General features: G+C 41.9%; 1 protein-coding gene across 1 annotated transcript; it reads right to left on the minus strand.

The window, feature by feature from the left end:
• Window positions 1-246: 246 nt before the first annotated feature.
• PRMT8 (protein arginine methyltransferase 8) lies at window positions 247-42,732 on the minus strand. The gene is given in 11 exon segments (XM_054390838.1): window positions 247-320; window positions 323-392; window positions 2,166-2,287; window positions 8,322-8,472; window positions 15,164-15,279; window positions 17,348-17,435; window positions 17,810-17,952; window positions 22,435-22,498; window positions 32,800-32,955; window positions 39,386-39,571; window positions 42,628-42,732. Coding segments are annotated over 11 exon segments (1,275 nt in total).
• Window positions 42,733-57,785: the final 15,053 nt, after the last annotated feature.

Below are 57,785 nucleotides of genomic sequence, written 5' to 3' on the forward strand. Positions count from 1 at the left end.
TAAGTAGTACAATTTGTATATGTATCTTCTGCCATTCTAAATTTGACCAAAATACTCAAGATTGTTCCTTATTTTTCCTGTATTTTACAAAAGTACAGTTCTGTATATGGCTCGTTCACAGTAGGATCCCAGCCCTCCATACTGTCTGCAAGAAGATTTAGGTTACCACTTTCCATCAGAGTAAACATTCTATTATTTGATATAATAATCTTATGAACAATTGTTCCTAGCTTGAAGTTCAGCTGTTCAGGACTTGATAAAATTCTCCTTTTCATCTCTCTGGAGTTTCAGCTTTATGGAGTTTCTTGCTAGCGCATTTTGTAGTCATTAGATACTGACATTTCACATAGCTGTCCTTTAAAATCCAAGTCTACCGTGAAATCCAGGTCACGCTGTAAAAAGATTTAATTGTAACATAAGTAAGACTGTATGTTTACTGTATGAGTTCAGTTATCAATGCTTTGGTTGAAAAGACCTGTAGATTCAAGAGATACCCACTGAGAGTTCTAACTTCTGTTTTAAAATGGTGCTAACACTGAAAAAGCAGGATATAGGATGTGTAATAGCATTCACCATACAATCTATGTCTAAGGGCATATTTGTGTATTCTTAGGTGATTTAGTATCCTGATGACAGCTTGAAGTTTCTGAAATGTTGTGCTATCATATGTATTCTATAACAGTTTTTAAGGGTATTTCCCATTGAGATGCTCTTCATCTAGAGTAAAGGGCTTTATCGCTAGGAGTTATTCCAGAATAGATCCAGTAAAATTCCCATTGAGAGAAGCCCTCAGTCATTCTTTAATCTTATCATGACATGGGTTTTTTTGGAAAGGCACACTCCGTAACTCCACAAAATGAAGCATCTCTCCACAAACTTTTGAAAGGCTTTGTGTTTCAGAAGAACCTTTAAAGCACTAACAAATCCTTTTGAAATAAAGTGGTCTCTCTGTCTTATGGTACCTATCAAGAACACATTAATTTTAGCACCTAAATCTGCATCCAAGTGCTTGCTGCTGTGCAGCCATTTGAAATTTTCTTCATTTTTCCCTCAGAAGAAATTTGATACATTCAACTGAAAAGAAAATGTTCTATTCCCCAAAGGACAAACTAAAGGTGGGAAACAGACTCTTCCTCTACTTTCACAGCAAGTGGCAGCTTCATAAGTGAATGTGTTTTTCTCAATGCAAAATTTATTTTGTGTTTATTTCTTCCCCTGTATGACCATTACTATAAAAACCACATCCAATCTGTATTTAAGTACAAAAAGGAAAAAGGAATGCAAAATAAGGATGGCAATGAAATGTTAAGATTTGCTGCAGCAACAACTGCCAACTCAGTATTTCAACAATTACACCTGCATTGACATATTATAACCAGAGTTATTCTAATGGCTAAATGTTATTATAGAAAATTAAGAGATTCTGCTTAAGGCTTTTGGCAGGTCACTGTTTCTCTCAGAAGCCATACTTCTGTACAGGCATGGCTTGCCCATCAGACCATGCCTTATAGCCTCCTCACCAATTAAAAGAAGCACTGAATAACTAACATACTTGGTGAAGGATTCAGCACAGAGCACAGAAATTGAGGAAGTTTAGTCTTAAATAAAACATCTGTATTTTCTGTGGAAAGCCACAATTTTTAAATGACCATATCACTTGTTTAGTCAGTTCAAGCACATTTATCAGTGAGTTCATCCAGATATTCAGCTGAAATGTGTTACTTAATTTACTAAAACAGAGTTCTTAGGCACTGAGTGGGAAATCTGTCTATAGAGATGTGGAACTGAAGTACTTAGTCTTCATCATCCTGTGTTGACAGAAGGGATCTTGCCAGTGATTTTAGTGAGAGTACGAAGAGACCCTTGTCTATTGGTGTCACAAAATGTGAGGCAAACTGATTGCAGAGGGCAGCTGATTTAGAAATGTACCTGAATAACTTCTTCCTTCTCATGCTAGCTTGTTTGCAGGCTCAGTTCTGTAGCATTAGCACTGCATTGTCATTGCTATCACCAGCTTTAGTGAAGCTGTGACTAGAGGTCTTACTACTAAACATGAACATAGAGCTTTTAACATGCACGTTGCTTTACTTAGATGCATTTCGTTTTCTGTTGATTATATTTTGTGACCAGTAGGGCTGGAATTAGAATCAGTGATTCTGACTCACCACATTTTTTGCATTTGGTTTCATGGATATAGTCCCATAGATTTCTTCTCCTCGTCTCACAGTTAAATAGTCCTCTAAGTAGAAGACAGTTTGCTTCCAGTGAGTGTAGGGAGCTTCAGGTGCTAAAAGATATATAGGGGTATTATTTATAGAAAATTCATCTTTGTCTTACAAATCCAATTAAAACTTGGGAAAAAATGAAAAAAAATCCTTTCTTCTCATATCATGCTTTAACTTATATATTAGCAAACGTGCTTTACAACAACACATTTCTATCGATTGTCAGTGGGTTGCTTTCTGATTTTTACTGAAATATGTCAGATGTGAATCCAGCAAGAAGGAATCCATGAAGGTGGTTACTGGGCATAATAGGCACTTGTTTTGTTTTGTTTTTTTTTTTTATTTCAGACTGGGGACATCTTTATCATTATGTGCTTTGAGATTTAGAAGTCTAAATTACTTCAAAAACAATTGCATAAACCTATGAAAGAAGACTTCACCAGAACCTATTAATCACAATAACACAGATGAAACTTTCAACTCATGATTCTGAAACAGCAGATTTCATAGTTTCCAGGAGGATACAGATGGGGAAAGGGCACTTGAACTTTGACTTGGTTTTGGAGTTTTTAAAGGCATATGCCAGAGATGGATCCTGCTCTAAATTAATTCATTGTCTTGCTTAGCTGAATCACTTTGATATTTTTTTTATATTTCATAGTTTTATTTTACTTGTTTTTATTTCTTATTTCAAATCTCTGACCAGCGCCTAATGAACTCGCACTGGTTACTTCTTTTTCCTAGCATTCCTGCAGTTAAGAGCATCTAAGAACCTAAGAATAACTCTGTAAGTTCAGAGATTTTCTGACCTGATAATTTTTTTTTTTCTTCCATTTTGTTCTCTAATCTCTTTTTGGATGCAGACCTGGACTCACTGTATTGAATCATGGTAACAAGATCTCAACACTGTTTAATAAAATAATAATCTCATTTAATTTCAATATCAGTGTTAAAAAAAACCCAAAACCTGGCTTCACATATTTTGTGACTGAGGATATAATGATGCTTTTTTAAAAAACAACCTGTAAGGACAGGAATTTTTAGCAGTCCCTTTTTCCCCAAATTCTGAAATCAGAAGACTGATATAAACAAACTTTTGTCAGAAACTATGCTGGGCAACCTGGTATCTTGCAAAAGAAAAGTGTTTTACCAGGTATTTTCTGGCTATGTGTCTAAATGGTTTTAATCTCAGTTGCTTCTTGCAAGAGTTCAGGATCAAGAATTTGTTTTCCATTTGTGCATGACTTAGTAAAATTTCTAACTGAAAACGTTAACCAAAACTAAACTGAACATGTATTTTAAATCATAACTGCTATCTTGTGCACACACGTGCACATGCTCTCATGCAGAGTCATCTTGTGTAGAAAAGCCTCATATATCTGGAAACTTGTGCTCCATGAAGAAGGTGTGTGTGTGCCTCACACCTGTTCTTCAAGTCCACTCCAAATCACACAATTATTTTCCTCATATTAAAAAGAATGACAGATCAATGAAGTGGCACTTCCTCATGTCCTGCAGACTTGGATATTTTACCAAATTCAGTACAGTTTTGCCAAGAGACACTCATTGAGAATACAGACCAGTCTTCTAGACATCAGTTCAGTTCCTTTGGTTACAGTAGGCCAAATGACTGTTTTTGTGCAATAATTTGTTCTACCTTAGTACTGAATAAGGGCAGAGAACCAACTTCCCCCAGCCTCCTGTCTACATTCATGCTAATACAGGTGAGGATGACTGGCCAGATTTACTGCTAAGGTATACGTTCAGACTGTTGCTCACCAGAATCCAAAGTTGATTCCTATCCAGTTGGCCCAAGCAATAGCATGCAGTTGTTTGGCCCCTCCTGCAGGACTTTGCATTTTGCTTTGATGAACTTTATAAGGTACTCACCAGCCCATTTTGAACCTGTGTAGATCTCTAAATAGCAGCTGTTTCTCTACAGCCTATGCTCCTACCAACAAATTTGCACAGTGCAGTCTAAAGCACCATTAAGGTCATTAATAAAGATATGGAACAATATTGACCTCACTGTTGGTCATCTATAGGATACTACAATTAACTGGCCTCTGATTTGACTTTCATGATTGACACATTACAGGCCAGTATTTCAATCACTTATCCAATCTGTATCTCATCAACATTGCTGGAAGGATGCTATGCAAGATTGTATAAAAGGTCCAAGTATACAACAGCCACTGATCTTCCCTCATCAACATAGCTAGTTGTCTAGAAGATTTTGTCAAGTATAATTTACTTTGGTAAATCCATCCTAGCCATTCTCTATCACCTTGTGTCCTTCATACAGCTGGCAATAGTTTCCATGCAGATTTGTGTCACAACATTTCCAGGAACTGAGATGAGGTTGACTGGGTTGTAATTCTATGGATCTTACTTGCTGTACTTCTTGAAGATGGGTACAGTAACTACCTTTTTCCAGTCATCAAGAACCTTCCTCCATCACCATGACCTCTTAAAGATGTTAGAGGGTACCCTTACAATGATAGTGACCAGCACACTGTGCATGCTTGGGTGCCTCATGTCTGGAGGAGTTAGTTACCAAAGTAAGATATTCAGAGAATTGGCAAGTAAAGCAAAGCATTGATTAGAACAAATGTAGCATTTGCCAAGTGACAGGAGGCAGAATTTTGAGACATAGGCAGCCTCTCCAAGTAAGCCTCCAAGAAGGCAGAGAGCAAGTTGCAGAAAGAATGATGAGAAAGGGTAAGTCATCAAAACAGAAAGGATCCTAGAATGGGAACACATGACTAACCATTCAGAACCTCTGAAGTAGCAGCCTGTGGGAGCTACAGATATTTTAGAAAAGCTACGTTTTCCTGCACTGCTCATGAACCTTGTTCTTAACAGAGGTTCAGAAAGGAATTGGAAAGGAAAGGAATGAAGGAATTGAGTCCATCATCAGTAAGTTTGCAGATGACACCAAGCTAGGAGCAGGTGTTGATCTGTTGGAGGGTAGAAGGGCCCTGCAGAGGGACCTGGACAGGCTCGATGGGTGGGCAGAGGCCAATGGGATGAAATTTAACAAAGCTAAGTGCAAGGTTCTACACTTTGGTCACAACAACCCCAAGCAGAGCTACAGGCTGGGGACAGAGTGGCTGGAGAGCAGCCAGGTGGAGAGGTACCTGGGGGTGCTGGTTGATAGCAGGCTGAACATGAGCTAGCAGTGTGCCCAGGTGGCCAGGAAGGCCAATGGCATCCTGGCCTGTATCAAGAATAGTGTAGCCAGCAGGACAAGGGAGGTCATTCTTCCCCTGTACTCAGCCCTGGTAAGGCCACACCTTGAGTATTGTGTCCAGTTCTGGGTTCCTCAATTCAGGAGGGATGTTGAGGTACTGGAACGTGTCCAGAGAAGGGCAACAAAGCTGGTGAGGGGCCTGGAACACAAGCCCTATGAGGAGAGGCTGAGGGAGCTGGGGTTGTTTAGCCTGGTGAAGAGGAGGCTCAGGGGAGACCTCATTGCTGTCTACAACTACCTGAAGGGAGGTTGTAGGCAGGTGGGGGTTGGTCTCTTCTCCCAGGCAACCAGCAGCAGAATGAGGGGACACAGTCTCAAGTTGTGCCAGGGGAGGTATAGGCTGAATATTAGGAGGAAGTTCTTCACAGAGAGGGTGATTGCCCATTGGAATGGGCTGCCCGGGGAGGTGGTGGAGTCGCCATCGCTGGAGACGTTCAAGAGAAGACTGGATGAGGCACTAAGTGCCATGGTCTAGTTTATTGGATAGGGCTGGGTGATCGGTTGGACTGGAAGATCTTGGAGGTCTCTTCCAACCTGGTTGATTCTATGATTCTTTGATTCTATGAAATACTGAAGGTCATGACTCTTTCCCCTGTTTATTTTTTTTTTTTGGTCATATGTAGGCACAAAAGTACCTTATACAAGTTCAAGTGAGTCTGCAAAACCTTCTCTATCAGAAAAATACTATGTCAAACTTGATATCTGCCCTAGACTTTTGTCCAGCTGTATCTTCTTCTCCCTAATAGTATCTATCCTCTTTCCTTCCTCAAGTTATCACTTCTTATGTGCTAAGGGAAGCTAAGCTCAGCTTGCAGAATGTTTTCTAAGCACCTGAGTGACCTCTTCCCCCATACCTTTTGCTGTACCGATACTAGAGCAAGTCTATGTCTACACTGCAGACCAGAAACTCATTGCAATAACATAGTAGGCCTTTTTCCTTGCCACTTTGGAGGCCTGTTCACTAGGATGTCCAAGATCAGGCCGGGTTTAAGGGCCAGATTTAAGAATGGAATACATCTGACTGGAAAACATTAATAAAATATACTAATCTATTCCATGGATGTTTCTTAAAATACATATGTTCATATCCACACATAAAATAGAAACACATTCCATTATTGCTTTGCAGGAAGCTGTATTCTCAATGATATAAAAGATCTTTCTTGTCGTTTTGGCAATATAAGTAGACAATATAAGGTAGGTTTCACTTAACATCACAGTGCAGTAACTACACTCTTCCTTCAGAGCTGTTTTTTACAGAAAACTGGAGGTTTGACTGTATGACCTTTTATAAAAGTTTAATGACGATGCCAAGCTGTTTGGTGCAGCAGACACACTGGAGGGAAGGGATGCTATCCAGAGGGACCCTGACAGGCTGGAGAGGTGGGCCCAAGCCAACCTTGTGAGGTTCAACAAGACCAAATGCAAGGTCATGCATCTGGGTTGGGGCAATTCCAAGCACCGGTATAGACTGGGCAGTGACTGGCTTGAGAGCAGCCCTGAAGAAAAGGACTTGGGGGTGCTGGTGGATGAGAAGCTCAACATGAGCCACCTGTGTGCACTTGCAGCCCAGAAAGCCAGTTGTATTCTGGGCTGCATCAAGAGAAGCATAGCCAGCAGGTCAAGGGAGGTGATTCTCCCCCTCTACTCCACTCTGATGAGATTCCACCAGGTATACTGCATCCAGTTCTGGATCCCCTATTATAAGAAGGATATGGACATGCTGGAATGTGTCCAGAGAAGGGCCATGAGGATGATCAGAGGGCTGAAGCACCATTCCTATAAGGACAGACCGAGAGAGTTGGGGCTATTTAGTCTTGAGAAGTCTCCTAGGAGACTTTATTGTAGTCTTTCAGTATCTTAAGGGAGCCTACAAGAAAGCTGGTGAGGGACTTTTTAGGGTGTCAGGTAATGATAGGACTGGGGGATAGAACAAAAATAGAAATGGGTAGATTCAGATTGGATGTTAGGAAGAAAATAATTCTTCACCATGAGGGTGCTGAGACACTGGAACAGGTTGTCCATGGAGGTGGTAGAAACCCCATCCCTGGAGGTTTTTAAGGCCAGGCTGGATGTGGCTCTGAGCAACCTGATCTAGTGTGAGGTGTTCCTGCCCATGGCAGGGGGGTTGGAACTCAATGATCCTTGAGGTCCCTTCTAACCCTAACAATTCTATGATTCTATGAATGGACTGCCTTGTGCTGAAAAAAAGACCAGCCTTCTAAGGAAAACACAAATACCTAGAACCTAAAGTATTTTCCACCTTACATAATTTTTTTGCCATTCTTGTCATTAAAGCAGTTACGAGGTTTTTACGTTTCTGGCTGGTCTATTCACTCTGGCAAACAGTGGAGTGACTCCTTTAAATATTTCTTTACTGAGGTAAGCTAGAGTTTCACTTTTGGGTTACTAGAGTTGATTTGCATAAGCAGTACCTTGAGGGGCGGAGAAGAAAAAGATGGTTTTCCCCTAGACTGAGATAAGCAATAGCTTTTGTTTAATTTCAGAGTTCAAGGAAACTAGGATGCAGAGCTGCTGTCTTTCACTGAGCTGACAATTGCCTGGGCATTCTCAGAAACCTGACATGGGATTTATATATAATTGGCAATGGGTGTGAAGTCCTGGGTCAGAATTCCTGCTAAGCTCATAAGTTTGGTAGCTATTTTGAAAACCTGCCTTTGTTTTTGCAGAATTCCTACAAGCATACATCTGCTCACTCCCGCAAGTGACAATAAATTTTATCACTGAAATTCAGGTCTACTGGTACCTTTTCATAACATCTGACCAGTAGCACTGATATATTGATAGGAATAGAAATGAAATTTTAAAAAAATACAGATTACCTGTAGAAAATCCCATCTTCTTGTGGCACTTTGTAAATTCGATATTAAAATAGGTGACCAAGGCATGAATGTAATCATTACGCTGAATTTGGAGGCAGAATGCAGAAGTAAATGCCAATTCTTCAGTCTTCACTGTATAAATATCTACTTCCTGTTTTGGGGAGAAACAAAAAGACACTTAGAGGTGACTCCAAGGTTAAGTGATGCATTTTATTTAATGATCAGCAACAAAGACCACTGGCAGCCTCTTAACAAGAGCATTTGACTATATCAAATTGTCAGCAAAGGATTCAGTTATCTGACTAAGCTGACAGAATGTGATAAGAGAGGCCACCCAAGGAGAGTGTGTCTCCTTGGGAATGGCAGGGAGGGGCTGCAGGAGGTGGAGGAAAACAAGGTAGAAATGTGCTTTGACAAATATAGCCACAATGGATGTTGAAATGGAGATATAGGACCCAGTTTTAAGACTTTGTATCATCAGGGACTGTCAGCATGAGGATAGATGGCAGAGTTGAATTTTGCATAAAAATAAATTTCTAATTTGTTTAAGCATCTCTGGAAGGGAACACACTTTGACTGCCAAGCATGAGGTATGGCAGGGGCATGCTTTTTGCTGGAAATGCTTTCTAGACCTGCGTCAGATAACTTATTCCAAATATTAAGCACTCTTGAACTAGACAGAAGGAAAAAATGTAAATCTACTATGGCAGTAGTTGGGAGCAATGATGTAGTCTCTTACTTCCATCAATATTTAAATCTCAGTGTTTAAAAAAAAGGCTTAAAGTGAGTTTTCTAGATGGATCTGATCTTTCCAACTATGTGTTGCTTTTATTGTTTTTTTTTCCCAAAAATTGCAGTCATGATAGGGAGGATACTAAGTCTGAAACACTACTAATTGTATTTTAATGCCATGGGAAATGTTTCCTACTGGTGCACTTTCTGATATCCTCTTAAATGTATCTGGCTTCACTGTCCTTATTGGCTTTGTCAGAGCATATTTGGAAAGAGACAGATACCCCAAAAATATTTTTCTATTATTCAGAAAATTATTATTAACAATAAAACTGCTGATGCATATAGAGAAATATAAGCTTTATAGGCAGAAATCCAAATTTCCTCTGCTTCTAACAACATGAGCCAGAAATTGTTGACCTCACCAGCTTCTGATCACATTTCAGATCACACTGCAAAAATGGAGAATCTAGGATGTCCATTTTAGGGCTCTTGTAGGGCACAACAGCAGGCTCTTGTGGCAATTGCATTCTATAATTTAAGAGAAGTCTGCAAAAATAGACATCTAAATAAGCAGCCATATTTCAGTCACTGAGACCACGTATCACGTGTTTCTGAAATTTAGAAAACTTATGCTGAGATGATTTAAGCAAGCTGTAGTTTTTGGCCTGTCAGATTAGCAATGCTGATTAAAAAAGCCTTAAGCATAAGAAAATTATTCTACTACACTGCAATGGCACTCTGAGTCACTGGTGTTTATAAGTGATCTGTGCTTATAAACAGTCATTTAAAACTGGGATAGCTTTAAAATGTGAAGGTTTTTCTTTCAAAAGAAAATTTAAAAAAGCATCCTAAGAGTAAGAACTCCTTAATTTTCTGGCAGACTTCAATAGCAGCCTGCAAAATTTTCTTTGACAGGCTAGACTGGACTGGTGGGTGATAGTTGAACATGTATGTAATTTTTGGTGGCTTTTTGTGGCATCACTCTGCAGAAATTGTGAATTAAGTCTGGTGATATGGCACATAAATGTGATCTAGCTCCCTCTCTCTGAGCTGTATTGTTCAAAGTGGAATCAAAAGCAATAGATGATATTTTTATTAAAGAAGGTAGTAGAAATGTCTCAGAAATATTGAACAGATATGCTGGATAAAATGAATAAAACATTGCAGTCTTTTTTTTTAAGCAGAGAAACATGCTTTTTCTTTTTTACTCTGCAAGATATATGACATATGTGGGAGTTTTATTAATTAATGTAGTTTTGAAACTGGCCTCATCCTGTTTTGGTGGTCACTTTGAATTGTACACTAGTTACTATATATTATTTTATTAAATGTTACTCCTCACTGAAGATTAATTATAGCTAACAGCACATGAGACTAATCTATTTTTGCATCAAATAAGTGGAAAGTCACAATTCAACAGATTCCATTCAGATTTTTAAAACAACAATGACAAATTAGGCATAGTTAAGAAGGTATCCAATTAATATATAGCTTTTAATTATACTAAAAAAAATGTGTAAACCTAAGCAACAATTAAAAGTATCAGAGTTATCAGCTAAATAAGGAGGTCAAGACTGTGGATGACAATGTATGAATGACCATGAGACTACATGTCCCTGTTGCAGAGAGACAGATAGAGGTCCATTTTTTACATTCACTGCATAAAACATGGTTGATGGGCTGTCCTGTAGCACCAATTGCTTTAAGACTGAGCAAACAATGTGTAGAAGATCATTTAGAATCACAAGGATGATGACAGTGAGGTGGAGATCTGGTGTTACCAGCTGCTATGCATTTCTTGCTTTAATGGTATCACCCATTTCCTCACACAGAGTAATTAAGGTTGCTTCTACAGTGCCACTGCATCTCTTTTCTGATACCCTTTCCAGTCAGACAGCTTATTCACCAGCGTGAGGATGGAGATTAAAGGTTAGAGCTTTAAATCTTGGTGAATGTCTGGGTTTTGTCATATTTTTGTTTGGTTGGTTTTGGGTTTGGGGTTGGGGCTTTTCCTCCACTTCTGTCTTCGTTTGGACAAAGGGAAGTGGTCACCCAAACACAGGATGCGATGGTGAAGGCAGTGCTACTTGTAACAGGTAAAGGTGCTGAACTGACACAGAAGCTGGAGGACAAGAGGCATTTGGGTACAAGCAGTATTGCCAGCTTCAGGAAAGGACTGATCTGAAGGCTGAGAAATAAAATTAATTTCTAGGGAAAGTAGAAAGAGTCGAACACTCTTTTTTGACAAGCACTGAGAAAATTACCTCTATTGTCATTTGACACATGCATCCAGATGTGAGATGAACACCGAATGCAACAGTCAGAACCCAAAACACATCCACTTTTCCAGAAGAAAATTAGTTTTCTTTTTGCCTTTTTTTTTAAAAGACTGCATAGAACAAACAATGTGGAGAGAGAAGAAACAGCGTTAAATTACAGATGTTCCTAAGGAGCACTGAAAGGAAGAATGAGTATCTGATATTGTTTTGACTAAATATTGCAGCATATGTTGGTTTTCTTTTTTTTTTTTTTTTTGGTGGGGGGAATAAGTGGAATTAAATCTGAGGATACTGAGAAGAAAAGACTGTAGGGAGAATTGTTGGAAAGGAAAGAGTGACAGCGAAAGTCACTTAGGAAAGAGAAGGGAGATTTTCATGTGAAGAAGAGTAGAGAAAGAAATGAAAAAAAAACCAACCAGTATTTGAAGGAAGATGGAAAGTAAGTGGCAACGGTGCCTCTTGCTTTAGTTTAGGAGAAGCTGGGAGAAAGTAATGTGATTAGGGAGTTGACTGAAGTTGCAGCGGGGCAAGAGAAAAGTCTTGTGAGGAGTGCCTTGTCTTACCTCATGGGTAAAGATTAATGTGGAAGAAGAACATGCTACTCATCAGACCCACCTGTGTGGTAGGATATCTCTGAACAACAATACCTTGTTACAGAAAATACTGCAGGTTCTTTGAAATAAGGCTTCACACAGGTGAATCATTTCCAAAACGGCAGAAATTTCACAAATAATGGACATTTGAGCATGTAGGTCAAAATTTTGTTTTTCTTTTTGTTTCTGTTGTTTTGTTACTATGTTATGTTCTCTGATAAACAAGAATGTTCCCTGATTTATTTATTTTTTTGGTGTTCAGGGAAGGCAGTTTGTGTTTTAGGTAGCACGAAACTCTTAGTGACGTATGACCTGCAGGAGCTTTAAACTGTTCCTGGAAAGTATGGGACAAACATGAGCACAAAAATAGATTTCTTTTGTTTCATTGGGTTTTTTTGTTTTGTTTTGTTTTGTTTGTTTTTTTTTGCTTTGTTCTTTCTCTGTGGTATTTTTTATTATAAATTGCAAGTAGCATGGCCTTAATTTTTTTTTGGGGGGGGGGGTTAGTTTTTGCCACTCTCCCTTCGCAGGTTTTTCTACAGCTATGTGAATAAGTGGTTTTTTTTTGTTATTGTAGTCGTTGGTGCTGACATCAAATAAAAATTAACATGGAGAAAAAGCTTTGTGTCAACCCAACATCCTTTGTATTTCTTTAATGTGTAAGGGGATCAGAGAATAAAGCACAACTGTTTTATTGAGTTTGAAACAAACTTTTCCATTTTTCAAGCCATGTTACTGAAAGCAGTAGGCCCTCAGAATGATTGTACACTTTTCCTGAAATCAATTATTGACTCTGGTAGTTTGAAGATGCTCTGGTCCAACTACCTTCCCTGGCTGAATTGGTTTGGAATGTAAACAGAAGACATCTACTTGCCAGGAATTCCTGTGCTCCTAGCACATATCTAAGATGTCATTCCAAGAGGAATTGCTTTCACAACAGAGAAGATGCTGTATTTCCTGCATGCACCATCCCCAGTACACTTGTGGCTTAGTGGCTGGAGTTTCTTGAGGAGTTCAAGATTTGGGTTACATGTAATTTTCTGAGAGTACTAATGAGGACATTTTACTACAGTCTCCAACTTTCTAGATAAGTGTCATGATTACATAGCACACAGGTGTTGATGTCTTGTTTTTCTGATTTTGTAGAACATTTCAGAACATCTAAACTGGGAATTGGAATAACTGCAGAAGCACAGGGCTCTGACTGATCTGCATTTAGTGACTAATCCATCTACTGATTAATGTACAGAGAACCCAGACTCATCTAGCAAGCATCCTAAGGTAGCTGGCTGTGGTTTGAATATACCCTTAAAACATCCCTCTGCGAATCTAATATGAATAAGCTGTGCCATCACGAAATGCTGTAATAAAATATTTGAATAATTAAACATTATTGCTTTGTTTATTCTCTAATGTTTTCTTAGGCTAATATTATTCTCTAAATTCACAAATATTTTCAGGGTCAAAGAAGTACATTTCATATAAATCAACCATGTGTAAAAGAAAGAGTCAGATTCGCACTTCATTTAAGAGCATGCACCTTTTATAACTTTTTTATTCCAGAGAAGCCAACCCATTTTGCCACCCAGTCTCTCACTCTCTAGACATATTTTATGTGTTTATGTGTGTATGGCAATTTCAATTTGCTCTGGCTCAGGCTAGTTTCAGACATAGTTATCTTGTGTTTCCCTATGTGTGGATGGACTGTGCATGCTTGCACACTCACAGAGAATTTCTGCTTCTGTTCCTTTTTGCTGCTATCAGTAATGGTTCTGCAGTAAAGGTTCTGTCTTACCTTTTTGCATAAGGGAATACTTAATGCTGTATTTGTTACCAGCAAAAAGTAAAAGGGGAAAATTAGTACTGAGTCTTTGGGATAAATGAGAACAGTCTTGGATTCATGGACCTGAGTACCACTGCTATTGCCTTATTCAAGAAAGTAGCCCCACATGAGGATTCCTTCACATGGAAGGAATTTTGGAGCTTTCATCTTTTCCTGCAGGCTATGGATTCTTAACCTGGTTTTGTTATCAGAGAGCAGTCTTATTTGTAGAACAGGATACAAATTAACTTCTGGCTGCTGATGTTTGGGCTAGCAACCAGGAAGTTCCACAAATAAATTAAGTTCCAATTCTGGTATCATGCTTTGGAATAAATTAAGAGTTACTTCATTAGAGCTGACCAATGCAGAAACTGATGCTTCTGACTTTTAAACTTCTCCTCAGGAGCATTTGCAACCTCTATTTACAAGAAAGTAGGACAATTAAAGTTCCTACCTAAATACAGCATGTCTCTATTTATCCAGTATTTGCACATGTATAATTTGTGGGAGTCTTAAGTTACAGTGAGTAGTAACTAAATGAATCACAAGAACAGCTTGCTTTTGGATATGCCATAAGTGGTCAAGGTAGTTGTAATAGTGTGAGCTGAAATCCCCCTCCCACACCAACAATAACCAGGCTAGCTCAGTCTGGAAGCAAATGAAGATGTATTTTACAGGCAAAACTACAATCTATGATGAAATGCAATGAATATGTAAAAATATACACTATTCACAATATTTACAAATATGTACAATCAACAGAAAAACACAACCAAGCCCCCTGGCTTTCCCCTCCCCTTGAGAGTCTGTGCTTCTTCCCCAAGGGGCCTTTCCCCAAGGGGCATCCCCCCACCAGCCAGAAGGACTCCCCAGAGACTTCCCTGGCAGAAAGCAGAGAGTCAAGAAGCAGAGAGGCTATTAGCTTGTCAAGGTCAGTATGCGGGTGTGTTATCTTCAGCCAGAAAAAAGAAGAAGCAGGCAGACTGAGAGAAGATGGACTGCGAGAGTGCCCGACTGCCCCACTGTCCCTTATCTTGTTTTGAGTAGCGATTCTTAAACATTTCTACCTCTCCAATGGAAGTGTTTAGAATAATCATTATTTTGCTTTCTTATACCCAATAGTGACTTATTTACATTCTCTCACTTTTTCTGCTCAAACTTTGTAAGAAGAAAAATTAAAGACAGTCTTAAAACCATTACAGTAGTCCATAGTTTGCTCAGGGGATGGTATTCGGTATGTGCAACATGCTAGTATTGACTAATTTAAAACTGCACAATATTCCTTCTTAGTGTGATGGCATTCTGCAGCTAGATGAAGGCATACAAAGTAGTAAAACATAAGAAGCAGATCTCCAAAGAATTCTACACTTAGATTTAAACATTCAGAATTAAATATATTTGGAATTACCAAACCTTTATTAAACAGGCATTGGTCACCACTTGCTTTGGATCTACAATGTCCACCAAAGGCTCCTTCATGGCAACATCCCTAATACAGGTCATGTCAAAGCCGTACACATTCTCCCACCCTGTCAATGCAATGGATGTGTCAAAGATTAGCAATAATAATTAAAAATGTCTTTTGTTTCTCAAAGCATCTTAAATTTGAAACATTTTTTACAATCCCATAACTTTCATCTCTTCTTTAGTTCTTTCCTCCCTACCCCAATTTTCTATGTCACCTGCTATTTTTCAGATAATGAATTTGATTACAGAAACAGGAAGCTTACTCTTCTGAGAGGAGCTGGGAGGCAGAGAATGAGTTAGGCATTTTCATTTAAGGATTGACTGAACCCACCAATTTTAGCCAAGGTTTTCTAAGAATCTTTAGTAAATAAAACAGCTTAGGAATTCTGTGGATTTTTTCCTCCGGCTAATAGAAAATGCCTTGAAGTGAAATTGACCAGCTATAAAAACAATAAATAAAAGCAAAAACAAAACTTGAAAAAAAGAAGAGAGAAATAATGTAGAACTTACTCCTTTCATCAAAATTATTATGACCAAGTAAATCTGAGGTTGGAGGATCTGAGAGACAAGTTGAATGTGAACCAGCACTATGACTTTCTGGAGATGAATGTGAACCACATGCTAAGATATGAGAGGTGTCCATGAAAATTTGGTTTGCTAAGCCTGGGGCAGATCTAACTGCTATCTGCTGCTACAGAAACAAATAAAAAGTCAGATTCCCTTAATCTGATAAGGGACAATGAAGGCAAGGTTCTGCAAGGAAAATTCTGACTGGATATTCAGAAACACACTCCTGAGTTAGTGCTCAGAGATGCTATGGAATCCCCATACCATGACTGCAGTGCAAGGCCCTGAGTGATCTGTTTGAACTGAAATCTGGCCTGCTTTTAGCAGGAGACTGGACCTGTAGAGGTCCCTAACAGCACCAGTTATTCAAAGAAACTTAAAGAAAAAAAATTCCCACATTTGAAAAGTAAAGGAAAAGCCAATTTTATGTATCTATGAAGTAAACAAAGTTTAGAACTTTTTTCACATCAAAATAAAATGAAAATGTAAGATACTAATTTTTAATTTTAATGTCCTCACAAAGTATTTTTGAAAGTTAAAAAAGCATTACATGCTGTTTTTTCCACACGGTTATTTATGAAATTTTTTAAACTTATTTCACAGAATCACAGAAACATTCAGGTTGGAAAAGACCTTCACCAAGTCCAACCAACAACCCTACTCTACCAAGTTCACCACTAAACCATATGCCCAAGCACCACATCCACACGACCTTAAAACAGATCCAGGGTTGGTGACTCGACCACCTCCCTGGGAAGCCCGTTCCAATGCCTCACCAATCTTTGTGTGAAAAATTTTTTCCTAATGTCCAGTCTAAACCTACCCAGTTTTAGTTTGAGGCCATTCCTTCTTGTTCTATCACTAATTACCTGTGAGAAGAGACCAGCACCAGCCTCTCTACAACATCCTTTCAGGTAGTTGTAGAGAGCAATGAGGTCTCCCTTCAGCCTCCTCTTTTCCAAACTTAATAGCCCCATCTCCTTCAGTTGCTCTTCATAAGATTTATTCTCCAGGCCCTTCACCAGCTTCATTGCCCTCCACTGCACTCGCTCCAGCACCTTGACATTTCTCTTGTATCAAGGTCCCCAAAACTGAACACAATATTCAAGGTGTGGCCCTACCAGAGCTGAGTACAAGGGGACAATCACCTCCCTACTCCTACTTCTTAACATCTACAATTCATTTGTATCTTTGTTTGTTTTGTTTTCTTGTTTCAAAAACAAAAACCAGCACCAGGATGGGAAAAGAATATTATCAATTTCAGTAGCAGTCCAAAACTTAAATCTCCTAAAATCTACATTTAAAAACAGAGGCAAAGGTACTAATATTACTCTAAGCAATTTATTCATACATCTTTCCCTTTAAATTATTGTAAATTTCCTGAATTTATGACCAGATTAGGGTTTTCTTAGCGTTCATGTTTCTATTAGACTTCTGGCTTGATCAACATAATTTCTTGGCTTTTGCAAAGCTTTGCCAGCAAAGAAATCAGAGTCAACCACAATAAAGCAAATATTTTGGAGAAATAACCATAAAACATGTTACTCTTAGGCATTTACTCACAGTGAATTTTGAAGTCCTTGTACTGTCTGTCTTCAATTGCTACCATGTACAAAGCAGCTCGGTCTGGAAACATTAGCCCTCCAGGTTTCTGTTGATGAATTGTGGGGAAACGGATCTCGTAATCTATTCACCTGACAAAGACATCACATTTTGAACTGCACATACAAAAACCAGACAAGCACCCCTTGCATGCCTTTGTTTTCATTCAGACCGTCACATCAGCTTTAATCTCAGCAACTTCTGCAGCCTGTAGCAATGTCATTACGTATTTCACCAACAGGTAATCAAAAGCAAAGTTCTTTCACTGAGATGCCCTTTGTTAATCTTTTCATTAAAGTCTAAGAAATGGCACTTGGAGATATAACCATGTCTTGTTATTGTGAGAGCAGGAGAGGGAAGACGTATAGTCAGAAAATAAAAGATGATTGCTCCAGCAAAGAGTATGACATGCAGAGCACCTACCAGCCATTTGTCTCGTGCGAAGATGACTGTGTTTAACATTGATTCATAGAACAGACAGTAACCCATCCACTCACTGATGATGATGTCTACTTTATCCACAGGCAATTCAACTTCTTCCACTTTACCTTTAAATATTGTGATTACTGAAAAAAAGAGTCCAAAGAAATATGTTTCACATAACAAAGAAATATGTTTCACATAACAAGACATCTCACTGAGTTCCTTACTGGTGAATGTCAGGCTGACCTTTTCACACAGTATCACAGTGTCAATATTATTTTCTTCACTCCATGCAACTCAACACTATTTAAAAACTACTCTCAATAAGTACAATAAACAGAAGTTTTAGAATCAGCATAAAAATAAAAACCCAAGCCAAATAAAACCCATATATAAAAAAGCAACTGAAAAACAGACATTACCTGGTTACCTGCATGATCTCGTTTTTACACTCATTTACATCTCTAGATCACTGACATGGAATGCAAAGAATTGACCTAGAATCCTTGAAATATCTCTGTAGGGATACATAATCTCATCTCTGAGATATCAGCTCTTTATGGAATTAATTCTCATTTTCTTTTCAAATATATTATGCTGGCTTCACAATGAGGAATCTAAGGGAGAACTGACTCAGCTGAAGAAGTCAGATCTAGCTTGACGGTATGCAAACAAGAAAGTTTGTACAAACATGGTTTTCTCATGAAAAAATAATTTTTCATTACTTTCTGCTTCATGACCAAATCTTCTATAATATACTGTCATTCTCACTCTGAATCTTCTGTCTGGTTTAGACCTGCATTACTTTCAACAGTTATCTGAAGTGACTGATGGAAAACATTGCTGTCAGGTATTCTGTCATCAAATTAGTTTAAAGGAAACTAAAATTTGCTGGATGTTCGATGTAGTAGAATACCATATTTAATTCAGTTGTAGCAAATATTTTGTTTTAGAATCCCTACACAATTCACCAATTATTCTTTCACTTTTAAAAAAATATACTTCCTATTTACAGTTATATTCCAAATTCTTCAGACAAATAATTTTCAGCTTGTGTTTGTCTGCTATTCATATTGTTTCTTGCAGTGGGTGAAGTCTCATGGATCTGGTTTCTTCCTTGAAAAGGTAACTGATGCACTTAAAATTGAGGAATACAGTGAGTAGGGAATATTTTACTTTCCTAGTTCATAAGATTACTGTATTAATAAACAGCAATTTCTAATGACAACAATTTTTTACTGATAAAAGTGGTCAACATTCAATTTGAGGAAAATGAAGTTGCTGTGATTTAGGTTAGCTGTTAAGAGGAAGTGTGGGTTGGGTGATTTTTAGAACTCATCCCAGAGAAAATGAGCTTTTTTCTTTCCAAAGACATGCAGTACTAGTATTAGTCTAACTACATGTTGCCACTTTATGTGCATAGCAAACTTTTAATCCAGACTGCCTCCTTAGAAGTTTGGAACCTTGGTTCAGATTGGTAACACAAAGCATCAGTCATTAAGAGCAGAATTCTCTCTTTTCCTTCCCATTCTTAAATATGTTCTTTTCACAGTTAATAGTTCTGTTGTTATACTGAAGGCTCTTACTGCCTATAAGCTCCAGCCACAATTTCTCTTTATTTCTCTTTTCTCCCGAGAACTTCGACTGCCACAGTTTTTTGGGTGGTGAATTTCAGCACTGTTGACAGCTGCCAGAGTGACATATGTGCAGACTTTGAAGACCTCTATACTTAGAACAGCCACAATTTAAGCAGCAGCAGCACAAGTACCTCTCATCCCCCTTCACTTTGATGAAACACCTTCATAAGGCATCATGTGGGAACAGATTGTGCTGTCCCTAGCTGTACTGTATCTGTTCTGGAAACAGTGGGTTTTCTCTTGATTTAGCCCTTTTTGCTGACTCTACACTTCTCTACTCAATCTCGGAGGAAAAAAATTCCATGAGCAACAAGATCCTTTGGCTCAATATCTAGATGCATTAATATAGAAATGAACATGCGTCATGGTAAAGTGTGCAACTGTAAATGTTAGTTCAGTTGTGTCATTTATTTATATTGCAGACTAAAGTGCAGCTGGACAGACTGCTGACTCTGCTCAGGCAAGTCTTCTGCCAAAGGCTAGGGGTCTCTACTTCTTCCACAGTTCTGACAAGCACTTGCTCCTAGGAGAAACAGGAGGAAGAAGCAGAGATAAATACCTTCTACAACCTTTGGAGCACACTGGATCTTTCTTATTTATTTTGATTATAAAACATGTAGACATGGCATTTAGGGACATGGTTTAGTGGTGCACTTGACAACTAGGTTAATAGTTGGAAGTCTTTTCCAACCTTAATGATTCTACGATTCTATGGTCCCTTCACACACAGTTCTTGTTGCTGAAAATCCAAATGTGAATTGGTTTGTGGCATGCTACTTGTGTAGCTATCTGATAATATTCTGGGAATATACATGCTCTGCACCCAAAGTGTATGATCATAGAATCATAGAAAAGCATAGAAAGTCCAACCCCCTGCAGTAAAGAGGAATGTGTATAACTAAATCAGGTTGCTCAGAGCCTCATCAAGCCTGACCTTGAACGTCTCCAGGTAGGGGCCTACCACCACCTCCATGGGCAACCTGTCCCAGTGTTTCCCCTAGTGCCCCCTAGTAAAGAACTTCTTCCTAATGTCTAATCTAAATCTATGTTCCTCTAGTTTAAAACCTTTCCCCCTTGTCCTATTGCTACATGCCCTTGTCAACAGTCCCTCCCCAGCTTTCTTGTAGGCCCCCTTTAAGTATTAAAAAGTTGCAATAAAGTCTCCCCAGAGCCTTCTCTTCTCCACACTGAAGAACTCCAACTCTCTCAGTCTGTCTTCACAGGAGAGGTGCTCCAGCCCTCTGATTACCCTAGTGACCCTGCTATGGACCCCACTCCATCAGTTCCATTTCCTTCTAATGTTGAGAGCCCCAGAGCTGGGCACAGTATTCCAGCTGAGATCTCTCCAGAGCAGAGTAGAATCACTGCTCTCAATCTGCTGGCTACACTTCTTTTGGTACAGCCCGGGATGCAATGGGCCTCTTGGGCTGTAAGTGCACATCACTGGTTTATGTCCACCAGAACCCACAAGTCCTTTTCTACAGGGCTGTTCTCAATTACATTATCCCCCAGACAGTATTGATGATGAGAATTGTCCCAACCCAGGTGCACTTGGCCTTACTGAATCTCATGAGTTTCACACAGGCCCACTTCTCCAGCTTCTCCACGTCCCTCTGCATGACATCCCATCTCTCTGGAATATAAACAGCACCACTCTGCTTCATGTCATCTGCAAACTTACTGAGGGTGCACTATGTTCCACTGTCTATATCATTGACAAAGATATTAAACAGCACTAGTCCCAATATGGACCCAAGAGCCAGTGACCACTACCCTCCTGGTGTGACCATCCATCCTGTTCTGTATCCACCACACAGTCCTTCCATTGAATCCGTATGCCTCCAACTTAGAAGGACGTTGTGGGGGGACCATATCAAAGGCCTTTCAGAAGTCCAGATAGATGACATTCGTTGAATTTCCCTTGTCCACTGTTGTAGTCACTCTGTTGTAGAAAGCCACTAGGTTGGTCAGGCAGGACTTGCCCTTAGTGAAGCCAAGCTGAAGTCAATACCTCATTGTTTTAGTGTCTTGTCCTGCTGTAGAGGAGATTATATTTTGGGACTTTTCTTCTTTCTTTTTCTGAACCAAAAGTTGCATACTCCGGCTGGCCTCTTACATTCTACATCATGGTTATTTCTTTCACAACACATCACTTGAGTACAATAAATTCTTCTCCCAAACAGCTCCGTGTTCATCAGAAGCTGCCAGAAATCCATTCAGAACTTTAAAGTAGCTGCAAATGATACAGTCTAGCTAGCTAGATTGTGCTCTTACAAACTGTGCTGCTGTGCTCTTACAAACAGCACATTTAAACAAGAAATGTCTCACAGCCCCATTTACAAAAAGCCTGATTTTTAAGTTTGTATCTTGCGTGCAGTGATTTGGAGGAGGACTGCAGAGATGCAACTAGAGTTTGTTGGAGACTATTTTTCCTTAAGAGTTTTCAGTAGGTTGGGGGTATTTTTAGTATTTTTTTAAATGGATGTGTTTCCACATCCCTGGAAATGTCAACAGTTTGCTTTTCAAGGGAAAAAAAATGTATGATATTGTTATTGTGAGAAATTAGCATTTTAATTTGAGTGAGCATGCATTTCCATATGGGTTAAAAAAATGTCTTTGGTAAAGTTGGAAGTCAAAGAGTGAAAAATTTTTGTATGGAATACTTTTTGCTTTGAACCTTACTTTGATTTGATTATACACACCCTATTTAAGATATAAGGTGGAATTCAAATGGAAGAATTAATTTTAGAACTTCAGCTCTAACATGGGAACATTCTGCCTTGCTATTTCAAACTGCTCTCTGATGAAACCCATTTACCTCTGTTGTGTACCTACACACAATTAACTGTATAAGTAACTTCTCCCATGAGGAATTGTTGTGCAAAATAAATTTACATATAAACCACACAACATAGAGAAACTAGGAAAAAACAAACAAACAATAATCTTCTCCTTTTTCTGAAGAAAGTATTTTTTAATATGCCTTACTGTTGTCCAAGTGGTTGGCCTTGATAATTTTTTCTGAGTAGTCAGATATACTTGAGCATTCAACCTAAGAAAAAAAGAGAAAAAAAGCAAGAGCAAGAGTTATGTGTTAGAGATCTCAGCTATATGAAAAAAACCCAAAATCTACTGACAGCAGCAAAAGCTCTGCGAAACACTTGACCATGGCTTGGACAGGAGCACGCTGTGCTGGGTTAAGAACTGGCTGGAGGGCTGGGCCCAGAGAGTGGTAGTGAATGGTGCCACTTCCAGCTGGCAGCCAGTCACTAGTGGTGTCCCCCAGGGATCAGTGTTGGGCCCTATCCTGTTCAATATCTTTATTGATGATCTGGACAAGGGGATTGAGTCCACCATTAGTAAGTTTGCAGATGACACCAAGTTGGGGGCAGGTGTCAATCTGCTAGAAGGTAGGAGGGCTCTGCAGAGGGACCTTGACAGGCTGGATCGATGGGCAGAGTCCAACAGGATGGCATTTAACAAGTCCAAGTGTTGGGTTCTGCACTTTGGCCACATGTGCAGAACAACCCCATGCAGTGCTACAGGCTGGAGACAGAGTGGCTGGAGAGCAGCCAGGCTGAAAGGGACCTGGGGGTACTGGTTGACAGCTGTCTGAACATGAGCCAGCAGTGTGCCCAGGTGGCCAAGAAGACCAATGGCATCCTGGCCAGTATTAGGAATAGTGTTGCCAGCAGGAGCAGGAAAGTCATTCTGCCCCTGTACTCAGCACAGGTTAGACCACACTGTGTCTCCTCAGTTTAAGAAGACCTGAACGTGTCCAGAGAAGGACAACAAAGCTGGTGAGGGGTCTCAAGCACAAAGCCTATGAGGAAGCTGGGGTTGCTTAGCCTGGAGAAGAGGAGGCTCAGGGGAGACCTTATTGCTCTCTACAACTACCTGAAAGGAGGTTGTAGACAGGTGGGGGTTGGTCTCTTCTCCCAGGCAACCAGTGGCAGAACGAGAGGACACAGTCTCAAGCTGCGCCAGGGGAAGTTTAGGCTCGAGGTGAAGAGAAAGTTCTTCACAGAAAGAGTAATTGGCCAGTGGAATGGGCTACCCAGGGAGGTGGTGGAGTCACTGTTCCTGGAGGTGTTAAAAAAAAGATTGGATATGGCACTTGGAACCATGGTTTAGTTGTCATGAGGTGTTAGGTATTAGGTAATAGGTTGGACTTGATGATCTCTGAGGTCTTTTCCAACCTGGCTGATTCTGTGATTCTGTGTGATTCATAATGATTAAATCAAACCTATGTGGGCAGGACCATGATCAATGATACTGTAATATTTAAACTGCAGTTTAAATATTGAGTTAAAGTTGTTTATGCAGAAAAGATTGTTTCTGAAACTGTTGAAATGTGGGAAAAAGAGGTCCTAACTACAAAATTACATATTTTATTAATCATATTACCTAATTTGTATCTTTTGCTTCAGAATATTGCCTCTTTCTTTATAAAAATCTGCTGATGGGAATGAATTAGCATAGTCTTTATGTATATTTTAAAACAAAATACATCAAAATTGAGTGAATAATACTAAAATAAAAACAATGTCAATAATGTGTCAAGAAGCAATTGCTCTTCTCCGTGAAAACTCTGTCTTTTGCAGTTATGTGTGCTATCAAAATGAATATAGGCATTTCACACATAAGAAATTTCTGAAATTATTTTAATGTCAAAGCCATCCAGATCTCAATGTCTTTTCCTATGAACAGTTCTGAGCTTTGACTAGGAAAGGAATTAAAAAGTAATTAGTTTTAGATTTGTGCTTAATTTTTTAGCATAAAAGCTCATGTTTGCAATGATTTTTGATATAATTTAGAGAAACAGTCCATTCCATGAATCTCTGTGTACCCTTTTAAAACTATGATGGATAAAGTTGCTGGTAGTCACCATATCAGTTCCTAATTTACCTCTTCTAAATTTGCCATTAAACTGTCAATAATACTTTCTATAATCTTTGTCTTTTTCCTCTATGAGTATGTCAGATAGAATTATATTATCTCTAGTGAGGTGTTTCATATGTCCAATAAATTTCATTTAAACTCTAAAAAACAAACTGTGCTTGACCCCTGTGATGGCACTCACAGGTCACAGGATATACAAGTGGCAAGTCATATGAATCCCTTTTTATATACATCATGAAACAACTAGACATAATAGCAGTCATAATACCAATCCATGTCCCCATGAGACTATGAGCATTTATTCTACTTGCCTGCCTGTGGATGTAAACCAACTCAACGGCCTGAACATAAACCAAAACTGGCATGTGGAAGAGATGCCAATCAAGAGTGCCAACCCAGAGAGTCCAAGGAAGAAATCTCTTGGGAAGAACTCTATCCTTTTCTCCATCCAGCTTCTTTGTCCTTCGTTGTAAACTGTACAGACTATATGCCTTGTCTGTACTGACAGCCATTTATAACATAATCAGTTTTCCTGTCTGCATTCACATCTATGAGGCTTGAGAGATGGGCCAGTGCCAACCTCAGGAAGTTCAACAAAGCCAAGTGTGAGGTCCTGCACCTGTGTTTGGGCAATCCCAAGCACAAATACAGGCTGGGCAGAGAATAGATAGAGAACAGTCCTGAGTAGTACATGAGAATTCAAACCAATTAGCCAGCTCCAACAGGAGCCCAACTTAAATGCCTCTATACTAATGCACATATCATGGAGAACAAACAGGAAGAGAGATATGCACATGCCTGCAGGGCTATGACATCACTGAGATGTGCTAGGATGGGTCCTATGACTGGAGCACAGGAATGGGACAGACTAGAGCATGGGAATGCAGTGACAAGGGTAATGGATCACCCAGGCAGGAGGCGTTGCTGAGGTTTAAACAGTTTAGATCCCACATCAAAACATCTTCACTGGCCATGGGTGACTCATTTCAGAAAGGAGTGGGACTTCTCCCTGCAAAAAGGTGGCAAGACCTTTAGACCAACTGAAGTGCATCTACACTAATGCATGTAGCATGGGAAACAAACAGGAAGAGCTGGCAGCCATTGTGTATCTGGAAAATTATGATAGACTACCCATCACAGAAACATGGTGGGATATCTCACACCACCAGAATGCCACAATTAATGGTTACAAACTCTTCAGAAGAGATGGGCAAGGAAAAAGAGGTGGTTTTGTGGCCCTGTGTCATGATCCACTCAGTGGACCTGTTACACTTCATTTGATGTGATCTCCAAGTGCAAAAACTGAAGTGACCCATGCCAGGGGGTTCCGCTTCAATCAACAGTAAAACTTTATTATTTGCCCATAAAAGTAGAATAGGTAGAAAACAGGTAGAGTGCAATGGGTAGAAAAATGCAAGAGGAGAAAGGTAAAGTAAACTAGAATAAAGAGAGAAAGAGAAGAGAAAGAGGTTTATAGCTACAACCAATGGGTCTTAGTTTAGCTTAGAGTGGACAGAAAATATATTTTACCCATCCCAAAAGTAGTAAAATAAAAATGCTCTGCACAGAATTGGAAATTTAAATGAATAAAGTATGTACAAATATTCACACTATTTACATGAATGCGGAACACCTGAATTCACATTTCAGCTTAAAACCAGTTCATTAAGCCAAAAGTCTTCTAACAACCCAGGCTTCGATTGTTCTCCCAGGCTTCCCACCCTTCCTCCCTACCCTCCCAAGCCTGGACAAACAGCTCTGCTACAAAACTAGTTTTGCCACAACCAAGCCAGGCAGGAAACCTCCCCCACATTGCAAGAGATAAGGATATGTGCTCAGAAGGGAGAGAGAGACAGAAAGAAAGCCAGGAAAAAAATGGCCAAATGATCTCCGCACTCAGCTTATATAGGCAGATACAGGGCTTATGAGATAAAATAATACAGCTTACAATTTCCGGCATCCATCTAGTCCCTTGGAGGACTGTCAGCTCTCTGGTTCTTAAAAGCATCTAGCCTTAACCCACAACATAAAGTGAGGGTTCAAAGATGTCTCTCTGGTCTCAGGACCAGTCCTGCTGGTCCTTCTGATCCTTTCTTGATCCTGGTGGGGAACGCTTTTGAAGTTTCATTGCTAGGGATACTTCTTTTATAGTCAATTACACACCAGCCCATGGCCCATCTCCACCTCTCTCCACCTCTCCCCACCCGTCATGAATGAAGCTTCCACTCATGCCCAAGGACGAGTGTCCAAGGTGTGGTCTATGCTCAGGGAGGAGTGTCTGAGGCATGATCTGCCTTGGAGGTGGTAGCTTTTGACTAGGAGAGTTTTTGTATTACAACATTGTAATGAGAGAAGTTCACCTAAGGTTTATGATTTCCTCATCAACCCGGGACATCAATCCTTTTTTGACAGCAGTTATGATTTTTCACTCTGGCAGAATGAGCTGGAATGGTAGAATGATCCATCATCATGATGCTCACTAGGCAATCGGTTTAGTGTTCTTGATACCAATCAGTTTCTTTCCCATGGAGCTTGCATCTGTATATCTATGGAAACCACATTCCATTGTACAGGCTCAGTAACTTAATCACTAACTAACTAACAGAAGCAGACTGCTGCAAACCCATGTCAACATGTTAGCAAGAATATTAGTCAAATTTTTGGGGGTCCTGATTTCTGATGACAATGTTGAGACAGATAATGTTCTTTGGATGGATTCTTCCACCCTGTATGTCAGGGAGTGTTTTGATTGTATTGAGGTTAATTATGATGACGATAGGCTTGAGTATTTATGGGTAAGAATCAGGATAAGGCCACCAAGGCAGATATCCTGATGGAAGCCTGTTACAGGTCACCCAACCAGAATGAAGAGACAGATTCTTTAGGCATCTTGCAGAAGTCTTGTGATTGCTGGTCCTTGTTCTCATCTTCCCTGATGTCTCCTGGAAATACAATACGGCAGAGAGGGAGCACTTCTGGAGGTTCCTTGAGTTTGTGGAGGATAACTTCCTGACAGAGCTGGAGATGGTGCCAACTAGGGAAGGCACCCTGCTGGACTTGCTGCTTGTGAATAAAGAAGGACTTGTGGGTGATGTAACGGCTGGGGGCTGTCTTGGGCACAGTCATCATGAAACAGTTCTCAGACATTGTAGAAGAGGAAGGTCATTAGAACTGCCACTTGGAACTTCTGGTGGGTAGACTTTGGCTTGTTTTGGAGCCTGGTGGACAGAGTCCCTTGGGAGACAGTCCTTAAGGGCCAAGGAGTCCAGGAAGGCTACACATTGTTCAAAAGGGAAGTCTTAAAGTTGCAGGAACAGGCCATCTCCATGTGCCAAAAGACAAGTTGCAGGGAATAAGGATGGCCTGGCTGAATAGAAAGATTTAGTTGCAGCTTAGGGAGAAAAAGAGAGTCTAAGGTTGTTAGAAGAAAGGGCAGACCACTCAGGAGGACTACAAGATTGTCATGAAACTATGCTGTGAGAAAATAAGAAGGGCCAAAGCTCAACCAGAAATTAATTTGGGTTCAGCTGTTAAAGAGAACAGGAAATCCTTCTACAAATATATTAGCAACCAAAGGAGGACTAAGAAGAATCTCTGTCCTTTGTTGGATGCAGTGGTAAAAGGTGAGGAAAAGGCTACGGTAGTCAATACCTCAGTCTTTAGTAGTAAGAACAGTTGTTCACTAGATACCCAGTCCCTTAACTGGAAGATAGGGATGGGGAGAGAAATGAAGCCCCTATAGTCCAAGAGGAGACGGTTTGTCACCTACTGTATCACTTAGACACACACAAGTCTGATGACATACTTCTAAGGGTTACTGAGGAAGCTGATGGCAGTGCTCGCCAATCCACTTTGCATCATTTACCAGCAGCCCTGGCTGACCGGGGAGGTCCCAGCTGATTGGAGATTGGCAAATGTGATGCCCCTCTACAAGAAGGGCTGGAAGGAGGATTTGGGGAACTACAGACCTATCAGTCTGACTCTGGTGCCAGGGAAGTTCACGGAACAGGTCGTCTTCAGTGTCATCATGCAGCATGTGCAGGGCAAGCAGGAGATCAGGCCCAGTCAGCACAGGTTCATGAAGAGCAGGTCCTGCTTGATGAACATCATCTCTTTCTGTGGCATGGTGGCTGCTCATGGCCTGGACAAGTGGAGGCTTCACTGGGTTAAAAACTGGCTGAATGCCTGAGTCCAAAGGGTGTTGGTGAATGGAATTAAATCCAATTGGCAGCAGGTCACTAGTGGTGCTCCCCAGGGCTCAGTATTTGAGCCAGTTCTCTTTAATACCTTTATCAATGATCTGGACATGGGAATTGAGGGCATCCTCAGTAAGTTTGCAGATGACACTAAGTTGGGTGGGAGTGTTGATCTGCTTGAGGGTAGGAAGGCCCTGCCAAGGGATCTGGACAGGCTGGATCAATGGGCCAAGGTTAGTTTTACAAGGTTTAACGAATCCCAGTGTCAGGTCCTGCACTTGGGTCACACCAAGCCCGTGGAACACTACAGGCTTGGGGTAGAGTGGTTGGAAAGCTGCCCAGAAGAAAAGGACCTGGGGGTACCGGTTGACTAAACCTGGCTATGAAAGTGAAAGATAACAAGAAGGGCTTCTTTAAATGTATCAGTAGTAAAAGGAAGAATAGGGTAAAAGTGGTTCATTGTTAAATGAGGTGGGAGACATGGTGACAGAGATGATAGAATTACTGACTGCCTTCTTTGCCTCAGTCTTTACGGCTGAGACCAGCTGTCAGGAATCTCACTGGAGGTAAATTACACTGGAGGTAAAAGAGCAAAACTGGTGGGAGGAAGACTCTCCACTGATCAGTGTGGATTGGGTTAGAGATCACTTGGATGGAATAAAAGTGCACAAATCCATGGGCCCTGATGGGGTGCATCCACAACTGCTGAAGGAGCAGGCTGATGTTGTTACTGTACCACTCTCCATAATTTTTGAAAGATCATGGAGAACATGTTCTGGAGACCATCTTTAACCACAGGAAAGAAAAAAGGGTTATCAAGAGTAGCCAGCATGGATTCATATAAGGGAAATCTTGCTTTTCTAATCTGATAGCCTTCTATGAAGGCATGATCAAATAGATGAAGGTAGAGCAGATATTGTCTATCTTGACTTCAGCAAGGCTTTTGGTACTGTCTCACGTCCTCGAAAGTGAGCTCAAGAAAAGTGGGTTAGATAATTGGACTGTGAGGTAGATTGGCCATTGGCTCAACAGCAGAGTTCAGAGAGTTGTGGTAAGTGGTGCAGAGTCCATCTGAAGTCCAGTGGTGTTTTCCAGGATCAGTACTGGGTCCAGTTCAATATCTTCATCAGTGACCTGTACGAGGGGACTGAGCACACCCAAGTTTGCTGATACAAAACTGGGGGTGGGGGGACGGCTGACACACTGTAAAGCTTTCCTGCCATCCAACAAGATCTGGACAGGCTGGAGAGCTGGGCAAGGCAAATAAAGACAAGTGTAGAGTTTTGCATCTGGGGAGGAATAACAACAGGTGCCAGTACAGACTAGTGTCGTCCTGCTGGAAAGCAGCTTCATGGAGAAAGACCTTAGAGTCTTAGTGGACAGCAATGTTCCCTTGTGGCCAAAAGGGCAAATGACATCCTGGGGTGCATTAACAAAAGTGTGTCCAGCAGGTCTAGGGAGGTTCTCCTCCCCTATTACTCTGCCCTATTAAGACCACACCTGTAATACTGTGTCCAGTTTTGGGCTCCCTAATTCAAGAAAGACAAGGATCTGCTGGAGAGAGTCCAGTGAAGAGCTACGAGGATGATTGTGGGACTTGAACATCTCTCCTATGAAGAAAGATTGAGAGACCTGGGCCTGTTTAGTCTTGAGAAGAGAAGGCTGAGATGGGATCTTATCAATGTCTATAAATATCTGATGGGTGGGTGTCAGGATGAAGATGCGGGTCTCTTTTCAATAGTGTCCAGTGATAGGACAAGGAACAACTACAAGCTAGAACACAAGAGGTTCCATCTCAACATGAGGAGACACTTCTTTAAGGTGAGAGTGATGGAGCACTGGAACAGGCTGCCCAGGAGGTTGTGGAGTCTCCTTCTCTGAAGACCTTCAAAAGTGGCCTGGATGTGTTCCTGTGCAGCCTGCACTAGGTGATCCTGCTTTGGCAGGGGGGTTGGATCTCTGGAGATCACTCCCAACCTTTAACGTTCTGTGATTCTGTGTGATACAGCTTTGTATGTAAGTCTGCTTTGAGCCAGAGGTTGGATTAGCTACTTCCAGAGGTCTTATAAATTAAATCTTTCTGTGAGTCAGTAATTCTATGATTTATACCTCTTGAATATTCAGAGATGGTTCTAATAGTTGGCTAAGGTAGTGGTAAGAAGTAAGTTGCAACAGTGAGTAAGAGAGGATAAGAAGAACCAGACAGAGTCACGGAGGAATTTGAACCTTAAGAAGGAAAAGAGTGTGAAAAAGGAGAGTGATCTCAGCAGCACTGCAGTAAGAAAATCAACACTGTATTTGTCAACAGTTTTGGTGTTTTGTCAATACCATGCTATTTGAAAAATCACATCTAACTGTAGGGAAGAAACTGGAACATCATGGCAAATGTTTGCTTTTTAAAAGGAATATTCACAGTTTCCACTGGCACTCTTTGCCAATAGGACCATAAAGTATGAATTTTACTGTAAGATTGCCACTACTAAATATCCAAAATACCTGATTTCCAACACGAATACAACTCTGAAGCTTGCTGTATGACAGGGTTCATGGTGAGGTAGCTTGTGTGCCAAGAAAACTAAACCTCTTAGGGTGTAGCAGAGGAGTTTCACACCTAAGTGAGTTCCTTTGAGAGCTAAGTTTCCTGGATAGCACATGCCCCAGATTTAGTGCTGAACAGTTCATGGGTGAGCTGACACTGCTCAGGTGACACAGCTTTATAAATGTCTGAGGTACAGCCTATACTGTGAAGAACTCCAAAGTGAAAAAAAAAATTAACACCCCTCCCCAAAACAAGCAAACAAAACCACCAAACAAAACAAAACAACCCCCCCCAAACAACAAAACCCACACCAACAAAAACAACTAAAAAAACCCCCACCAAAACCCCAAAAATGAAACACACAAAACACCAACCAAACAAAAAACACCCGAAAACCTTAAAAAAGAAACAAAAAGAAAAACAAACAAAAAACCCAACCCCCAAACCAAACAAAAATAAAATGTGGAAAAATATTTACTTTTCTTTTACTGGGTGAATATCTGCCAGTGAGCTGGCTCACTGTAGAATCAGATAAGCACCAATGCCAGGATAAGGGATGGGGAGAAAGACTGTATGGTCAGACATCTAGGAGACAGGAAGGTGCACAGTATCATCATTTTGTATATGCTTATACTTTCACAGCACTGCAATATCCTTGTGCGAGACCTGCACTCCTACACCAGAGAAGGCTACAGGTTTATTCTCTGTGGGGTTTTGAGATAATAAATAGTGTGTTGTTTACAAGAAATACATTCTATCTGCCTACTCTTCTTATTAAGTCTCATGCTTAAACTCTGAAAGTTTTATGAGTACCTTCCGATTTCAGCTATCTAGACATCCATGCTCTAGTTTAATACCCAGATGAGGCCCTCAGGATTAACACTGGATTTTGAAAATAAAAGCCTGAGAATTGAATAGGTGTCCTTGCATTTCAAGTATCATTACCAGTAACAAAGACACATACAGTTTAGATATTCAATGACATCAATGTCTTCAAGTGCACAGATATAGCCAAGTAAGTTCTAGTAAGCAATTTTGATGAAATAGAAGACAAATAAAATCTACTTCCCGCTTTCTATGTCATGTAGTGTCTGCTGGACAAAGTGAAGTTCAAAGCGAAAAGAAATTGTATTTGTCATTTTGGAGTCAGTACAAAGAACTCTGAATATAATACACTTAGGAAGCAAATCTATGCTCTCTCTAATGACTTCTCTGCAGAAAGCTGCACATTCATTCTCCTAAAGTTCAGTGTATTTACAGTAATCATGACATTTTGCCTCTGAAAAGCAATATGGTTAGGACAGGAAACATCGACTTTCTTTCTTAACATGGTTTGCTGAGCTGTAATGTACAGGGAGAAGTGTACTAGTTTCCAGGACTACAAAGTTGCAAACTTCAGAATTACAAAAAGCAAGATAGACCTCTCCTGAGTAGGAGTGAGTTCATTTAACAATTTTTTGCAACCAAGAATAAATGTGCGTATGTATCAGATCACCAAAGAGTCCACACAAGAAACGACGCTATAGCTGTTTGGAAAAGGCACACTACTTCAAGTCATATAAAGCAACAGAACTCCAGTGAAGCCACTGTAAATCAATCCAGAGAAGAGCTTAGAGCGAAGAAAATCAAACCAAGACGAGTATGAAAAGGTAAATTACCAAGCCAAAGTCTCAGACAAAATGCACAAACTAACTCAGAATATGAAAGTCCTCTTACCCCATATACCTTCTTAGCTCCTGCCTTTGCAGCAAACATCGAGAGGATTCCTGTGCCACTTCCAACATCAAGGACAATCTTATCTTTAAAGACATGTTTATTGTGATACATTGAGTTTCTGTATGTTAATGTGCGTACTTCATCCTTTAACATTTCCTGTGATTAAAAAAAAGGCATCATGTTATTATTTGAAGTGCTCATATGCTTTCAACACTGTTGCTGAATGCATTCCCTTATTATATTTTAAAGCATTACTTACACACAACCTGAAGAGTTTTCCAAGTTACTTTAGGGTACACACACGAAGGCAGCTGTAAAATGCTAGCTATTTAGAATTGAATTATTAAGAATCACAATGTCATTTATATGATTTTATTTCTGTGAATACTATTTCACTGTTATAACTCACAATCAGAATGTAATCCTAACCATGGCACTGCTTTAGGCATAGACAGAAGCCATACAGAAATACAAGATTTTGTTTTCTTCTAAATCATTCACATCCTAAAACCTCAGTAGAGGGACTTTCTGAGGTTCTTTGAACACAAAAGAAATCATTCCATAAGCAATTACAAAACAGCAGTCTTCACAGATTTGCCTGAAGTGATGCAAGAAGTCCATAGCAGAGCTTAGAGATACTCTGCTGTAGGTACTCTCTCACTGCTCTTTTCCACTCATTTATATGACCAATTTCCAGAAGATATTAATGTGTAACTTAGACCACTATATCACTATTTTAATTTGCTGTTGCTAGGTGATGATTTTTGATTCATTGACAGCAGCGAGTGCATGCATTTCATTCCATTGACACCTTGCTCTCAAGTATGCATATATCAGTCAAATTACAGCAATAAAGAGCACCAAGGTTAAGATTCATGTGCCCTCTTTAAGAGAAGTGTAGGCTACTCAGTACACACTAATTTTCTCAAAATGCTTGTTAGGTCTAGCAGGCTGAACTTTTTCTTATACTACTCTCATCATTTCATAATTTAAGCAAGCAGGAAAATGAGTTTTTGAATTCAAGGATAATAAGAATTAGTTCACCGCCCAGCAGTCTGCAGCACTAGTGCACCAAATTGATACATAAATCAGTTGCTTACTTAACCTGTCTTGGCAGGAGGGTATATGCATGCAAACCCCATAGGTAAATAAAAGGCTATTTTTGTCATCATAAAGCATGGCTTGGCATCAGACAAAGAAAGAGGCAGAGGAACAATCTGGCAGCACTGAAAAGGTGATGGAACACACCCTCACAGACACTTTTTTTCACACATGTTAATGACAAGAAGGTGATGAGGAGTGCTCAGCATGGATTTGGAGATGACTCACCACCTGACCACTTTCTATGGTGAAGTAATGGGCTCTGTAGGTGAGGGAAAAGGAGTGGATATTTAGTTTTAGCAATACTTTTACTAATATTTCCCATAACATTCTAATTGAAAAATTAATGAAATATGGACTACATAAATGGACAGTGGACTGGAAACTGCTGTTTTCAAAATGTTGTGATCTGAAACACAAAGTCCATTTAGAAGCCAGTTGCTAGTAGTGTTCCCCCAGGAGTCAATACCGGTAATAATGCGATTGGACACTGACTATCTGCTGCAGGTAATAACTTGGATTATGGGACAGAGTACAGTCTCAGCAAGTTTGCAGTTGATAGAAACCAGGAGGACTGTTTGATTCACCATATGGTTGTGCTGTATATCAAAGCAACCTCAACAAGCTGAAGAAAGAACTGACAGGAATCAAAAGAAAGTCAGCAAAGGGGAATGCAAAGTCCTGCTCATGGAGAGGAACAAACAAATGTATAGCCTGAGGACTGGCTGTCTGGAAAGCACTGTTTGCCCAAAATTACCTTGGGAACCTGGTGCACAGCAGCTTGAACATAAGTCAGCACTGTGCTCTTGCAGCATTTTGGGCTGCACTAAAAAAGGCATCAAGAGCAGGTCAAGGGAGGTGGTTCAATACTGGTATGACCACACTGGTGATCCAGCTCTGGGTTTCCAAGGACAAGATATGTTGGAACAGATTCAGTGAAGGTCCATGAAGATGACTAAGGCATTGAATCATCTGGTATGTCATGACAGACTGAGAGAGCTAGGACTGTTCAAAAGAAAAGAAGGCTCAAGGGAATCCTATCAATGTATATAAATACCTGTTGAGTGAGGGAGAAAAGAAGGCAGAGAGAAACTCTTCTCAGTGGTAACTAATTAAAGAACAAGAGGAACAACTGACACGAATACATTTTTCAGAGCCTTGTCCAATCAAGTTTTAAATATCTCCAAGGACAGAGTCTCCGTAGACAGCATTTTACCAACCTCTTGGTAAAAAAAAAAAAATTCCAAATATTCTTCCATGACATCAAACAGGACCTTCAGCCCAGGTGGAGACAGCCCATCAGGTCCCATAGATTTATGTATGTCCAATTTAAATGATCCTCCTCTGCTGAGGTTCCTTACTCTCAACTTTGCCCACTCATTTTAGGGACCTGGGATTATTAAAAGCAACTCCTACCAATAAAATAAAAACTGAAGAAGTAATTTTTCATGTCTTTTGTCACTAGATACTCTTCCCCATTCAGCGACAGTCCCATGTTCTCCTCAGTTTTAATTTTTTTTTATTTCTGGGTCAGCTGATCCTTGCTCTGTCTCTTCTATGCATCTTTTTTTTTTTCATTTGGATTTTGTCAGGAGATTGTTGTTCATTCATGAAAGCCTCCTGTCATCACTGCCTGACTTTCTGTGTGTTGAGATGGACTATTCTTCAAGGAGGTGAACTTTGAAAATCAGTGTTTTCCTGGACTCACCTCTGCAGAATCATTTCCCAGGAGAATTTTCCAAGCAGAGCCCTGAAGAGGATAAAGACTGTTCTCCTAAAATCCCTGGACAAATAGCATGGACGCTGAGAGAGCATCTCAGGATTCTGAACTTCAGCATCTCATGATCACTAGAGCCAAGTTTGTCCTGACCATTACATTCCAACCCGGCTCATGAGTTTCAGTAAATACCAGGATGAGCAGAGCACCACACAAACACCCCACTCTTCCTTTCTCCCCCAGCATTGGTTCAGGTCATCTGTGCCAGAAATTTATCATCATGCACTCCAAAAATATCCTGGATTGCTGATGTCCTGTTCTGTTTCCTTTCAGCAGATATTGGGGTGATTAAAGCCTTCCACAGGCTAGAAATCAGAATTATGTCTCATGCAGACATGAGACTTCTTTCGGTGTCTGAAGATCTCATCTACTTCTTCCTGATTCAGTAATCTGCAGCAGAAACCCATAACAATGTCAACTATATTGGTCTGCTGTTTAATCCTGACCTATAAGCTTTCAGCTGAAACACCATCTGTCCCATACTGAACATGATTCCATGTATTCAGATGCTCTGTTTCCCTTCTTACCTTCCTGGTCCGTCTCTCCTAAAGGTCCTGTATTCAGTTATTGTGTCATTCCATTCTCACAGTACCTCTTTGTTTTTATGAGGCATAGCCATGCAACTGTACACTGACATCTAATTCCTCGTGTTTACTTCCCAGGCTGCATATATGAATGCACAGGCATTTCACAGATGCTCTCTGTCATGTTGATTTTCCAGAAAAAGTATGAGAGCTTCTCCCATAATGACACCTCTTGATTTCCTTTTTTGTGTGCTTATGCTTAGGGTTGGCCCCTTCCGCTACGTTTTATTGACTGACTATGAGGTCTTGTCTACACTACTCTGAATCTTTTGCTTCCCAACTTAATCCATCACTTGCAGAACCCATGTGACTTTCAGTCATCATCTCTTTCCTCTATCATAAGTAGCTTAAAGATCACCAGGTTGGCCAACCTGCAGCAAAGATGCTTTAGGCCTGTTTTGTCAGATGGATTTCATCTCTTCCTAACAGACTTCAGCCCTCAAAGAAGTTTCTGTAGATATCAAAGCTGAAAACTTGTCATTGACACCAGTTGTACAACCAGTTGTGAACCTACAGGAGCACTTCTCCTCAAATCTTTATTTGCACTGTTAGAATTGAGACAAAAAACCACCTGGCACACCTGGCTATTGATAATCATTCCAAGAGCCTTGCAGTCACACTTGATATGCTCCAGGCCTCATTGTGAAAGAGCAGCAGTAGTAATCCGGGGCTGGTCTAAGGGCTGGACAAATGTTGACAGCCTCTCCACAATGTTGCAGATGCAAGCGGCTAGGCAGCAGGTCAGGTCGGCAGATGAAGGCCTCTCTTCCCTTTAAGAGAAAGCCTTCCATGGATGGGTCTTGTTGCTTTCTTCCAGTGTTTCTGCATATGATGTGAAATGTAAATTCTCGCTGAAAATAAGCGGCGGAGATATTTATAGAGGTTTTATAAATATTTATTTACATTATATTACAAGTTATTTACAATTGATATTTACAGGTTCTATTATTCAGTTGGAAGGAATCAGTTCTGCAGAATGTATATACATACGGGCACTTTAAACAGTTTGAGGAAACCTAGAAGTTTAGAAAGTGAAACTAATTCAGAAAGAGATAGAGATAGAGGGGAGGTGAGTGCTTGTCGGGGATCGGCAAGCCTACAAACAGGCAGTTTGCACAAACCACTACAGAAACTCTATGAAGAAATATTTAGCTTACTCACTAACTGAAGAACTTCATGAGGTCTTTTCTTAATACTGTTTTGTATTTCTGGAAATTGCAGCACGGATGTACCGTAATAAAGCAACTGAAATGGCGCTGACCGCGTGTCGCTGTGCTGCGTGGTTGAGGCTCCTCTCTGACCAAAAGGGTCCTGGGAGTTTGTCGGTGAGCCTCGGAGGCCCTTGCAAGTCAGTTTGCAGGGTGCGCTGTGCAAAACAAGCTTGCCGCTCCAGGGCAAAAGGCCTTGTCGCCGTGGTCACAGGGTATGGCAAAAGCGGCTTCACTGTGAGGCTGGGGCGACCTTTTCTGTGATCCGTGAGTATCGGCCGGGGAGGTGGCGATCCTGCCGAAATGATGTTCCCACCTCAGGGCGGCTGTAGCGATCCAGGATGGGCGGTGTGCTTGCTGGTCAGCCAGGCAAAGTAGCGATCTGCGGCGATGCACTCGAACACGCTGGTTCGAGTCCTGGGCAAAAGCGGATCTCTCAGCAGCACAAGGCACGAGGCAAACATGGGCACGCACAGGTACAGGTACAAGCATGGAGCAAGGAGCATGGAGCACGGGGCACGGAACACGGAACATGGGTTTACCAAAACAACCCCTATGTAACATTTGCCGCACGAACACTGGTCCAGTGAGCATCCTTGGTAAACAGAGCAATTAACCAATGAAATGATGTTTCACCAAATATAGTGTGAGCATAACCCTTAAACAAAGCCAGCATGAGCATGTCGTCTGAGCTTTGTTTACCCCAACGGGCCTAGGGAATTGTCTACCCAGACAAAGTGGTGCCAACACTTCCCCCCCACTCCAGAAGGGAGAGGGAAGAGGGGGTTCAAGCTGAACATGTAGGGACATGTCCTGCCACTATTTAGGATATAATTTTGTGGCATTCACCATAGCATGGCTCAGGGCAAACCGGTTCTGATGCTTCATTGGACAGAACGTCCTGTCCTCATCAACAGTGAAGGCACTCAATCTTTTCTGTAGCTACAGATCTGGAAGTGGATCAAGAGCCAGTTATACTGGGATGAGTATAACTTTATATACTTCATATTTGAATTGGTATCAATTTTGTTGTTTCAATAAATCTGTTTTCATTCCAGCCCATGGGTCTTCTCACCTTTTCCTGATTCCCCTTCTCTGCTGGGAAGGTGTCATTGGATGGTGGAGCAACTGCTAGGGTTTAGTCCCAGATACGGGCTAAACACAGACATTTCAGTTGGTGCCCAGTGTTTATCTGGCATATGGCTTGAATACCTCACCTGGGAGAATTACAGACCTTTAATTTAAGAATCTCAAAGGGCTAAACTTTGGATTTAACCAAACTGTTACAAGAATTCATTATGTTGGTGATCTGGGTAGGAGGGTCACTGGATCCAATTCTCTGATACTTGTTTCTAGAGCTGCTTTTGAACTTGTGGCTGACTTTACCACTGTGGATTAACGGGTTTGTGCAGTTTATCGCTTCTGGGCATGGGGTTAGAGATGCTGCTCTGCTATGTGCTTTGGTGTTACGGTGTTAGAAATTATTTTCTAATTACAAGGATTTCTGATTTCTATGGAATGGTAGTGTGCAAAGAGAATTTGGTATGCCCTTGGGATGCTTCCATCACCTTAATCATATTGTTGGAACAAAAGACCTAACTTATCAATAAGGTGGTTCCCATGTGTGGCTAGGTTAGTTAGGTTGAGTTAGCCCTCACAAATGCAGTAAATTGATGCACTCATAAAGATCACTGTATAAATAGCTAATATGAGCTCTGTGGAGAGCTGCTTTGTGAGGATCAAAATAGGACAGATATTTTTGAGTACAGGTCTCTAGAGAAGTGGGTGATATCCTTGGCACTTAACTAGATTACACAATTTTCTGAGGAAAAACGCAGGAGGGAGAGGGATAAATAATAAATAAAAACACATGACAATGATGATCTAATAACTGCTGAAATAGAAATAAACGTTACCTCATGAATTCCAAAGTGAGCATAGGAATCAAAGTAATAATCTCTGGATGTCATCTCTTCTGGATTTATGAGTTTTGCCATCTTGCCTCTGCCTGGGCAGCTTGGTTGCAATGGAACATGTATGACAGATTGAACCGGCTTCGGAATAACAGCAGGCTGAGAAGGCTGGGCTGGGCTGGTGCAAACCTAGGAGAATATGGAATCATGTTAAGAGGCATCATTAAAAGAAAACATTTCTCTCTATATATATAATAGTGATATTATTACAATTAGTTATGAAACAGCAAGACCAAAGATACTTATCCGAAGATACTTATCATAGAATCATAGAATGGTAGAGGGGTTGGCAGGTACCTCTGGATATCATCTAGTCCAACTTCCATAGTAACATGGGTATGACTAGATCAGGTTGCACAGGAATGCATCCAGGCAGGTTTTGAAAGTCTCCAGAGAGGAGACTTGACAACCTCTCTGTGCCAGCTGTTCCTGTGCTCTGGCACCCTCAAAGTAAAGAAGTTTCTCCTTAAGTTCAAGTGAAACCTGATGTGTTCTTGTTTGTATCCCATTGTTCCTCATCCTGTCACTGGCCATCGCTGACAAAAGTCCACCCCAATCCTCATGGCCTCCAACCTTTACATATTTATATGCACTGATAAGCTCCCATCTCAATGTGCTCTTCTCCAGACTAAATAGACTCAGATCACTCAGCCTTTCTTGGTAAGAGGGATGCTCTAGTACCCTAATCATCTTTGTGGCTCTCCACTGGACTCTCTCCCTGTTCCTCTTGAACTGGAGAGTCCAGAACCAGACCCAGAATTCCAGATGTGTCCTCACCAGGGCAGAATAGAAGGGGAGGAGAACCTTCCTAGACCTGGCCACATTCTTAATGTGCTGCAGAATACCATTGGCCTTGGCCATGAGGGCACATTGCTGGCTCATGGTGAACTTGCTGATCAAAATTTAGGCTACCTTCTGATCCTTAATCTAACTTGTTTGATCTCTCTTGGAAAAAAACCCTATGGGTCTATTTTCTTTATGTTCCTCTGCAGATACCTCCATCAGTGCAAAGTGATGGCAAATTATTGATGTTGGCTGAAGTAGGTGACTCCAAACATTGACACAAGTCAGGTAAGACCTAGGTTTTCTTCTCTATTATCATTTTCTCTCAAACTGCCATAACTTTGAGACGTAAGTTGTAATAAATAAATAGTTACACTGCAAAGAATAGCTCATCAAAGGATTCTATACACAGTGTTACCAAGAAGGTCAGGATCTACAATCAATTCTTAATTGTAAGGCAATATATCTAGCTGTATTTATGAAGTAGGTCTCAGAATGCTCACAGTATCTGAAAGTTCCTGATAATCTCTCAGCATGTCCAGGGAGCAGTGTAGGAAGGTGCATGAAGTATGTGATCTTTAGTTTTCTACTGTTGCAAGATGCAGGAGTCATGTGCTACCAACACCCCCTGGCCATTGCATTTCATTTTTTCCTTCTGTGTTCATTTTTAACATCAAAAATTCAACAAAGTAAGAATGCTCACACCCATTTGACTTAACATGAAGCAAAACGCCAAAAACTGAGACTGAGAAAGACACTACAGCTTCATATATGCACTGTCGCCAGCAAATTGTGGGTCAAAACCACCATGTATTCTGAAGGTCAATCCGACTTATAGTATGTCACCTCCTCTTATACTTTTTTCTTTCAGATTTAGTACTTTCCCAGTGGAGACCAGATGTGCCTAGATACTTTCATAAAAGGTACTTGTACTTTCTCTGAATAGCATTAATTAGCCTAGTTCAGTTTACCTGAAAAAAAAAAAAAAACAAAACCAAAAAAAACCCTGTGCTGGTTTGAGGCCAGACATATCCTCTCTTGCCCCAAGAGGGACAAAAGAATGATACTCACACAAACAGAATGGAGAGTGATGGAAAGTTTCAATGGAAAAGCAATTGATGAAACTACAAAAAACTACAAAGCATAGTGACAAGAACACCCCAAAGCATACAGAGTCCCTTACATAATACCCAAAAACTCTCAACTCTTCCCTTCTCCCCACCTGAGGGTCTACCCAAACCCCCAGGGCTCGCTCTTCCCCTCCCACTGCTAGGCTAGTCTCAGGCTGGCCAGGACTGAGACTGCCCCCTTCCTTCTTTCTCCTCCTGGCATTAGGCCTAGACAGGCCTAAGAGGCCTTGAGATACTCCCCCACTGTTACTTGATAGGGAAGCATCTCCCACAGGAGCAGAGAAGGAAAAAAGACGGAGAGAATGACTTTGCAGATGGATTTATAGGGTGCAGGATTTATGGGTAGAAGTATGCTGTTTCCTGTGTCTGCCTTATTGGGTTGGGCAGTTGGGACACTGGAGGTGTAACTTATGTGGCAGCAACAGGAGGCACCCAGCCTAAACTGCCACATTACACCCCTTATTTCATACCCATAATTCCTGCACCCAAAACGTATCAAATTACAAACAATTTTCAGATGACATGTCTAGCAAAGTCCAAGTCTTCATCTGGGTGTCCTTCAGAAAAGTCTCTCACTCGGGCTCAGGTAACAGTTCATTCCAGTTCTTCTCCCTCATCTGGTGGAACCTCCCAGTGACGCAGAGTTCATTCTTCATGGACATCATGGCCACCTGGAAACAACCTCGTAACTTCTCAACCGAATATCTATCTCCATCCACTCAAGCGGCATGTTTCCACCCCTCGGGGCAATCAAGTCAGAACAGTCAGGCTCATCGACTCGGCTCCTTCCACCCCTCCAGGCAACAGCATGCTGAGACTTTCAAAAGTTGCACGGACCTTTCCCAAGCCCAGTGCTGACCAGTTCCAGCTGCGGCCCAGGCTACATGAATGCACACCACGCACAGGCACACCGCTTCCTCTGAGTGGTAAGTGTACCGAGGCATGTAGGCATCTGGCTACACAGCCCTCCCCTGGGAGAGGGAGTGGCTGCACTGCAACCCACCAAGAAGAGAGGTGGAGCCAGGTGCTAAGCACCATTTTCAGAACATGTCCAAAAATCAGGGGAGAGATAGTAGTGGCCGTCTCCCAATGTATGGAATGACAGAGCCGCTGTCACGTCTGCCGCCATGGTACAGATCAAAACCGCCACCACCCTTCAGGCCACAAGAACAGCTTTTCCAGCTAAAGCCATACTTGCTCCCTGGGCCTCAGAAGCAGCTTTCAAATTGGAGCCACCACTCGGCTTCTTGGATTGCGGGAGCCACTGCTCACCTCCCCACTGTGGCTAGACCCCACCACCGCCAGACAAGCCAACTCTGATCTGCTTACAACTGCCCTCCCCCACTCTGCATCGCTCCGCTTGCTGCTCAATGCCATGCGGAATAAAAGGGAAAGGGACAGGCACCACATTCTTAAGCCTTTCCCCGATGCCTGTGGCTACAGAATCACCACTGCCGCCTTGAAACGGTAGGAGGGATTCCACACCACAGCTACGCACCAAGCTGTTCCCTTGGAGCCCATAAAACGCCCACACAGTTGCCCCGGCAAAACCGTGAGCCCAACCACTAAACCCAACAATGCCCAGATACCCGTTTTAACTTTTCCATCTCCACACGTTTCCAATCCAATTTGCAGAGTTCTCTGCAGGAACCATCCTCTGCTACCAATAATCTGGGCTGGTTTGAGGCCAGACATATCCTCTCTTGCCCTGAGAGGGACAAAAGAATGATACTCACACAAACAGATTGGAGAGTGATGGAAAGTTTCAATGGAAAAGCAATTGATGAAACTACAAAAAACTACAAAGCATAGTGACAAGAACATCCCAAAGCATACAAAGTCCCTTACATAACACCCAAAAACTCTCAACTCTTCCCTTCTCCCCACCTGAGGGTCTACCCAAACCCCCAGGGCTCGCTCTTCCACCTCCCACTGCTAGGCTAGTCTCAGGCTGGCCAGGACTGAGACTGCCCCATTCCTTCTTTCTCCTCCTGGCATTAGGCCTAGACAGGCCTAAGAGGCCTTGAGATACTCCCCCACTGTTACTTGATAGGGAAGCATCTCCCACAGGAGCAGAGAAGGAAAAAAGACGGAGAGGAATGACTTTGCAGATGGATTTATAGGGTGCAGGATTTTTGGGTAGAAATATGCTGTTTCCTGTGTCCGCCTTACTGGGTTGGACACTTCGGACACTGGAGGTGTAACTTATGTGGCAGTAGCGTTAGGCACCCAGCCTAAACTGCCACAAACCCAAACCAAAAAAACCCCACCAAACCCTCCCCCCTAAAAAAACCCACACATTTTTACATTGGTCATTTGAAGATTTAAATGTGTCATCTTCTGATGGGTTCTTTGCTCTGTCTCTGAAAAATGAATACTAGTGGTTTATGTGTCTGTAACATGAGTATCATAGCCTCATGCAGAAGGGGTGATAGAAAACTAGATATGGGTGATGATCTTTTCAGTCAGCGGCACTCAGTCACAGGGACCCTAAATCAGTTGCTTAATTTCTGCTTTAGGTATATTAATGCAAGACAGACCTTTCAAATTAAAGCAAAGTACTTTTTCACAGCATCTGTAATACCCCCTGCTGCAATATCTGTGTATGGCACTGTAATTCTGAAACTCCACATCACAGTTACAATTATGAGAATAATTTTGTGAGCAGTGCTCAGGAAACCCTTCTGTCATATGTTTACTATAGACATTGTGAACAATTTCATTTAAGAGTAACTCAAGTCCTATGCCAACAACATACCTGAGGAAAATAAACACAGTGGACAACTGCAAAAACCATAAATGTAATGAAGGTTATTATTTCTACCAGAAACAATAAAGTCTTGTGATGGTAGGGCCATGACATGGCCCAGTACAAACCCAGACAGGCATTAAGATGTCTAGACAGGGTCCCTTTCTCTCCCCTCCCTCCTGCAGAAAAACAAGGCAATGAGGGAAAAAGAACAAAGGGGACAGGACACCTGCCTGTCTGGCAAGCAAGATGTTTATTTGGGGTGAGAGCAGGTAAGCTGACCACTCTTCCCCCAGAAACAACGTCTTTGCTTCTGCTTTTTATGGTTATAGCCTGGCGGAACGCCTTTCCATTGGGCAGCTACACATTAGCTTCAGTGCCCCTTTGGACCAACTGATCTCTGGCAATTTGTATATATACAACTGACTTGGTAGTCAACCTTGCCTTGCCTTGCTCAAACCTTGCTTTCAAGCCTACTTGGACCCATCTTGTAGAAGCTGCCTCAAGTTGCCCTGCCCTGCCTTGAGTGCCTTGTGCAGAGCCTGGGATAAAGCCATGAGCCATACACATGCAAGCCAGAGAAGCCACAAGCCTAGAAGATGGATCTGCCTAGCCTGCTTCCCCTTGCTACCAGAATTGTGACGTGCCTCAATTTACCCAGAAACCAAGCATGCGCCCGTCACAGAGAGTGTCATTAACTGCCTGCTGTCCGCTGAAGCCAGATCAGCCTGGGACCACGCGGTAAACGCTCCTTGCTGGAAATCTGCCGTGCCGCACCCTATGAGAGCGCCCCACAGCTAGCACAGCAGCAGCATCATCCCCCATCTGGGTAGAACTAGCTGTAAGAAATTAATTAATTGCCCTTCAGTTGTAAAGGTGTCAAGCCTCCCCCCATTGTAATCAAGCGCTATCCGCTCTCAGGGACTTTCTCTTTCCAAGTTGTTGCCTCCTAATTTGCATAGAATAGTTTGTATTTGCCCTAAGACTGCATATTCCCATTGTAAATATGTATTCCAACCATACAACAATCCTAATCCATGAGTTTTGGCATATTTATAAATAATAAAGGGTTACTATTTTTATTAATACCCATTTGCCATATCGTTTATTATTGTTGTGAGGGTAATTAATTAATAATTCCCCCCCTCAACCAAAACAAGTCTTCAGGTGTACATCTCTGGGATTGTAAAACTAAAACCAACTAAGCCTCCAGGAATATAGTATACCTGCCTTAGGAGAAAACATGCCTTCAAGAGAAAAAGCTATCAAGGAAAAGACAGCTTTCTGTATTCTTTACAGAACTGAAGAGAATCCTTGATATGATTTACAAGCTTAGCCCATATATACCCTACCTGTTAGAAACAACTCATCTTTTGAGTAACTCCTGAAAATTCAGGGAAGGCAGCTGAACTGGGGCTAAACCTCACGTCAATTAAAAGAATCTAACAAATTAAATCTGAATAAATCCTTCATTACAGATGCAGATTCAAGACAGCTGCACACTGTTCCAGAGCACTGGTTGCTGCTAATATAGATTTTCAGCGCGAGGGCAGCCGCGGGAAAGCCTCGGTAACTGCTAGCTGAGCTTTGCTTTAACTCGAATTGCTTTAGGGATTTCCTGGGTTTGCTTTGGGCTTTCTGAGGGCGGAAGGACCCCAAAGGGACAAGCAGGACTGGTGGGGGTTGTCCTCCAGTGCACCTCCTAGGGAAGTGACGTGGCTGGGGGCTGTTGCCCGGGAACCGCGCAGAATTTAAGTACCCATTAGCGTGAGACCATTTCAGCGCGAGGGCAGCCACGGGAAAGCTAGACTTCTCACTGGAACACGGTGAGTAGAGTGTGAGGGATTTAAAAAAAAAAAAAAAAAAAAAAAAAAAAAAGGCCTGGTTCCCCGAAGGAATTGAGCCATGGTTATGACTCGGTCTCAGGCTGTCTGTAAAACTGTGGGTACCCAAACAGAGCCCACACATAAGCATGCAAGTGTTCAGGCAACCAGCTGCAATGATTGTTGGAGCCTGGCATGAGAGGTCGAGGGTGGCAGAGACGATGCCTGCATAAGGTGTGAGCAGATCAATGATCTGCTTAACCTAGTGGCTGAGCTGAAGGATGAAGTAGAAAGACTAAGGACCATAAGGGAATGAGAAAGGGAGTTAGATATGTGGTACCAGGCTCTGCAGACCCCCTTAGCAGAGGGAAGTGATGCAAGAAGCAGTGGGGAATGGATACAGGTGTCTGTCAGAAGGGGCAAGGTAAACCCCTTCCAGTCCCCCTCACCTCCTCAGTTACCCTTGCATAACAGATATGGGGCACTACAGGTTAAGGGTGAGGTGATCCTGGAAGCAAAAGCAACACTATCTGGGGGGTCGACTAAAGCAAATAAGACCCCCCTTGCATCAGAACTTGTACAGAAAAGAAAAAGAGGAGGGTAATTGTTATTGGTGATTCCCTTCTGAAAGGAACGGAGGGCCCCATATGTCGGCTGGACCCTCTCTGGATCCTGGGTCAGGGATGTTACCAGAAGGCTGCCTAATGTAGTACAGCCCTCTGATTACTATCCCTCGCTAGTTATGCAGGTGGGAAGTGATGAGGTCAATACCAGAAGTCTTAAATCAATCAAAAGGGACTTCAAGGCACTGGGAAAAGTAGTAGAGGGATCAGGAGCACGGGTAATTTTTTCATCTATACCCTTAGTTGCAGGCATGAATGCTGAAAGGAACAGGAAAACATTCCTGATTAATAAGTGGCTAAGAGGCTGGTGTCACCAACAACATTTTGGATTCTTGGATCTCAGGGAACTCTATATGGTCCCAGGTCTGCTAGCAACAGATGGGGTAACCTGTCACAGAGGGGGAGAAAGATCTTGGCATACAAGCTGGCAGGGCTTGTACAAAGGGCTTTAAACTAGGCTTGAAGGGGGAGGGGAGTGAGCACAACATTACTAGAGATGAACCAAAGGAGGCTGAGGGTGGTAAGCCACAGACAGGGGCAAAACCAGCAGCCCAGCTGAAGTGTATGTACACTAATGCACGCTGCATGGGTAACAAACAAGAGGAGCTGGAAGTCCTGATACAGGAGGAAAACTATGATGTTGTTGCCATCACGGAAACGTGGTGGGATGATGCTCACAACTGGAGTGCTGTAATCAAGGGCTACAGACACTTCAAGAGAGACAGGAGAGGGAGAAGGGGTGGAGGAGTGGCCCTGTATGTTAGGGAGACTCTGGATGTCATGGAGGTTGAGAATAAGGATGATCAGGTTGAGTCCCTATGGATAAGAATTAGGGGGGAAGGCCAACAAGTCTGACATCCTGGTTGGAGTCTGTTATAGACCACCTAATCAGGAAGAAGAGGTTGATTTAATTTTCTTCAAGCAGCTGGAGGCTGCCTCAAGATCGCTTCCCCTTGTTCTTGTGGGTGACTTTAACCTGCCAGACATCTGCTGGGAATTGAACACTGCAGAGAAGAGGCAGTCTAGAAGGTTCCTGGAGTGTATGGAGGATAGCTTCTTATCCCAGCTGTTACATGAGCCTACCAGGGGTGCAGCCCTGCTCAACTTGCTATTTACAAATAGAGAAGGGCTGGTGGGTGACATGGTGGTCAGAGGCTGCCTGGGGTCCAGTGACCACGAAATAATTGAGTTTTCAATATATTGTGAAACCAGGAGGGGCAGCACCAAAACCTCCACCCTGGACTTACGAAGGGCAGACTTTGGCTTATTCAAGGAACTAACTCAGAAAGTTCCTTGGGAAGCAGCCCTAAAAACAAAGGGGTCCAGGAAGGTTGGACTTCAAGAAAGAACTCTTGAAGGCACAGGAACAGGCTGTGCCCATGTGCCGGAAAAGGAGCCGACAAGGGAGACAACCGGACTGGATGAGCAAGGAGCTTCTAAAGGAATTAAGGGAAAAAAAGAGGGTGTATCAGCTTTGGAAAAAAGGGGAGGTATCCCAGGATGAGTTTAAGGACATTGCTAAGTCTTGTAGGAAAAAAATTAGAGAGGCAAAAGCCCATTTAGAACTTAGACTGGCCACTGCTGTAAAGGAGAATAAAAAATATTTCTACAAATATATTAGTGGCAAAAGAAGAGGCAAGGACAACCTCTACTCCTTATTGGATGTGGAGGGGAATATAGTAACAAAAGATGAGGATAAGGCAGAGGTACTTAACACCTTCTTTGTCTCAGTCTTCAATAGTGGGACAGGCTGTCTTCAGGACAATTGGCCTCCTGAACTGGCAGATGGAGTCGGGGACCAATATAGTCCCCCTGTAGTCCAGGAGGAAGTGGTAAGGGACCTGCTGAGCCACTTGGATCCTCACAAGTCTATGGACCTGATGGGATCCATTCTGGGGTGCTGAGAGAGCTGTCAGATGAGCTGGCCAAGCCACTCTCCATCATTTATCAGCAGTCCTGGCTCACAGGTGAGGTCCCTGATGACTGGAGGCTGGCCAATGTGATGCCCATCCACAAAAAGTGCCTGAAAGAGGAACCAGGAAATTACAGACCTGTCAGCCTGACCTCGGTGCCAGGCAAGGTTATGGAACAGGTCATCCTGAGTACAATCACACAGAAACTACAAGATGGTCAGGGGATCAGGCCCAGCTGGCATGAATTCAGGAGGGGCAGGTCCTGCCTGACCAACCTGATCTGCTGTTATGATCAGGTTACCCGTCTGGTGAATGTGGGGAAGGCCAATGGCATCCTGGCCTGTATTAGGAATAGTGTAGCCAGCAGGACAAGGGAGGTTATTCTTCCCCTGTACTCAGCTCTGGTCAGGCCACACCTTGAGTACTGTGTCCAGTTCTGGGCTCCTCAATTCAAGAGAGATTTTGAGGTACTGGAAGGTGTCCAGAGAAGGACAACAAAGCTGGTGAGTGGCCTGTAACACAAACCCTATGAGGAGAGGCTGAGGGAGCTGAGGTTGTTTAGCCTGGTGAAGAGGAGGCTCAGGGGAGACCTCATTGCTGTCTACAACTACCTGAAGGGAGGTTGTAGGCAGGTGGGGGTTGGTCTCTTCTCCCAGGCAACCAGCAGCAGAACAAGAGGACACAGTCTCAAGTTGTGCTGGGGGAGGTATAGGCTGGATATTAGGAGGAAGTTCTTCACAGAGTGATTGCCCATTGGAATGGGCTGCCCAGGGAGGTGGTGGAGTCGCCATCACTGGAGACGTTCAAGAGGAGACTGGATGAGGCACTTAATGCCATGGTCTAGTTGATTGCTTAGGGCTGGGTGATCGGTTGGATTGGATGATCTTGGAGGTCTCTTCCAACCTGGTTGATTCTATGATTCTATGATCCTATGAAAAGAACGCAAGCAACTGCCTAAGAATCCACTGATCACTGTGCTGCAATGTGCAGCCTTCTATTTTTCCATCTCCCATTTGCTACTGAAGATAGAGTTGGGGAGTCTGAAGATCTGAGAAACAATTATTTTCTATCATTGCTGTGGGACTTATGTCTTCTTGCTCTGTACTATTTCAACACTTAAGTCAAAGGAAATTACTTTATAAAATTAAATAAAGTTTATCTTATCTGTGGGCAAGGTTGGTAGATTACAGATGTATCAAAGGTATTTACACAGGATGGCTTTATTAAAAGTCTTTGAATTCTTACAAAAAGACAAGATTCATAATGCTTATTCACTTCTCAAATCTCACACCTGAACATCTTGACGCAGGTTTCTAAAAACACATAAGCATTTCAATGACACGTGTGAATTTCAGGTACGTGGAGCTGCCCATGTGCATCAGTGGATATGGCTGACCAGTACAGTTTTCATAATATAAAAACAATTTAGGCATTGAGAAATCATAGACTATTCTGAAAATTTAAGCCTTTCATATACATCCATCTGCCAACAGAACAGCAAGATGGTGAAATATGCACAATTTATTTTTTAGGAGTTTTGTGAAAAAAGCTGAGATGCATAGAGTAAAAATAAACTTGAATTTCAGTGTTAGTTTCTTGATATTACTACAGAGACACAGGACTGGTGGTTGAAATTCCAGTCCTTGTAAAACTGTAGTTCAAGTTGCAGTGTCTTCTTGAAAATTCTTAGAGATTTATGACATTTTTATGGCACTGAGGAGGTTAACAGTATCTTCTGTCTGCTTACCATTTCATTAAGAAACTACGCTCCTTAAGAATGGAATTATAGTTTAATCTGCTTCAATATGTCGTTCTCTTCTTTTTTAGTAAATGGGTTCATGGTATCTAAATGTTGATTGTACTTATTTCTTGGACTAGATAGCTTTCTCTGTCAGAACTACAGGCATAGAATATATCTAGCACCCATTTTCATTAGTCTGAATTTAATAATCTACACCTGTAGCATGAAGTCACTATAGTAGTTTCAATAATGCATTTTATTCCTGCCACATAGACAAATGTAATAGGTATTTGGTATCCTCCTGCCAAAATTTAGTTCTATTTCTGAAACAGCTTCTTTAAAGTCATTACAATATAGTACAGGCTAAAACCTCCCTTGAGTCCTTTATCATAGAATGCTTTAGGTTGGAAGAAACCTTTAAAGGTCATCCAGTCCATCTGCTTATGGCTTGGTGTCCCAGTTTAGGATGGATGCCTTTAAGAACCACTACAAAGCAGACCTCCAGAAGGTACAGAGTGTCCAGGAGGTGTACCGGAAGGTGTAATCTTTGTATTTCCTCCCATAAATCCTGCATCTCTATAAATCTGACTGCAAAGTTACTGTCTTTCTCTTTCTTCCCTTTCTCCTCCCTGGACACAATGAGCTACCTTATCTGGCGTGGGACGAGAATGGTTACAGTTGTACAGCCTTCAAGACCTGACTAATTTTTGCTGTGCAATTTGGCCTGTTAATGCGTAATGCCAGGGACCAAGGGGAGGCAGTTTCAGGCCTGGCCAGCCTGAATGCAGCCTAGCAAAGGTGGGGGTGGGGGGGCAAGGGTAAGAAAGAGCCCTGGGGTGTATGTTAAACCCCAGGTGGGGAGAAAAGGAGTACTGGGGTTTTGGTGGAGGTTTTGTGTGAATGAAGCTTAATGAGCTACTATGTTAAACTCAGATCATGCCTGCCTTTGTATTTTATATGCTTTGCTATGCTCACCACTATGCATTGTAACATTGTAGTATTGTAGTTTAGGAACAGATTTTTCATTTAAACTTTCCAATACTCGAATCCTGTGTGTGAAGCAGTTTTGTTTTGCCCCAGTGGCATTAGAGCAATCTGTCCCACTCTAAACCATGCCACTTGGATGGGTGGATGATTTGCTGGGTGCCTGGGCTCAAAAGAGTGGTGGTGGAGTTAAATCCAGCTGGCAGCCAGTCACTAGTTGTGTTCCCCAGGACTCAGTATTGGGGCCATTTCCCTTTAATATCTTTATCAGTGATGTGGATAAGGAAAGTAAGTTTGCAGATGACACTAAATTGGATGGGAGTGTTGATCTGCTTGAGGGTAGGAAGACTCTGCAAAGACATCTGCACAGGCTGGATCAATGGGTCAGGATCAGCTGTATGAGGTTTAATGAAGCCAAATGTCAGGTCCTGCACTTGGATCTCACCAACTCCATGCAGGCTTGGGGCAGAGTGGCTGGAAAGCTTCCTAGTGGAAAAGGACCTGGGGGTGCTGGTTGACAACCTTCTGAACATGAGCCAACAGTGAGCTCAGGTGGCCAAGAAGACCAACAGCATCCTGGCCTGTATTAGGAATAGTGTGATCAGCAGGAGCAGGGAAATGATTGTGACCTGGTGCTCAACACTGGTGAGGTCGAACCTCAAATACTTTGTTCGGTTTTGGGCCCCACAGTACAAGAATGACATGCCTGGCAGTAATATGTGGGAAAGGCTTATTTTGCAGGGGGAAAAGAGTTCTAGGGCAAGAAAAAGCAGAGTCATTCATAGAGCTTTAACCAAGATATGAAGGATGGGATCATAGCTGCTTTTGCATCAATGGGGCCGTAGTATTAATGAAGACCAGAAAGCCTAACTGGCTGAAGCAGTGAAGGGTGAGGGCAGCTTTCGCTGCAGTGACCATGAGATGACAGAGTACAGGATCTTGTGCGGTAGGAACGGAATACCAAGCAGGATCATAGCCCTGGACTTTGGCAGGGCCAACTTTGGCCTTTTCAAGCAATTGCTAGGTGAAATCCTATGGGACAGGGAACTAGAAGGTAAAGGGAGCCAAAACAGTTGATTAACATTCAAGGGCCACTTCTTCCAAGATCAAGATCAGAGCATCCCAATGGATAGGAAATCAAGAAAGGGAGCTTGGAGACCTGCATAGTTAAACAGGGAACTGCTGGGTCAAGTGGAATAAGAGAGTCTCCAGGTCATGGAAGGAGGGGCTGGCCACTTGGGAGGAAAATAAGACTGTTGTCAGTGGATATAGGCAGGCAACTAGGAAAGCTAAGGCCTCCTTGGAATTAAGCTTTGCAAGAGAGATTAAGGACAACAGAAAGGGCTTCTTTAAATATGCTGCAGACAAAACTGACACTGGAGGCAATGTAGGCCCCCTGCTGAATGAGGTGAGTGCCCCGGTGACAGGATAAAAAGAAGGCAGAGTGACTGAATGCTTTCTTTTCTCTGTACTGGTGGAGACTGTTCTCAGAAGCCCCAGATCACTGAGGCACAGAGTAAGTCAGGATAAAGGAGGAGTTTGCCTTGGTTCACGAGGATTGGGTTAGGGATCAGTTTAGGAATCTTGACTTCCATAAATCTGTGGGTCCCGATGGGAAGCACCTGAAGGTGTTGAGGGAGCTGGTGGAAGTCACTGCTAGGCCTCTCTCCACATCTTTGGTAAGTCATGGGGAACAGGAGGGGTGCCTGAGGACTGAAGGAAGGCAAATGTCACTCCAGTCTTCAAAAAGGGCAAGAAGGAAGACCTGGGTAACAGCGCTGTCTCTGGACCTATCAAGAAGGACACTGGGAGCAGTCAACACACTTTTGCCAAGGGGAAGTCATATTTAACCAACCTGATAGCCTTTTATGAGGACATAACCAGGTGGATAGATTATGGTAAAGCAGTGGATGTGATTTATCTTGATTTGAGGAAAGCATCTGACACCGTCTCCCACAGTATGCTTACAGATAATATGAGTAAGTGTGGTCTGGATGATTGAATGGTGAGGTGGATTGTGAACTGGTTGAATGAAAGAAGTCAGACAGTTGCAGTCAATGGGACAGAGTCTAGTTGGAGGCCCATATGTAGTGGAGTCCCTCAGGGGTCAGTACTGGTACCAGTACTGTTCAATATATTCATCAGTGACCTGGATGAGGGAACAGAGTGCGCTGTCAGCAAGTTTGCTGATGACATAAAACTGGGAGGACTGGATGACACACGGGATGGCTGTGCTGCCATTCAGAGACACTTAGACAAGCTGGAGAGTTGGGTGGGGAGAAATTGAATGAAATACAACAAGGACAAGCATAGAGTCTTGTATCTGGGAAAGAAAAACCCTGTTGGAGAGCAGCATAGGAGAAAAGGACCTGGGGGTCCTGGTGGATAGAAGGATTACCATGAGCCAGCAATATGCCCTCATAGCCAAAAAGGCCAATGCCATCCTAGGGTGGTTAGTGGGTCAAGAGAGGTTCTCCTCCCACTCTACTCTGCTCCCATGGGGCTGCATCTGGAATATTGTGTCCAGTTCTGGGCCCCTCAGTTCAAGAAGGACAAGGAACTGCTTAAAAGAGTCCAGCACAGAGCCACTGAGATAATTAAGGGAGTGGAACATTTCCTTTATGAGGAAAGGCTGAAGGAGCTGTCTCTCTCTAGCTTGGAGAAGAGGACACTGATGGGTGGCCTCATTAATGTTTATAAATATGTAAAGGGCGAGCGTAGGGAGGCTCCGAGAAGAGCCAGGCTCTTCTCAGTGATGTCCAATGAGAGGAAAGGGGCAACAGGTATCCTGTAATAGGGACTACAGAACTGGACACAGTACTCAAGGTGGGGTCTCACCAGAGTGGAACAGAGCAGGAGAATCACCTCCCTCGACGTGATGGCTATTCTTCTCTTGATGCAGCCCAGCATACAATTGGCTTTCTGGGCTGCAAGTGCACACTGATGGCTCATGTTGAGTTTCTCGTCCACCACCACCCCCAAGTCCTTTTCTTCAGGGCTGCTCTCAAGCCAGTCACTGCCCAGCCTATATCAGTGCCTGGGATTGCCCCAACCCAGATGCAGGACTCTGCACTTGGTCTTGATGAACCTCATGAGGTTGGCTTGGGCCCACCTCTCCAGCCTGTCAAGGTCCCTCTGGATGACATCCCTTCCCTCCAGTGTGTCAGTTGTACCACACAGCTTGGTGTCGTCAGTAAACTTGCTGAGGGTGCACGCAATGCCACTGACCATGTCGCTGACGAACATGTTAAACAAGATTGGTCCCAGTACTGATCCTTGAGGGACTCCAGTCACTGATTAATGTGTTAAACAAGACTAGTCCCAGTACTGATCCCTGAGGGACTCCACTAGTCACAGGACGCCACTGGTCACTGGCCTCCACTTGGACATGGATCCATTGACAGCCACTTTTTGGGTGCAGGCATCAAGCCATTTTTTTTATCCACTGAGTTGTCCATCCATCAACCTCATATTTTCCACTTTGGAGACCAGGATATCATGCATGACAGTGTCAAAGGCTTTGCTCAGGTCCCTGTAAATAATGTCAGTTGCTCGTCCCTCATCTATTAATGTTGTGACCTTTTCATAGAAGGCCATCAGGTTTGTCAGGTATGATTTGCCCTTGATGAAGCTGTGTTGATTATACCAAATCACCTCTTTGTTATTCTTATTTGCAAGTCTGCTTGACTTCCTCAACCAGAGTCTCATACCTATTCTACAGAGGCAACTGGGAAGGCAAGACGAGCAAGGAAAGGGTTTGCTGCCCATTTTGACAGCTCTGTCCCAAGTCTGTGGTATGTATCTTTGGATTGAGCAAAGAATCTGGTCCATTGTCTTGATAAATTTTAATCTAATTTTATGGGGAAAAGAAGCTGCTACAATATCTTGTCTGTGTCTCCTATAGGTAACTTTTCAGCTTGTCCAATCCAATCTAATTTGAAAGGAGAACAGAAATATCAAATACGTTTCTATTCCTATACATCTCTTAAAAATTAGAAATTAGGTAGAAAGAAAACCAATTTGATGATCCACTGAAATTGAAGCTACCAGATTTCAGCTGTCATTCTTTCTACTCAGTCTAGTTTTATTACTCTAACTGGCTTGTGTTACGTGTGTAATGTGTAATCTCCAGACCAACAGATTCACAGGATCACTATGGTTGGAAAAGACCTTCAAGATCATCAAGTCTAATCGTTATCTAAGTCTTTTAGGGCCACTATACCATATCCTTGAGCAATCATACTGTATGATCAGTAATGAAGGTGCAGGAAGAGCTTATAGCTAGGTTGGGAGATGAGGGGATGAAGAGCATATACTTGCAGGAAAAAAGGATTTGTTTTCTTCCCTTACTAATGGAAAAAATGTTTTACGCTAAGTATGCGAAGTTCACAAGGAACGCACAATCAAGGTGTTACAAAAGAGCCCAGATGAGACAATCATTCAACTGCAGAGAGATACTACTAACTGAAAACACGAATGTTATATATGTATGCATTAGGTACATGTTTTCAGGAAGTAGGGCCCTCTTACATCAATAAAGAATGTTTGCCTTTTGCTGTGGTTATTGTTTTTCTTAGTGGAGGCTTTATGTTGTGGTATTTCTCAAAATCAGGATGAAATCATAGAATCATAGAATCAACAAGGTTGGAAAAGACTTCAGAGATCATCAAGTCCAACCTATCACCCAGCACCTCATGACTAACTAAACCATGGCTTCAAGTGCCACCTCTGATCCTTTTTCTAACACCTCCAGGGACGGTGACTCCACCACCACCCCCTGGGCAGCACATTCCAACGGCAGATCACTCTTTCTGTGAAGAACTTTCTCCTCACCTTGAGCCTAAACTTCCCCTGGCCGGTTCCTCGGCAGCTATAAACCTACTATCAAGTTCAATTGATTTTCATTTGCAGGCAACTACGATTTCAATACAACTTCAAATCTCTCTAGACTCCCATACTGCAAATCCAGCCAGACAGTAAGAAAATTGGGAAGGAGAACGGATTCTTAAACCTGCTTTCTTTGAAGCTACTCCTTTTTTCGGCCACTTCAAAGTCAAACACTGCTCAGAACTTTCTACATGGAGTGTCTGGAATGCAAGATCAACTTGTCACAGACAACCCTGTCCATTTATTAGCAGCAGGAAACTCATTGTCCTTCACAGACAATTATAGCTTACAGTACATTACAATTACCATGTTATCCCTAAGGCAATAGTAAAAATACGATGAAAACAGAGTGATGTTCTGAAATCTGATGCTCTATTGTTTGCTTTAAAATAAAGCCTCTGTCCAGAAAAACTGAGACTGAGCAGTCATACAAGGACATTGATTGGAAACTGTGTCCAAACCTTAAAAAAGTCAGAAAGATGCAAGCAGGTCTTCAGTATGATAAAGGCATGGGTATAACACTTTGGCTGCAGCAGACCTAACACCATGTAGCAAGATGGAATGCAATAATCACAAAGGTTTGCAAATATGTTACTTATTGTTTGAAAGTTAAAAAGGAATTCAGATACAAAGAAGAATCTGGAAATATGTGGATCTCATTTAGGGTACCACATACTGTCAAGATTCTGCTGGGGAAAGCCAGAATCTTCTTCCTGACAAGTCGCAAAGTAAGCAATTAAATTTCCAGATAGATATAAGGCAATAATTCTGCCCCCAAATTGAGGTTAAGCACTGAAACAAATGCTTAAAGGGGCTGTGGGGTCTTCAACCTCGCGGAGTGCAAAACTCAGCTGGAGAATGTCCTTAGCTGCTTGATCTAGCTTGAAAGTTATATTTATCTGAGCAGGATGCTGAATTAGATTACCTCCAGAGGTCATTATTCTGTGGTATAAGACACAGACAGCTATAGTTGTACTATGCAGGAGATGGCAATGGCAGAAGAAATTTACAGACCTGAGCCTAATGTAGATTATGGGGTGGGCTATAAATTTGGGGTTATAGATTAGTATCAACAACAGACACAGAGCTTGTTTTCTTGAGATTAAAGAATGTACATTACGAGAAGATCACTCTGTGTGTCAGTGCACGTAATAATGGTCTTTATCCAACCTGCCTTCTGCAGGCTTACCGCACGTTATGGTGCAACTTAAGTACAACAGCAAGGTGTAGTTATGGATGCTGACATTTAATTGAAGTTGTGTTCCTTTTTATAAAGGTGGAGATTTTGCAATGAGTATGGAGAAGTTCCACTGCTGGGTATCAGCAGTTCTATTTCAGAATAGAATAGATGGAAATAAGAGACAAAGGTATTAATTGAAATTTACTCTTTGCAAAGTACCTCATGAAAGGATAGCAAAGCATTATATTAAAAGTGCTGAGAGGTACCTTTCTTTAGGGCAAAGTCACATTTTGATTATCTTTGGTATGTGGATGGACCTAATGACTATTAGGTTTTAATGTCACAACCATTAGTTTTAATGTCACAAACTTAACTGCAACACCTTCTTGATTTACAAGATCCCTGTTACAAAGAACAGCTGGAAAAATGCCTTGTGCTTTCACTTACATTCTATTGTGTAGTACAGATGGTCTGTCATTAGACTTTGCTGCCTATCTGTTTGAGGCACCTTAAACTCATGAGGAGTGAGC

The sequence above is a fragment of the Indicator indicator genome, chromosome 1 (genome assembly GCF_027791375.1).
Source record: "Indicator indicator isolate 239-I01 chromosome 1, UM_Iind_1.1, whole genome shotgun sequence".
NCBI classification, from domain to species: domain Eukaryota; kingdom Metazoa; phylum Chordata; class Aves; order Piciformes; family Indicatoridae; genus Indicator; species Indicator indicator.